We start from the raw sequence: 72,089 nt of genomic DNA on the forward strand, positions 1-72,089 counted from the left end.
GAAGTTAGAAACCATGCAGGAAACCATATTATTTGGATTTGGAAATGTTGCCAGAATTTTGGCAGAAAATCGAAAACAAATGGACAGTAGGATGTACGGCGTGACTGCTGCTCTTGAAAAGTTGTGTGTCCAACGAGCAGACACCTGCACTAATCAAAAGTGCAGGGGAACCACAGTGCAACAAGAATGGACACTCTAAGCCGTTCAATTGGCAGATGACACAAGCAAAAGCCAGCGGAGGCTCCTCTGTATTGGAGGAGGAGCGTCGCCCCACTAACTCCAAGCCAGCAGCTGAAAAATAAAACAATATATTTAATTATCGTTTTATGTTTTAGCTGCTGGCCGGGTTGGGATCACAAGGAGGAGTGGTTGGTGCACTTCTAAGTGTGCATGTCTGTTTGGCCGGCCATTTTAGGACAGCCAAACAGACATGCGCAGTTAGGTTTCTCTGACAGCGGGGTGGAGAAACGACACAGACTCTCTGTGCCTGAGCGGAGCAACAAACCATCCCGCACAGGCCAAAACTGGTACTGCTCTCATTGTAGGAGAGCAGCATCTAGATTGGTCGGGTAGTCTGTCCCAGGGACTGTAGAGAGCAGCAGAAGAACAAGGAGCACTGAAGTGCAAGGCTGCCGCAGAACCAGGTAAGTTATTTTGTATTTTTTAATTCGGCCATCCCTATCCCCCCAACCCGCTGCCAGTGTTGTTGCCTTGCTGCCACCCCCCACACCCCACTGCATATTGGCAGCAACCGCTACTGGCAAAAGTAACTCTGTGGAAGGAGAACAGTCGACCTATAAGTTGAAATGGGCAACTTTAGTGGCGACCTGTCAAGGGGATATCAACAGATCACAACGGTAGTTAAGGCAGTGAAAACATGACATTGCAGGTGGTACAGCTGGTGAAGTATAGGAGAGATGTGACCGATCGCGCATTGGTAGCATGTCCACTGCAGTTACCAGGCCCCAAACATGCAGCAGCAGCCGGACACATGCTGACACACATCATGAAAGTACCACATCAGGTCACAGGGGCAGAAAGCATAGATTTTCTGTGGTGTGGCTGAAGGTGATGGAGTGCCCTGCTGTGAAGACGGGATCGTGAGTATGCCCAGCTAAGTGCCCTCTTAGCGGAGTTATAATAATTTATTTTCCAATCCTATTTTGGTTATTTTTATATGCCACTCGCTGGCTTTAACAGTGCTTGTATTTTTTGTTAATGTCGGGCTTTCATGGCTGGTACATTGTTAATATTTTTTTTATGAATGTAGTGCTTTCGTGTCCGCTATATTGGAAATCTCTTTTTGGGGTTGATGTTGCGCTTGTGCATGTACACTAAATTGGAAATATTTGTTTTTATGTGACTGCGAGTTTGCTTGTCATGCCATGTGGTGAGAGCCAAAGCCGAAACCCCACCCATCCCCTACGCAGACAGCTTAATAACGCTTGTCAGTGATAGGAATGAGGCTCGGGAAGAACTATCCATTTTAGACATCTGTCATTTATTCTGATTCCGTAGCATACAATGTTGAGAACAATTGTAATGGTTTATTGTGTTGAATGCTCCAAATAAATACAAATGCATAGATTATGGTACACAACGATGGGTGCTCTCTGTTGTTCCAGTTATTTTGTTCCTTGTTTCCTCTGTTAGATATGAGTTTTGTATCATCACTGACTCCTGCTGCCCTATTTTCAGATGGGCAGCAAAACTCACAAGTGGATGGATGGAATGTTGCACAATGCCAAAACAGTCAACCCCAGTCACTGATCTGGGTTTAATCCATCGTTATTTTGCTCACCAAGCCACCCCAGTTCAGACATGGCCATATTCAAATCAGTCTTGACCCTGTGCCTCATGGGAACAGTCCAGCCCAAACTGTCAAGCCATGTCTTCCCTGGACCGGAATCAAGCATCCTAGGACCGGTTTCTGGCTATCAGCCGTCTTCAGCCAGGATAGCTTGACTTCAGTGGCGTAGTGAGCACGGGACCCAAGTCTGGGCATACCCTTCCCACATAGGGTGAACAGCAAAACTCACAAGATGATGGACGGAATGCTGCACAATGGCAAAACATTCACCCCCAGATTACAGGTATTGTAATTGCATTTATATAGCGCTTATTACCCCTGACGAGGCATCTAATCGCTTTTTCGGCGAGTAGCACGCTACTCCGGGACCCATAGAGGATTAGTGTTGAATTAGTATAGTGAGACATGCAAGTACATGTGGTGGCTAGGTTAGTCAGTTATTTGGATTTGGAATGATAGCAGAAGGATAGAGGAGGAAAAAAGGTTTGTATTTGTATAGCGCTAGTTACCCCTAATGGAGTGTTGAAGCACGCTACTCCGGACGCCCATAAAGGATTAGTGGTGAATTAGCAAACATTAACCTATATACATACTTTGGAACAACTAATGTTGCATCATGCAACAAAAAACTGAAACTGGAACTGAAAGTTCACACAAATCTACACACTGATGGGAAGTAAGACAGGAAGCTGGGGGGACATTCTGCTAAATGTGTAACCAACATGCCCCATCTGAAAATATTTCCCCAAGCAATTTGATCTCCCAAGGGTCCTATTGTAAGTTGTGCTAAGTGGTATTGCATCGGAGATACAGGTCCGCCCAATTGCAACCAGCCTGGTCTTCCCACACCTGGTTCAGATTTTACTTGCAGAAAAATCCACTACTGCATCGCTAAACACTAATATGGTCCTGGCTAAAAAGGTCCTATAGATAAACACTCATAAGGTCCTATCAGCGAGACCTATTCTCTATGCCAAATTCCTGTTACATGTTTATTTAGCATTGGCAAAGCCAAGAGGTCTCGCCTCTAAACGGCCGAGATATTTATTTTATTTTCCATTGTTTCTGTGATTCATGTACCGCATGCCCAGCATTGCTCATGCTGCAAACACAAAAGACAATGAGCAATGTAATAAAGACAGCGTTATAACAACAGTCTCATCACGTCTGTTGTGGAAAGACACCACAAATCTACTGCAAAATAATCCTTAAATATATACTCCAAGAGTGGACCAAAAATCCAGAAGAAAGGAAAGTAACGGATCATAAGCAGAGTCTTCAGAAAAGAAAACAAAAGCAGCCAACGAGAGAGCCTTTAAGTAGATGCAAATCTGTAGGATACAAACCAGGCTGCAGCCAACAATCAAAGCGATCCGTAGCGAGACTGCAAAAAAGGGGGATTTATAGCTCCCTCCTGCCAGTATTAAGGGTAGTAGTGTAATTTTGCTGGTTTGAACACGTTGGCATATTTGTAGAGTTAAAAATTGGAGTAAACAATTGACGTATTGGGCAGGGTGCCCAGCACCCTATCCCCTCCCTTGACCCATGCAATGTAGGTGTTGCCTCCCAAAAGCAGAATAAATATTTTCCAGATACTTTAGCTAGCTTTGCAAAGGGTGGTCGCAGTGAGTATTAAACATGTTTTAATGTGCAATATGTTATGTCCATCAAAATCGGGCAAAATGCAGTGAATATTGGGGGGGTTTAACCTAATATGGCAGAGGTAAAGTGAATATTTAAGCAGCTATTCTATAATGGAGAGACCTTAATCTATACAAGTATTGTGTGTGATGAAGAGGGACTGTGTGGTACTTTCATTCTCTGCCTCATGTTGCTAATGAGTTAACTTGCTCCTTTTTCCAAAACAGGTTTTTAGGGAAAGATGCCCGTTGCCAGAAACAGGGTGTGTCGGAAGGCCACTGGAACTCCCCGCCACCATTCGAGAGATCTCGTTTAGACATTAAGTCGAAGCCTATTGGTGAGTTGATATTCCAAGGAGGCTCCAATGGTAGCTGCATTTGCCTTTTATTAAACCCAGTAATTACCCGATGAGCCGTTGAGCTATACTTGCAATGCATTGTAGTTGGCTGTTATTTTAGTTCGAGTTCACTGATAATTTTTCTTTCTTTTTTTCTATGCTCTAGGTTAATATTGTCATCCTAATAAGAATGAGGTGTTGAGGCTGTAATTCACTCTTGCGTAAATTCGCAAAGAAGCTCGCGAGCTCCTGACAGCGGACCAGAAGGATACCAAGGACCTGTTTGAAGGCAAGGTGCTTGGAACTGGCACAAATGTCAAATTTTCATGGCTGCCTATAATTAGACAACTTACTTGCTTACTATCCTTGCATGCTGTTATCTGTATAAAATTTCCCCACTAGTCTAGTTTTATTTCGCCCTCTTATTTTTCTGCTTCTTTTTCTTTCCATTTCTCTTTTCTTATTCCTATCTCTTGCCCTCTAGTTTTTTAGGTTGAGCCTAGAGCAGCGCATGCGCTGTTTGCTTGACTTTTAGTAAAGGGTAAAAAAAGTGATACCTATCTGCTATTGCTGGCATAAAGCTTGCGTGCACGCGCGCAGCCACCATCTGTCTCCTCCTACATGGGTCATTAAGTTGCTTTCCCTTCTGTGTCCATTCCTCAGTTTAACTATCACTTTCGTGGCTTGGCTTGTTTTTTTCTTTTGCTTTCAGCACTCAGCCTTCAGCTTCATTTGTGTCTTCTAGCTGTGAATCATGACCCTCTGCTCCGTTCCCCCTCCTTTCTCCCACTCCTCTTCGTCAGTTTCATTTGTGTCTTTTATCACTGTGAATGTTCCTGCTTCCACCAGGCACACACACCATCAGTCGTCATTGCACACTTCCACCATGCACACACACCACCAGCAGTCAGTGCACGCTTCCAACAGGCAGACACACAACCAGCCATCAGTCTACGCTTCCACTAGGCACACACACCACCAGACATCAGTGAACGCTTCCACCAGGCACACACACCACCAGTAGTCAGTGCACGCAAGCACCAGGCACACACCGCCAGCCGTCAGTGGAGGCTACAATCAGGCACACACATCACCAGCAACACTAGCCGTCAGTGTATGCTTCCACCAGGCACACACACCACCAGCCTTCGATGCACACTTCCACCAGGCACACACACCACCAGCTGTCAGTGCACGCTTCCACCAGGCACACACACCACCAGACGTCAGTGCACGCTACCACCAGGCACACACCACCAGCCGTCAGTAGAGGCTACAATCAGGCACACACATCACCAGCAACACTAGCCGTCAGTGTATGCTTCCACCATGCACACACACCACCAGCCTTCGATGCGCGCTTCCACCAGGCACACACACCACCAGCTGTCAGTGCACGCTTCCACCAGGCACACACACCACCAGCCGTCAGTGCACTATTCTACCAGGCACACACACCACCAGCACCACCAGCCGCCAGTGCATGCTTCTACCAGGCACACACACCACCAGCCATCAGTGCACACATCCATCAGGCACACACACCACCAGCCATCAGTGCACGCTTCCACCAGGCACACACACCTCCAGCCATCAGTGCACACTTTCACTAGGCACACACACTACCAGCCATCACACACTACCAGCCTTCAGTGCACGCTTCCAAAAGGCACACACCACAAGCTGTCGGTGCATGCTTTCACCAGGCACACACACACCACCAGCTGTTGGTGCGCGCTTTTACCGGGCACACGCACCACCAGCCGTCAGTGCACGCTTTCACCAGGCACAAACACCACCAGCGTCAATGCACTCTACCACCAGGCACACATACCACGAGCCGTCAGCACACGCTTCCACCGGGCATACACACCACCAGCCATCAGTGCACGTTACCACCAGGCACACACACCACCAGCCGTCAGTGCAGCAGGCAGACTCTTCTCAGAGTTTCTTGGTAAATATGTGTTCGGCGTCTGGGACGAAGTGGGTCGAGTTTCCTTAAACCATGCTGAGTATGCAGGTGCAGTGCATGAACTCATGTGTGAGTGAGTCATGCTGCTTGGTGCTCACTCACTCCACACTTATAAATTCCACCTGCATCAGGCTTTTTCTCATTTGCATAGTTCAGCACATGCGCACAGCTAGGCAGACCCACACCCCCGGGAATTACTGCTTCCTACAACCAGAATGGAAACAACATTCAGAGCAATGAAAACAAGTTCATTTGATGCAAAGAACTGTCAACAAAAACCATGTCTAGCTATTATAGATCTCGCAACTTAAACAAAACAGCAACAAAAAACAAACAAGCATTGGCATAGCCAATAGGTATCGCTTGTTGGACCCTACAAGTATTTAGCTATGCAGCAGAATATCCTAGGTGCAACAACACCAACTGTTGCATGGCTAAACACTAATAAAGTCCCAAATGCGAGACCTATTGGCTAAGCCAATGCTTGTTTTCTTTTCTCACCCTCTCTTCTCTCTATCTTTCTTCTTCTGTCTATTTTCCTTTTGCACCTCTCATTTCTCTTTCTGTCCCTCTCATTTTATTATCGCTACACGTTCAGTCCATCTTGTTTCTTTCTCTATATGCATAACTCTGCATAATATAAGGTTTTGTAAATGTGTGCGCAATGAAAGGCTGGGTTTCCATGAATAATGTCTCATTATTTTTAAACTTGGTAACACAATCCACACAAATACACTCCACACCATGCCTAATAATTCCAATCAGCATAATTTCAATCAACGCCACACATTACCACGCCACACAATCCAACTCTACACATTTCCATTCCACACCACATAATTCGACAACAAACCACATATTTGAACTCAAGAACTCAATTGCACAACACACAACATATATCCAATCCACACCATAGAATTTTACATCATGCCACAAAATTCAACGCAAACACAAACATATGATGAACGGACTGTTGAAACTTTTCAAACAACCGTCCCAGTCACAGATCTGGGTTGAAGCCATCAACGTTCTTTAGCTCAGCTATATGCAAATTAGTCTTGACCCTGTGACCCTGTGCTGGAGTTCTGGACTTTTTGGTTCCGTCCAGAGGTGTCAGGGAACAACACCCAAAGACCCCGGAGTTCCACCTGCCTTGGTGCGCAAATGAACAGAAACACGGGCTTCTCGATGGTGGCGTCAAAGACCAAAGGTTTATTACTGCAGGGACACAGAAGTCATAGATACTACACACGGTCAGTACCCAGGAGCCTGTTCGATTTGTACATTGAGGGTTGCTCCTTATATACCAAAATTTATGCTCTAGGCAAATATTTCACATGTCGGTACACTCCCAAACCTTTGTGTCTCTAAACAATAAATATTTGGCGTTACACAGGAACTGTCGATAATATCTGATACCAAACATCACGAAGAGGGGTTCCCACTAGTCCATCACAATCCCTTGTCAATATTGCATTCAAGAGCCGGACCGCCTCATCGTAAAGTTCGTTACCTCCCCCTAATAAAGGCCCAGAAGGAAAGGAGCAGAGCCAGGTGCAAAAGATAGGAAAGCGGGATAAGAGATGTTTGTGGGTTGTAAATGGGCAAGGCTACCGGCTTCGGCCGCCTAATCATGATCGGGACAATGGACACGAGAACCAGTTCAGGTGGGCTGGCCTCGGGCAGAGGAGGCAGCCTTTGTCGAGTCATGCAGCTTCAGTGTGATCTGGTTTAAGGTGTACGTGTCATGTAAGAGGTGAATCTCCGGTTAGGACTACGTGTCCTTAATCAAAGTGGAGTGAATGAAGTGATCAGAGGCTATTGCATATGTGAGGGCAAGGAAACACAAAATGGCGGCCATGATCTAAGATGTATGCCATGGGTAGATCAGAAATGTGTTCATAACAGGAGTGCTCTTGCTCGTAACGTAGCGAAAACACCAGGATATGCTAAATGGATCATTTGCGGTTCGCTGATACTAATGTTATGTATTTCCGACAAACTTGAAAACACGGGTTCAAGTCATCACGGAACCGTCACGGAACCTCAGACCCTCCTTTTGCCCTTACATAGGCAATTACTCAATCTATGTCTGAATCTAGTTCTATGCTCATCAGGTCAGTGACATGCTGTTGTATCATCATCCTTTCTCGTGCCTTTTCTCCAAATGCAGGTGGTTTCCTAAAACAGGTTGCAGCACAAAGACTACACAGAGCAGGACCACACTGGATAATCAGACAACATGAGAATAGGAATACTAAGATGATACCAATGACCAGTAGAACCTTCCATCCCCACGCTGAGATCAGAGTCCAAACCCACTCCATAAAGGACCAGTTTCCCTCATCTACATGTATGGAATCGGAAATTTTGTGTAACTTAGAGATCGCCTCGTAAACTGTTGGAGCATTATTAGGAATGAAGACACAGCAGCTCGATTGGATCATTCTGCATACCCCACCTCGGTCTGCAAGGATAACATCTAGAACCATACGGTTCTGCAATGTCATGAGCCTATCCGCCTGAAGCTCAGCTGTCAGATTGCTAAGGGCACCAGCAGTTTCAGTAATAGTAGATTCAACTACCCGTGTTAGCTGACGTATGTTTCTACTATTGGCCATAGGCCCCCAGAACGGAAGGAAGCCTTTGAAGAAGTCTCCAGCTTCCTGACCAGCGGTATCTTTCTCACTAAAAACACCTCTAGCTACTCTTGTTCTGTAATAATCCGGTGAAGCAGTGTATGTTGGAGGCAACAATCGAGCAATATAGCATGAACCTGAGAAGTCAGCAGGCAACCATGTATAAGCTCTGTCTCGACAAATGAAGTAGGTACCCCTAGCAGTAAGGAAGGCAGGGGAAGAGTTAGCCGGAAACACATAAGTCTCTACGCACTCACTTCTCCCTAGCTGAGCTCTCGGATTTCTCCCGTTACCTTGCAAACAGACCTGACCTCGGTGAGGTACGACCCAGATTGGAGTTGAGCTTTTACGCTTACTTTCTCCTAAACTAAGGCGATACTCTGAAGTATTCCAACTTAAATATACTCGCAATTCGTCTCTAGGGTAAGATGGAGTATTATTGACGTCTTTGATCATGTCAATAATTCCCTGGACTAAAGCTTTGTTGGCAGAGTTATATTTAGTGGAGCGTGGTGGACGTGGAGGATAGGTTTCAAGGGCATAAGCAAAAATGGTTTGAAGGGCCTGAAATGATCCATTGTAGCTAAAAGGTAAAACCAGATAGGGAATACCTTTATCCATGGTGTGAGGTATTAAGCCACACACCCAGCAGTCTGTAGTGTTAACTACCAGTTGGTGTTGGTGTAAGAGCTGTACAAAAGTGTTGTTGATGAATTCTGAGCGTCGAGCTTGCTCATGTTCTGGAAATGAGTGAAAAGAGTGTATAGAAGAAACAGTAGAAATGGCTGGATCAAGGGGAGGCACTGTAGAAACTGGCACAAAAATCAAGTTTATGCTAAAGACAATTCCACCCACCAATGTTGCTAAAACAATCAAAAATGTAATGGCACACTGCATCAAGAAACATTTGCTGTGAAGAATTCTATTTAGTCTGTTTCTGCGAACGTAAATCACATTCTTTCGTTGCAGCGCAGGAAGTTCCATCTTCTACAATCCGCTCGCGACCACTGATGATGTGTACGTAGATGAAAATGCCTCTGTCAGCCCTGGGAGTTCCCAAAACTAACAGAAAGATCGACCTTGTGTCAGACCCCTGCAAATTCAAACTAGGCACACAGCCACGACCCTACGGCTACCCAGACGGCAAGGCAATTTAAAAAACAATAAACAATAGCAAACTTCCTGGCTGAAAAGCAAAAAGTTCAATGTATATGTGTATCCAAAGCACAATATGCAGTTGCCTGCTTTATTAGTTCGTTTTATAGCTTCTAAGATTGTATCTTTTCTTTGCTGGTACTGTTGGATCGGAAAATAGTGTATCACTAGCAGCTGTTGCAGAGTTTACGCTCGCAGATGGCAAAGTTTCTTTTGATGCTGGAGACAAATGTTCAATGTTCAAAACAGTCTTTTCAGGAGGAGAATCACGTTTCAAAGTGTCAGAAATCAAATTGGCATCGCTGAAAGGGACAAATTTTGGAGTTAATTCAGATTCGGAGGCACCAATTCCCTTCTTCACCCAGTCGTCGTAGGGCAGCGGCAGTGGAACACGCTTTACATGAGAAGCGTGGATCCAGTTCTTCCGGCCAGCAACACGTACAGCTGTTCTCGTTGCCAGCAGGATCTGGAAGGGGCCGATGTAGCGAGGCTGAAGATTCTTTGTCCTCGCGAAGTTCCGGACCACTATGAAGTCACCCGGTTTCAGTTGATGCCCTGGACTCTCCGGAGGCTTTGGCAAAGCATCAAAAACCTGTTGATGAATAAGACTTAATTTAGCAGTCAAGTCGTAAAGGTAGTCTATCAACATAGGATATTCAATGGAGCAAAAGTGTTTAGGCCTTGGCACACCCCAGACATTTGCCGGGCGGCCAAAAACAATCTCATATGGAGAAAGCCCTATTCTAGAATGCACTGTTGCTCTCGTTGATAACAAGGCCAAAGGAAGTGCGTCTGGCCAAGCCAAACCTGTGGATGCTTGTATTTTGGCTATTTTAAGCTTGAGGGTGCCATTATAACCCTCCACTAGACCAGCTGACTGGGGATGGTTCGCACTATGAAATTTTTGTTTCAATCCTAGACCAGCACACACACTCTGCATAACTTTCCCTATAAACTCACTTCCGTTATCTGACCATACAATCCGTGGCATTCCAAATCTAGGGAAATATTCTTTGAGAAGAATTTTGGCAGTGGATAGAGCAGTATTGTCCTTTAGTGGGTATGCTTCTATCCACCTGGAAAAAGCACAAACCACCACTAAGACGTATTTTAAATTGTTGCAGCGTTCCATGTGAATGAAGTCTAACTGAATCACTTCAAATGGACAGGAAGGAGGAGCGAAATGACCAGCTGGAGTTGGAGTTCCCTTGCCAGGATTATGCATCAAGCACACCATACAGTTTTTCACTACTCTCTCTGCACACTTACTGATTCCCTCATTCTTCCAAACCGGAGCTAACATCTTACATATCCCTTTAGAACTTATGTGCGCCACTCCATGCGCCATCGTTACTACTGCAAGCACATACGCATCAGGTAACATCCAACGCTGCTGTTCTGTCAAATCGATCCAACATCCATTCGAGTCCAATTTGCCCGTACTTTCTCTCCATACGCGTTTCTCTTCCTCAGTCGCTTCTTTCTGAATCTCTTTCACACTTTCCATAGTGTCTTCACACATCCCAGACTCAGCAATCCATCTTGCAGACGTAGCAACATACATTCTACTCATCATGTCTCTAGCTGTCTGTTTAGCTGTTTCATCAGCAAAGGCATTTCCCCGACCAACATCATCCGTGATTGCTTTATGAGCACTGCACTTCACAATCGCAACTTCAGTCGGCAAGGTTAAAGATTCTAACAAGTCGTTAACTAGCTGACCATGTTGAATCTTAGTCCCATGGGACGTAATGAAACCTCTTTCTCTCCACAACCGGCCAAAACTATGGGCCACGCCAAATGCGTACTGACTATCTGTGAACACATTCACTCTCTTTCCCTCAGCTAAAACACACGCTCTCGTAAGAGCTATTAATTCTGCAGCTTGGGCAGAATTCTGACTCACTCTTGCAGTCTCCACGATCGTCTTCAAAGTCGTCACCGCGTAAGCAGCAGTCACATCACCATTCTCCAATTTAAAACATGACCCGTCCACATACAGCGTACCATCCGGGTCGGATAGGGGAGTATCTTTAAGGTCAATTCGTCCTTTTGTCTCTTCTTCCGTTTTAAAATAACAGTCATGTGGCTCGGAATCACTCGACTCTAGATCAGTCGGCAACAGTGTCGCTGGATTCAATACATTGCATCTTTTGATCTGAATATGACTCGCTAATAACGTCAGCTCGTAACCAGATAATCTCGCACTAGTAAGGTGTTGTGTCTTCGTTCGGTTCATGAGTGTATCCACTGCATGAGGAACCATGACCACTAGCATATTGTTCATCACCAAACCAGCAGATTGTCGAATGGAAGCCGCAGCTGCCGCTGTAGCCCTCAAACAACTAGGCAATGCTCTAGCTACCGGATCTAATGTTGATGAGAAATACGCACAAGGGCGTTGTTTATCACCAAACTTCTGTGTCAGGACACTCAACGCGCAACCTTCTCTTTCGTGAACGTAGAGCGTGAATGGCTTACTGTAATCAGGTGTGCCCAATACAGGAGCTGAACACAATGCTTTTCGTAATTCAGTAAAACTCTCTTGACATTCATCAGACCATGGCACCGGACTCGGAACATTTTTCCCAGTCAAAGCTACCAGTGGCTTTGCCAAAAGTGAAAAATTTGGGATCCATTGCCTACAGTAGGAGGTAATACCTAGAAAGGCACGTACTTCCTTCTGTGTGCGTGGAACACTCATTTGCGTAATTGCTTTTACTCTTTCTGGGGTCAACTTCCTTCCCTCCTTTGACAAGAGATGACCTAAGTAGGTTACTTCTTGGCAGCAGTATTGCATTTTGGAAGGTGACACCTTATGATTCAAATTAGACAAATGATGCAATAGTGAAATTGTAGCTGCCTTGCAAGTTTCCTTGGCATCGGCAGCCACCAAAAGATCATCTACGTACTGTACTAGGGCAGAACCTGGAGGAAGGACAAAAGAATCCAACTGACTTTTTAAAGCTTGACTGTAAATGGATGGACTTTCACAGTAGCCTTGTGGAGCGCGTTTAAATCTGAAACTGCGACCTCCTAGACAGAAGCCAAAAATATCTCTGCTTTCCTCGGCTATCGGAATGCTGAAAAAGGCATTCTTCAAGTCGATGACTGAGAACCAATTGGCTGTAGCGGGAATCAATGTTAACAAGGCAGTAATGTCTGGCACTACAGGAAACTGCGGAATTACAATCTTATTAACTTCTCTAAGGTCTATGACAAACCTATAGACTGGAGGCTTTGTAGGATCAGTTCGTTTCAAGATCGGTAATACAGGACTATTACAAATATTTCCTCGCGTTTCTTCAACCACACCTTTTTTAATCAAATCTTGCACAATCAATAAGAGTGCACGTTCTCCTTCACTCGATATTTTATATTGGGGAATTCTTGGAAATTTTACATTCGCTTTCAAAGTTACTACATATGGTGGAATTTCCAAAAGGCCTACATCATTGGGACCAGTCGCCCAAAGAGAATCTGGGAGTGAACGTAGCTCCGGCGGGAGTGCGTCCATTGACAAGTACATCGGAGAGGTGAGTCTTTTACCCAAAGTAAGCTGTACTCCTTCCGGAGAACAGTACAATGTCGCATATAGTCGTTTTAACAAATCTAAACCAAGCAGATTTTCATTACAACCTGTCGTCAAAATCAAGGGTGCTTTCAATTGACACGGTCCAACAGAAATAGACAAAGGACCAGATATCGGGTTGTACACAGGGGCGCCTGAAAAACCTACGGAAACATTTGTTGAGCCAGACAAAGGTGCGCCAGGGAGTTTCGCATGAATTATAGAACTTTTCGCGGCACCAGTATCCAACAGAAACGGTTCGACTACACCTGATGTTGCTACTGCGACATAAGGCCCACTCTGATCCACTGGAACTGATACTACTCCCTCTCTCTGTCCATGGCTGTCCTAGTACCCATTTTGTTGAAAACCCTCTTCAACTTCACAATAATCCTCAACAAGATATTGCTGAGATCTATTCTGTTGAGCTGACTGTACATTTCGTTGATCAAAGTGATTAGAAGGACGATCATTCGTTTGCGGAGGCATAGCACCTCGTCCTCGTCCTCTAGAATTTTGTGCATAACCACCACGACCTCTCTGAGCTGCTGCCGCATTATTTTGCGCTAAAATTTGACAATCATTTTTATAGTGACCCTCTTTCTTACAGTACGCACACTGATTCCATTGATATTGAGGTCTTGATGTACTATAATCTGTCCTTTGGTATGAGTTCTGCTGCGTATTAGTCTGGTTCGCGCGAGGCGGATACGCCTGCTGTAAAAGAACTTTAGTTTTTAAATCTTTCGTTTTCTTCTCTGATTTTTCCTTTTCCTCTTTATCCCTATTTTCGTAGTACTGCGCAGTCGCAAGTATTTGCGCTGTCGTAGATACAGCCCACGCACTTTCTGAATCCTTTAATTTATTGCATAATTCAGGTAACAAATTATGCACAAATTTATCGACAAACAATCTCTGTCCTCCTTCAGTGCTCATATCCTGACCACTATGGTCTACAAAAGTCTCTTCGAACCTCGTGAAGAAGTCGGAGACACTTTCGTCTTTCTTCTGCTTGCATGCGGATAATTTATCCCAATTAACACGCAATGCAGGCATCAAAGTCTTCATTAAATCAATTATTCTACCTGGAAGATTAGCAATTAGGGGTTCGGGTTTTGCACCACCCGTTTGCTGACCATCCGCTGCAGTGATAGCTGCCCAATCACCACCTAAGGCTGCTTGATGATCCTCTCTACGAATTTTAGCCCATACTGGTTGTGGAACTACATTACCAAACAACATATCAATGTCGGCTAAGTTCATTATACAAGCCTCAACTGTCTGTGTCAATTCCTTGTAATATCCAGCCGGATTCTTACGTGGATCTGGTAAGGCCTGTTTCACTGCTAACACTTCTGCTCGCTTCCATGGAATATGTATCCATACTCTTTGGAACTGTGCTGGAGTGGCCACAATACCAGCAACCGCATCAGCTTGCACAGCTTCGCGCCAAATTGGAGGAACCTCCCTCATAGGATATTGGCGACTTAGCTTCATTTTACCTTTCTCTAAATCTCTCGGTGAACGAAGAGATGGATCATTCCTAAAACTTAAAATAAGTTCCATCGCTTCTTTTATATTATCACCCACTATCATTCCTGCAGCAAACTCTTTTTGCACCTTAATTAAATCCTCCAAGTCTGATTCAACATCATCTTCCTCTATTTCCTCACGTAACAACGAGCACATCTCATCAAAAACGTATCGTTGCGTTGGTTCTTTCCACTGCATAAATGTATCTAATACATCTCTCGTACTATATCTTCTAACTTTCGTAATCCATCTGAGAGCCGTGGAGTCTAAAACTCCCCGTTCCTCAGTACTTGGAAGCTGACTCCGTCTCTGAACAGAGTCAGGAGTAGGAGTCTTAATCAAGGTTTTATATATAGGAGACAGCATATTAGTAACAGAATCAGTGATTCTTCGACGAACAGAAAGTGGAGTTAGTACACTCGCAGACATAGAGAATGCAGTAGAGGTAGGAATAGATGACGAAACAGTAGGAGTATCGAGGAAAATAGTTTGAGGACCAATAGGTACAGTGGTAGGTATAGGAGCGGGCAGTGCGGAAAGAGGAGGAGCTGTAGGAACATTTACATTCACCACAGGAGGTATAGGAACTTGATTCTGAGGAACAAGAACACCAGGTTGTCCAGCAACCGGCAATTGAACATTCGGTACAAGTTGAGTCGCAGCACCTTGTGCGTACGGTGGAGGTGAACGTAACAGATAGGACAACAGAGGATCGTTTTCGGGATCCTCCAGTATCTTAGCTGTTTTCGATGGCAAGGCAGGGTAGCACTTGTCAATCGCTAAGTTATGCTCTCTAATGGCTACATCTATGGCCTTCTCACACTCGTTAGCCTGCAACTGTTTAGTCGCTTGCTCTAGAGTTAACTCTTCTTGCTCTTTTTGTTCTTTCTTCAACCTTTTTATTTCTCTCTGTTTGGATTCTTTTCGCCAATAACGAAAAGAGTCAAACATTGCCGGCCGGGCTTTCTTCCTAAACAATTTCGCTTCTAAATTATCAAGGATCTCGGGTTCAAAACTACCATGTAGTGGCCAACTAAGGACACCATCCTTCTTACAATAACGGACCCATATCTCATTATAAGTTATAGGACCCACACCATACTTACAATATAGGTCATATAGGGGAGTCCCAATCGGAGGAACCAGACAAGAATCCTCTAATTGTGAGTCACTGTTGCAACTAAAACAAGACAACATTTTCCGACTTACCATTCTCAGTCTGGAACACAAAACAAACAAACACGGAACAAATTGTGCACTTGAACCAAGAACTTAGGCCTACCAAAAACGAACTGATGTATCGATACCCAAACTGAACCAAATAGATTATCGTAACCAGAACAACTAGTGATAATCTTACGAAACCAAACCAAACCAAGAACCGATCAAGGATTTAACAATCCTCACAAAGTAACCAGCTAGCTATCACTAAATACTTAACTGAGGCACTGAAGACGTCACCAAGGAGAAACCCGTCACGTTTCGCTGTACTAAGACTGCACCACTTCGGGTCCAAGACAGGGCGACGGTCAAGGCAACGGCCCACTGCAGCCGTCCTGAACGGGAACCCTCGTGGAAGAGAACTTCAGGGCCACTTTTGCGATATGCCGGGATCGATGAAGTGGGGCGCCTCCCTCAGGAATCTTCACACGAAGCTTCTCGAACTCTTCGGGCTTTTGGACCGGTACCGAATGACGTCGCCCCACGTTGGGCGCCAATTGGAGTTCTGGACTTTTTGGTTCCGTCCAGAGGTGTCAGGGAACAACACCCAAAGACCCCGGAGTTCCACCTGCCTTGGTGCGCAAATGAACAGAAACACGGGCTTCTCGATGGTGGCGTCAAAGACCAAAGGTTTATTACTGCAGGGACACAGAAGTCATAGATACTACACACGGTCAGTACCCAGGAGCCTGTTCGATTTGTACATTGAGGGTTGCTCCTTATATACCAAAATTTATGCTCTAGGCAAATATTTCACATGTCGGTACACTCCCAAACCTTTGTGTCTCTAAACAATAAATATTTGGCGTTACACAGGAACTGTCGATAATATCTGATACCAAACATCACGAAGAGGGGTTCCCACTAGTCCATCACAATCCCTTGTCAATATTGCATTCAAGAGCCGGACCGCCTCATCGTAAAGTTCGTTACCTCCCCCTAATAAAGGCCCAGAAGGAAAGGAGCAGAGCCAGGTGCAAAAGATAGGAAAGCGGGATAAGAGATGTTTGTGGGTTGTAAATGGGCAAGGCTACCGGCTTCGGCCGCCTAATCATGATCGGGACAATGGACACGAGAACCAGTTCAGGTGGGCTGGCCTCGGGCAGAGGAGGCAGCCTTTGTCGAGTCATGCAGCTTCAGTGTGATCTGGTTTAAGGTGTACGTGTCATGTAAGAGGTGAATCTCCGGTTAGGACTACGTGTCCTTAATCAAAGTGGAGTGAATGAAGTGATCAGAGGCTATTGCATATGTGAGGGCAAGGAAACACAAAATGGCGGCCATGATCTAAGATGTATGCCATGGGTAGATCAGAAATGTGTTCATAACAGGAGTGCTCTTGCTCGTAACGTAGCGAAAACACCAGGATATGCTAAATGGATCATTTGCGGTTCGCTGATACTAATGTTATGTATTTCCGACAAACTTGAAAACACGGGTTCAAGTCATCACGGAACCGTCACGGAACCTCAGTGCCTCATGGGAACAGTCCAGCCCAAACTGCCAAGCCAGGTCTACCCTGAACTGGAAAAAGCATCCTGGGACTAGTTTTGGGGTACAAAATTCAACAGCACACCACATAATTAAACCACACAACATACCACTCCACAAAACAAAATGTCATTCCACATAATGAAACTCTATGACACACAGACCCACTCCACATAATTCCAGTACACTCAATACCACGTAATTACTATGCACATATTTCCAATGCAAACCATGCCACATAATTCGACTACACAAATCCACACCACATAATTCCACCATACACAACTACCAATTCCACTCTAACCCACATCTTTCCTCTCCTCTCCACACCACATACATCCACTCCATTTGGTTCCAAACCACATGGGTAAAAGACATTATCATTCACAACGCCAATACCACTAACTTTCACAAATATGAGACCAATTTGCATTGCAAAAGCTTGTTATAGGTTGCAGTGACCACCTGTCCTGAATTGATAATTAATTGCTAGTGCTATTTTACGACTCTTCTCCTATTCACAAATTGCGACTGTCTTGAACATACCATTTGCGAATCTCAAATTATTATTTCCAAATAGTTATTCGTAAAAACTGTTTTCAAAACATTCTGGATCAAGATTTGGAAAGTTTTTTCCTCCCAAGGAAAATCTTCAAGGCGATTTAGTGTTATTTACATTTGTTCCAACGTGATACTCTCATGGTGTCTTCAAGCAGTTACAGGAAGATGATGATGAAGTGTGGCAGATTTGTATTCTTCTATTATTTTTAAGTAGTTCTGAATTGTGGAAAAGTGTGTCATTATTCATTTGAAATTGTGATTTTTTTGTTGCATTCATTTTCCCCTTTGTCTTTGTGTCTTGACCGTTACCTTTCCTTGGGTTTGTTTTTCCTTCTCCTGTCATCTATCAGTGTCTCTAGATCTTGCTGTGCCCTATTGTTGAACAATTCAATGCCTGAATCTCTCTTTAGTCTACTTTCCACTCTGGAAGTTTCAGCTCTTCACAGAAGTTTTTCATACCAAAGGACATTTTCCTTCTATGGGGCACTCTCTTGAAGAAACCTGTTGGCATATACGGGGCTTTCATCTTCGATATGACAACAATTCAACCCTAGGAGAAACCCTAGATCTGCTAGTCAACACTTCCTGACCTCACCTCAGCCGCCTGCTGTGACATGTGGATTTCCGCTTGTACCCCTGCACTAAAATCCACTTCCAATAGCCTGAGGCTGCACCCTCTCGACAGGAGCTCATAGGATTCCTAAAAGCAAAGATATCCTGAGAGACAAAACACTGGGAAGAAGACATTTGTCTCATAGCCACAACCACATAATCAAAATATGTAAATGTAACCTTACTCCTAATGAAATTGATTTATTTGTTATAATTTGTAATATATTATGCTATTTTGTCAATCTATGTTGTTATCAGTATACAACACCGCTTCGCTTCACTAAACCAGCAGAACTCTCTAATGTCCTGCCTATGGTTAATTTTGTACTACATTTCTGAATATGGTTTTCTGATTCAATCAAAATAATAGATAACCAAATACATAAATAATGGTATATATATATATATACATATATATATATATATATATATCTTTTGCATCGCGGTTCGCAGAAGTAGACGGATCTCATGGAAAAACTACTGGCTAGGATATTAATGGGTTCATTACTTTTTATTAAAGGAAAGAGGGCATGTGCAATTGGATGTGCTAATAATTAATATTGATATGAAACTCGGCACTTTAATGACTTTGCCCTTTAACTAGTTTGAAATAATGCATCCTTGACACTAATTTCGTTATGGGTTAGTCCTGGGGTGACCGACATACTTCGGGTTTTACCAGGCCTTATTCATGCTTTTGCAGCCTCCCCTGTGTTTTCTATTTTCCTCTCTTCGTGCAGATAGACAAATAAATCACTTCATCAATAGCTATCTTTAATAGTAGGTACAGGGCAGCTCCATGTTTGCCTCAAGAGCAGGTGCTGTGTGGTTTCATCGCAGGTCTGTCCTGTGATCCCGTCTGACGTGACCTGCTGTCGAGCTGCAATAAAGAAACGGAGTCTGGGGTAAACAATGCGCCTTGTTCTCACGGCGGAGTTCACAGGACCACGGCTGTCCCAGCGGATTCCGGGTATGAGGAATACCTGGAACCGAAGGCAGGCGGCCGAGACATCATTCTCTGGAAATACTATTTCACACACGTCGCAAAGATCAAAAAATTGAAGCCAACAATCGAACTACGGCTCACAAAAGCAAGTCTCGCCTCTGGCCAGGGCGGCCAATGAAAGGTGTGGCTTTGTTCAAGCTCTTGGCGGGAACCAGGCGGCATTACCTGCCTCCTGTACAGAACGTACTCGAAATAAAATGATGCTTTCGTTTATTATATTCGGGCAGGAGAGATTGTCCAGGCTCTGGGGTAAAACGAGGACACCCTTTTCTTTTACATAAACAGCAAAGTCAAAAACATGTGACTGCTGCCAGAAGTAATATTAGCCCAACACCAGAGGCAGCATTAAAAATGAAATGGGCTCGGGGCAGATATAGAGGTGTAAATTATTGTTTGCGAATAGTAACAGAGCAGGAGACGAATGAGGCCATTCAGACGGGGTGGGGGGGCTTTGGACATATGCCACAAATAGGCGAATGCCCGGCCCTCCCTCCTGTTGCTGCCCTGCCCTCATTTTGACGTCAAGTGTCAGGCATCATTCAGGTGTTATCGGTAGAAGGGGCTACTGCAGTAGCGGCTTCCTTTCGTAATAAGTGGTGTGGTGAGTGGTTTTAAGTGGTATATCATTTTTAAAAATCAATTTCCTGTTGCCGCGTTGCCGGCTACCATCTGGGGGGTTTCTGATCCCGTCCTGCACGATGCGCAGGCTCCTAGATGCCAATCAAGATGCTGCTCTCATGTGAGCAGTGCCGTGATTGGCCTGTGCGGACTACTTTAACTGCCAGGTCCTAGGAACCTGTGGCTCTACTCCACCTGGGTCTACAACACAGCTCAGGTGGAAAGAGACCAAAGTGCGCATGATGGTATGGACACCTTAGCTGGCCAAACCACCTTGCACACTTATAGTGTGCACTACTCCTCCTCTTGCTCTCGTCGTGGCCCCGCTAAGACTTAGCTGCCTTTAGCAGAATCAAAAATAAAATGACAATAAAATGGTTTAATTTTTTTTTCACTTTTCTGTCAGCTGCCTTGCAATCAGCAGGGGTGGTTGACTTTTCTCCGCCTAAGCAAAGGAGCCGCCGCTGGGTTACTGTGTCTCTGCAATGGTGTTTGGGGACACTTGCCACTGGGGCCCCAAAGCCCATCTTACTATGGCTCTGCATACTGGTCCAAGTACAATTTCGCACTTGTTTTCAGAGTAGTGGGGTCGAGCAGTCACAGGCTTCTTAGAGAGGTGGTGTGGGGTGTTCGAGTTCTGCACTCAACAATCAGTCAACAGACACAATTACTTCAATGTCCTGGCCAGACTTTTCAGTAAAAGAAAATTGTTCTCAATACTCCACAATCCAATTGGCCAATCCAGGTACATCTTCGTTCATCATGACTGCCCCATCCTGGCCTACACTGATTACTGCAGTTGAAGTCCCCGTCCGGGCCTAAAATGATCGTACCACTTGTAATCCTTGGCGAGGCCTGTAATGATCGGAGCATTTGTAGTTGTACCTGTCAGGCACCAGATTCACTGAGCAAGGTGCCTGTCTGCCATACAGGTCACTCCAAGCTGGCACTCAAGCAGTCAGCTAAAACTGTACCTCAGGCACCAGGGACACTCTGGGCATCTCTCTTCCTGAAAAGAATTGACATCAATTTATGACTTATAAAGTGCGAAAGAGATACCTTAGGAAAGAGATATCCAGGATCTAAAGTAAAAAAACACAGTCCACGTCCATTGCACAGTTTAGAGACGGACAGTAATCGGGCAAATATAATAAAAAGAAAAATCTTCAGGAGCTGTCTAAATAAAGATAGTTAACCCTACGATCAGAAAGCAAGAGGCAAGGTTTTCCAATCATTCAATCAATCAGAGTACTTGTAAAGCGTGCTACTTACCTGTGAGGGTCCCAAGGCGCTGAGGGAGGGAGGGTGGGTGCTGCTTGTGCTCGAAGAGCCAGGTTTTGAGTAGTCTTCTGAAGGCGAGTAGGTCTTGGTTCTGCCGTATGTGGGTAGGGAGGGTGTTCCAGGTCTTGGCGGTGAGGTTGGAGAAGGATCGTTCGTTGGATGTGGGGGACTGCTGCGAGGGTGAGGCTGGCGAAGCGGAGCTGGCAGGTGGGGGTGTGGAAGCTGAGTCTGCTGTTCAGGTAGACTGGTCCGGCGTTGTCGAGTGCTTTGTGTGCGTGGGTGAGGAGCTTGAAGGTGTTCCTCTTGTCGACGGGGAGCCAGTGTAGGTCTCTCAGTTGGGGGGGTGATGTGACTGCGGTGGGGGAGGTTGGCGATCAGTCGGGCGGAAGCGTTTTGGATGTGTTGTAGTCGTCGTAGGTGTTTGGCTGGGATTCCTGCATAGAGTGCGTTGTCGTAGTCCAGTCTGCTGCTGACGAGGGCCTGTGTCACTGTTCTTCTTGTTTCGGTCGGGATCCACTTGTAGATTCTGCTGAGCATGCGTAGGGTGTTGTAGCAGGAGGAGAAGACGGCGTATGACCTGTTTGGACATGGAGAGGGAGGAGTCAAGGATGAATCCTAGATTGCGTGCATGGTCGGTGGGTGTTGGTGCTGTTCCCAGTGTGGTCAGCCACCAGGAGTCGTCCCAGGCTGAGGGGGTAGGTCCGAGGATAAGGACCTCCGTCTTGTCCGAGTTCAGCTTCAGACGGCTGCTCCCCATCCAATCGGCGAATGCCTTCATTCCCTCATGGAGGTTAGTTTTGGGGGGGTGTGGGTCCTTGGTGAGGGAGAGGATGAGCTGGGTGTCGTCAGCGTAGGAGATGATGTTCAGGTCATGATGGCGGGCCACTTGTGCGAGGGGGGCCATGTAGACATTGAACAGCGTTAGGCTGAGGGATGAGCCCTGGGGGACGCTGCAGATGATGTCGGTGGATCAGAAGGGTGGGAGGTGGACGCTTTGGGTTCTGCCGGAGAAAAAGGACGTGGTCCAGTCAAGAGCCTTCTCTTGGTTTTCGGCTTCTAGGAGGCGTGTCTTTAGAGTGCGATGGCAGACGTGTTGAAGGCGGCTGACAGGTCCAGGAGGAAGAGGGCAGATGTTTTGCCGTTGTCTAGTAGGCACCTGATGTCGTCTGTGGCGGCAATGAGGGCTGTCTCGGTGCTGTGGTTTTGTCTGAGGCCGGACTGGGATGGGTCCAAGATGTTGTTGTCTTCGAGGTGGCGGGCCAGTTGCATGTTGAAGATTATCTCGATGACCTTTTCCGGGAACAGGAGAATGGAGATGGTCCGGAAGTTCTTGGGGTCCTTGTGGTCCGCTTTGGGCTTCTTGAGGAGGCCGTTGATTTCGGTGTGCTTCCAGCTTTCACGGAATATCGCTGTTTCGAAGGAGATGTTGATGACCTTCCGTAGTTGGGGTGCGATGGCTGCGTCTGCTTTGTTGAATACGTAGTGTGAGCACGGGTCAGACGGAGATCCTGAGTGGAAAGCTTAAAGTAAGCTGACATAAGCCGTCAAATAAAAGGCAAGCAAATTAGAGTGGCAATGAGGGAGAGAATGCGGTTTAACGGCCAGAGCTACCAACTTTGGAGCTGAGGAACCAAGTTCGAGTCTATGCTCGCCTCAACATCCTGTGATTCTGGAAAAATCACTTAACCTAACTGGGGCTTAATTACAAGCCTCTTGTGCCACCCGTACATCACTTTTCCCAGGTTAAAAATGACGCAAAAGTTGCGCAAAGAGCTTGTAAATAAGCCCAACCGTGTCCCCTAAAAATGTATTGTGTCCTTAAGTAATGCCACTGGTGCTCATGTAAAGTGCTCCAATACCGTCAGGTCAAGCTTGCGCTTTATAAAATAGCAACAACAAAAAAATGCAATATGCATATCATCTAACATAATTGCTTGCAACAGACAGCGTATGCACTATCTAAGGTGAGACCTAAAAAAAAGTGGTCTACCAGAAAAAAATCCTTAACTATGTAAAAACCAAACTTTGAAAAATGTCACCACTGAAAAAGAACCTTTTCGCACTCTTACAGCAGACACGTGTACTGCAGCGTTATTCTATGCAGTGTTATTCTGGGAGGCATTTTAATTTTATGCCATTTCCAGGATTTTTTTTCGAATCACAGTATCTTTATGCGTTGCCTGCCCGGTGTACTATAGTAAAGGCGAGGACCCGAGCAGATCATAGACATGTTTTATTATTGGCCTGTAGGTGCTCCTATAAGTTTTCGAATGGGACACTGTGAGGTCATGCTCTTTACAGCAGGGCAGGGCTATCGAGATTTATTATCAGGCAGAAAGCGATAGCCATCTTCCTATCTCAGGCATGCGAGCTATCTCGAGCCATAATCCCGGTCCTGGCCGCGGATGACAGGCAGCAGGTGGCATGACTGCCCCCGTCCATCACGTGAGGGAAACCGGCAGTTTATTTATTTACGCAGAGCGGCTTCCAATGAGCGCCTTCTATTTACTTTATTATCTTTTCATCTTTATCGCGAGTGTAGTAAAGCGAACGAGCCCTGGCTTCTGCTCCTCTACAGAACGACAGGCAACTATAGGACAAAACGGGGTGACCCCGAGGGCGCCTCGCGTTTACCGACTGTCCATGACTGAGTAGTGCGTTCTGTGTCTCTGAAACAGCTGCCTTTGGAATGGGTCAGCCATGAAACTCCTCTCTTTCATTGTTGATGTATCTGTAGTTGCCAAGTTTCTCATGTCTATGTGTGTGTGTGAATAGCAGCTCCGGTCCAGAGTTTTTTCTTTGCATTCTGGGACATGTACGCCCAACTTTATGATGGGCTAAACAAGACATCATGGATGGACCGGGGAAACTTGGCCTGCAGCCGTGCACTGTGATGTTGATGTGCTTTCAGGGTGGTATATTTCAATTCTATCAATCTATCTTCCTTATTCACGACCAGTCAATGACACACTAGCAGAATGAAACACATTGTCTGGACTATTTACAAGCCTCTTGCGCCACCGCAGCGTCACTTTTTTTTAACGCTCCGGTGGTGCTATGTGCTTGCTGATATTTACAAGGTTATGCAAAGCCACTTTGCGTGGCTTTACACAGCCTTTTAAATATGGTCCCCAGTTTGCGTGAAAGAGGCTAGTCATGGGTATTGATCTGGTTGTTCCTAAGCAACACTCATGGCTTTTTGACATTACCCCAGATTTAAAAGGATATGGTAAATATGAGGCAGAGGTAAAAATGTACGCCTTTCCAGGGGAGGCGTTAAAGTGGCGCAATGAAGAGAAATGCTTTTATTGCACCGTATATTATGCTCTTTCACTGTGTGCTCATTCTGCAGCACACATAGAATGTGAAAAATGCCTTTAATGATTGTTTTTGTGCAGGAAGGTGCCCCTTCCAATGGGCATGGTGTCTGCGTTGGTGTATGGCTGCTGTTTTAGTGCCGGCGCAGGGGAGAGCACAGGGGTGCACCATATTCCTGTAAATACTACACATTCCTGTGTTTTTTAAATGACGTAGCTCGGCGCAGCAAAATAGCATGCAGCACTGCAATGTCCTATTTCATTGTAACTATGCCCCAGGTCTGTACTCTACAAAAAGACACAGTACTACTGACACCTACTGCCATGTGCATTTAACCTAAGCTCATTGTGGGCTTTTGAACCAATTGATGATAGGCAGTGATGACTGGCCTACCCGAAGATCTCTCTATAGACTTATGTACGTAGCCTGTGATCCTGTGGAGCTGCGGTAACTGACAGGGATACACTGACCTACTTGTCAGCTATTGCAATAGATGGGTAGTGATCTTTGGCACCTCGCCATGGGACTTTAATGGCTAGCCGTCCGACCTTAGCGCACGACCTAGCACCCATTCCAGGAACCTCAGAATCATAATCGATGACAGCGCACTAACATGACTGCGCAAGTCAACAATGTCACTGCATCCTGCTTCCACACCCGATAGTTGCTGAGGGTAATCTACAAATGGCTCTCAAGCACCACTAAAAAAAATTGTAATCACATCCTAGTCACCAGCAAGTTAGACTACAGTCTTCCTCTGTGGGTCAATAGCTAGAAGATGAGTGTCACAGCATGGATGCCCTTGTCCCTAGACATGGACCCTACTGATTGGGGTGGAGATTACACCCAGACCACGTGGCAGAATGTGTTAATCAGAAGATCTAAAATGCACTTTTTATATACCATTCCTTTTTATGATTCAAAATTTTTGCTCCACAGCTCAAAGTTTCACAGTTTATGTTTAATGTTTTCAGCTTTATCTAAAACATGATTAATGACAATATGTAACAATAACATTACACACAGGTAAAATATGCAGTTCTGACCAGCAGTAGAAACATAATACACCAAGTAATAAACACTGGAAATCAATATTAAAAACAGGCAATTCATTGTGAATCTTTTCTTAGCATAGGCTCTGGTACTGGTGAGAACATTGAGGAAAGCCTCATTGAGGAGGACAACCGTTTAGCAAGACTGGCCAAAAGACTGGATCTGGTGTCCAGACTCCTGGCTCTCGAGAAAGAAAAAAAGAAGGAAAGAGAGAAAGAAAGAAAGAAAGAAAGAAAGAAAGAAAGAAAGAAAGGAAGAAAGAAAGAAAGAAAGAAAGAAAGAAAGAAAGAAAGGAAGGAAGAAAGGAAAGAAAGAAAGAAAGAAAGAAAGAAAGAGAAAGAATGAAAGAAAGGAAGGAAGAAAGGAGATGGGGTGAGCACCCATCAATGGTGGCAGTAATCAAAATAATAAGGATAAAGAACAATCTTATGTTCCTAAAATCCCCAAAGGGATTGTCCCTAAATTCGAGGAGGGTGGTGACATCACTAAATGGTTCACAGCCTTTGAGAGGGCCTGTGACATGAGAAAGGTGAAGAAACCTCTCTGGGGGGCACTCCTGTGGGAACTGTTCTCTTGTAACGGAAGAGACAGACTCCTGACCTTCTTTGGGCCAGATGCTGGGTCTAATAACCTCTTGAAGAGAACTCTGATTGAGGGATTTGGGCTAACAACTGAGGAGTATAGAATTAGATTCAGGAGGCTCACAAAACCCAAAAGCAGTCCTGGATTGATTTTGTAGACTACTCAGTAAAGACAGTAGATGGTTGGTTAACTGGACACAATTTGCGTGACTTTAATGGAATTGACAAATTTTTTATGAAGGAACATATTTTAGGTAATTGCACGAATGTAAAGTTACATCAGCATTTGGTAGATCTAGGACTAATTTCTTCCAAAGAATTGGGAAAGAAGAAAGACCACTGCGTCAACTAGAGTGACCAAGACAACCATTGGTGGTGACAAAAAGAAATGGGTTACAAACCCCCCCAGGGGAAAGGTGGTGAGAATCCCCAAGATAAAAAGTCTGAGTCTGAGTCTGAGTCTGGGCCCACTTCACAGAACTAACTTAAGCCAAAATCCTAAGCTTACTACCATTTTGGTATTCACAGAAGGCACTTACTCATTTTGGTATTCACAGAAGGCAATTACTCATTTCGGTATTCACAGAAGTTAAGAGTCCTAACTTTAGGACTCCTAAATTCCTTCTGTAAATACTAAAAGTCTTAAAGTTAAGAGTCCTAACTTTACAACTCCTAAACTGAGAAAAATAGCACCTCTAAGACTTTCGGTATTCACAGAAGGCATTTAGGAGTCCTAAAGTTGGGAGTCCTAACTTTACTACTCCTAAACTGACAAAAATCCTAACTTTAAGACTATCGGTATTCACAGAAGGCATTTAGGAGTCCTAAAGTTAGGGCTGCTAACTCTGTGAAATAAGTAAGTACCTTTTGTGAATACCCAAATGAGTAAGAGCCTTCTATGAATACCAAAATGGTAGTAAGTTTAGGATTTTGTCTTACCTTTCAAGCCAGTGGAAAGACAGGTGGTCACCCAAAGGCCCTCCTGATACCACTGTTTGTGGTGGGGGTTCCCTTTGAAAGGGTAGGTGTAGACATAGTGGGTCAACTTGAACCTCGTATAGCATCAGGGAACACATTCATTCCAGTGGTAGTGGATCATGCCACTAGGTACCCTGGAGCAATTCCACTTAGGACTACTACAGCTCTTGCAGTAGCCAAGGCCCACATTGGTGTCTTTACCAGGGTAGGAGTTCCTAAGGAGGTGGTTTCAGACAGAGGTTCCAACTTCATGTCTGCTTGCCTCAAACAAATGTGGAAATAGTGTGGAGTTCAGTACAAGTTTACTACACCATATCCCCCACAAACCAATGGCCTTGTTTAGAGATACAACAAGACATTGAAAGGCATGAATACGGGGCTCCCTGAGAAGCTCAAGAGTAGATGGGATGTCCTCTAACCATGCCTGCTTTTCGCTTACACAGAAGTGCCACGGAAGGGAGTAGGGTTTTCCCCCTTTGAACTTCTGTTTGGTCATCCTGTGAGGGGACCCCACTCTGTCTTATAAAAGAGGGTTGGGACGAGCCTCTCCATGAACCCAAACAAGATATTGTAAACTATGAGATATATTATCAAGACAGGCGATAAAATTATCGACACTTTAGTGGCAGAAAAACTGCAGCTAAAACGGCGATAATGGGCTTGATAATATGCTCTATGGAACTCCAATTGAAGCCCATGTTAGATGTGAAGGACAACTAACCTGAGCTTCAATTGGAGTACCATAGAGCATATTATCAAGCCCATTATCACTGTTTTAGCGGCCGTTTTCTGCAGCCAAAGCAGCGATAATTGTATCGCCTGTCTTGATAATATGCCCCTATGTGCTTGGCCTATGGTCCAGAATGGTCCAGAATGGCTGAGTACATGCAAAAAGACATCAAAAATCTTGAGACCAGCTAGGAGCTTCAGAAGCACTGGTATGACCAAAAAGCTGCCCTGGTTGAATTTCAACCTGGGCAAAAAGTGTGGGTTTTGGACCCAGTGGCACCAAGGGCACTCCAGGACCGATGGAGAGGGCCTTACCCTATCCTAGAGAAAAAGAGTGAGATCACCTACTTGGTTGTCCTGGTGACAAGCAGGACACCCAAAAGGGTTATCCATGTGAACCGCCTAAAGCTCTACAATGATAGGGCTGACATCACCATGTTTATTTAGTTAATTATTTATTCATTTAAAGGTTTTATACGGCACTGGATAGACCCGGAGGTATCAGAGCGCTTTACATGATTATAAGACAATAATTGCAGGTTACATCTTTACAAAGTGTACATAGTTATTAGAGCATGGCTACAAAGGGACAAGTAAGGTTGAGACAAACATAAAGGAACATATAGGTAAGGAAAAAGCAGGCAAAGGGAGATATTCCGGGGAGCGGGGGGGTAGGAGCAGGGGAAGTAGACAGAGAATGGAGGAGGGAAAGAGGAGGGGTGGGTTAGAGACACGGCATGGCAAGAGGAGGGAGAGGGTGACGGGGACACAAACCGGTAGACAAGTCAAAGCTGCGCCCAAAGTCCAGTAAGCTGTGATCCCAGGGGGAGTGGTATAATTTCCCCATCGCTGTTGCGAGAGGCTTCCTGTGCACAGTGGACTCTCTCAGAGGGGTCTCTAAGACTCCAAGGCCTACTTACTGGATCCGTCCCCAAAAAGGGGAGAAGGAGTACTTTGGCAAGGGGTGTCATACCATACCTCAATTGTGAGTGGCTCCCTTGGCGCTGTAGACTCTCTCAGCGGGTACGCTGAGACTCCAGGTTATTTTTTGGGATCTTTCCCCAATAAGAGGAGGAGGAGTGCTTAGTCAAAGGGCACAAAATGACAGGGGCTAGGGGCTGTAGGGGCAAGGGGAATGATTCATGTGAGAGGGGATAGGAGCAAAGGAATTGAACCCTGGTCCCGGGCTAGACCTCTGCATCAGGGTCTGCCACTCCAACCATTGAGCCACACTTCTCCACAGTAACAGAAATACTATGAGGGGGGGTGGGCGAGACAGGGAGATGGGTAGAAAAACTGTACCCAAAGTCTAGCTGGGTGGGTAACGGTCAGGCTATGAACCAAGGCTGATCTCCTCAATAGCTGAACAGGGCAGCTCCATCAGGCATTGGACATAGTGCTTAGAATTTGCTGTCAAGATGGAGATCAAGAGTATGGTCAGAGATTGTCATTGTGCATTGATTAGGTGGTGGTCGCTTCCACCCCTCTTTCACCTCTGCTCCATTGCTGCCTCTTTGGTCTGTTTACTCTGCCCCAGGGTCCCAACAGGCACTCCGGTCCCAAGCACAATTCTCTACCTAGTGACGGTAGCAGAGAAGAATTGCAAGATCTTGGTATTTGAGGCTCTTTTGGGTGGCATAAGGTGAGCGCCGTCCGATCAGCCGCCGGCCGCCCTTTGTTCTTTGTGTATAGAAGGCGCTTTCTCAACTGCAGAACCCAAAGGGGCAAATTAGGAGGAGGAGGGAGGAAAGGACATGAGGTAATCTACCTGGTTGCTCCGATCGACATCTTATGGTACGCGGAAGGGCACAAGCTCGGTTTAATGAGTGGCAGCAGCAGTGGATTGGCTGGGGTCAATTTGCACTGCTTGTGGTCAGATAGTACTTAACTTTGCATTTTCTACCATGCTGATTGTGATTGATGATAAAAAGGAAGCAGAGAGTGAACCTCTCCTTGACCTCCTCTCCTACAGCCCAAAAGATGGGGCAGTAGATGGAGTTGTCTATTAAGACATCCTCTCTGCCCAACAGCAGACTGACTGCAAGCAAGTCTTGCAACAGTATGCTAAGCGCTTTTTGTTGTCCCCTGGTCTGACAAACTGGTGCACCCATGATGTGGATACTGGTGACAGTGCACCTGTCAAAAACAAAATCTATCGACAGTCCGACTAAGTCAAGGAGAGCATCTTGCTTATTACAACTCTGATGCTCTCCTTGATCAGGAGTATGCTCAGAGATTGTCATTGTGCGTTGAATAGGCAATGGTCGCTACCACCCCTCGTTCACCTCTGCCATTGCTGCCTCTTTGGTCTGTTTACTCTGCCCAAGGGTACCTAGTGACGGTAGCAGTGAAGAATTGCAAGATCATGTTGTTCTTCGTGTACCAAAGGTGCTTTCTCAACTGCAGATTCCCAGAGAGGAAAATTAGGAGGAAGAGGGAGGAAAGGACATTAGGTTGTCTACCTGACCGCTCCGATCGACATCTTATGGTGCGTGGAAGGGCACGAGCTCGGTTTAATGAGTGACAGCAGCAGTGGATCAGCTGGGGTCAATTTGCACTGTTTGTGGTCAAATAGTACTTTACTTTGCATTTTCTACCATGCTGATGGTGACTGATGTAGATGCTGCAGTTAGGGGTTATTGAACCCACTGAGAGCCCCTGGGCACGTCCTGTGGTTCTAGTCCCCAAACCTCTTCCACTGGATGGAAAGAGAGAAATGAGGTTCGGTATGGACTATAGAGGGCTATACTCTGTCACCAAGACAGAAGCTCACCCTATCCCAAGAGCAGATGAGTTAATAGACAAATTGGGTGCAGCCACATTTCTAAGTACCTCTAACTTAACTGCAGGGTACTGGCAGATTTCCGTGGCCCCTCGAGCAAAAGAGAAAACAGCATTCTCAACACCTGATGGGCAATATCAGTTCACTGATATGCCCTCTTCTGTTTAAAGAATGACCCTGCCACCTTCCAGAGGTTGGTGAATCAAGTCCTTGCTGGGTATGAGTCCTTAGAGCAGCTTATCTTGATGATATTGCGGTCTTTAGATGCACCTGGCAGGATCACCTGATCCACCTTGGGAAGGTTTTTAAAAACTCTGCAAATTGCAGGACTAAGTATCAAGGAATCCAAATGCCAGATAGGGCAGGGAACTGTGGGGTTCTTGGGCCACTTTGTCGGTGGAGGCCAGGTGCAGACCTTACAGACCAAGATCCAGCCCATCCTGGACTGGGTAGCTCCAACCACCCAGACCCAAGTCAGTGCATTCCTTGTCTTGACTAGAGGGTTGTGAAGGGATATGGGTCCATTGTGACTCACCTAACAAAACTCACCTCCAAGAAAATGCCCAAAAGGTTCATTGGACAGTTAGTTTCCAAAAGGCTTTTGACACCCTGAAAGAAGCAATGTGGTCAGCACCAAATCTGAAGGCTCCAGATTATGCCAAGCAGCTCATAGTGCAGACTGGTGCCTCTGAGCTAGGGATAGGAGCGGTCCTATCCCAGACCAATGATGAAGGCCAAGAGCAACCTGTTGCTTTTATACGTAGAAGGCCAATCCCCAGGGATCAGTGTTGGAGTGCCATTGAGATGGAGGCCTTTGCTGTGGTCTGGTCCCTGAAGAAGTTGAGACCATACTTGTTTGGTACTCACTTCCTAGTTCAAACTGTTCACAGACCTCTCAGATGGCTAATTCAAATTAAAGGAGAAAATCCTAAACTTTTGAGGTGGTCCATCTCCCTACAGGGAATGGAATTTGAAATGGAACACAGATCTGGACTGTCCATGCCAATGCAGATAGATTTTCCAGGTACTTCCACTTAGACAATGAAGACTCTATAGGGAAAGGTTAGTCTCATCATCTTTCGCTCGGGGGGGGGGGGGTGAGAAAATGCCCCCTTTCTTGCATAGTATGCCCCCACTTTTTGCTGAAATACTGATGTTCTTTGATTGAGTGTGCCCTGGGCTCCTGCGAATCAGGTACCCAGAGCCTATGTTTCTTCCCTAAAATTGCATTGAAGCCTACACCCAATAGGCATCTCTGGCCACATGTCAGTCCCTGGTAAATAGTACCACAGTTACCCAGGGCACTGTGACCAGAGAAGACCTCTAAGGGCTGCAGCACTTATTGTGCCACTCTTAGAGGCCCTGTATCCCTGACACTCACACACTGCCTTTGCAGGCTTTGTGTCTTACTAAGTGAAGACTCGACATGGCACACATCTCTGTGTGCCATGCCCACAAGCCACTGCCCTGGCATACATCAGTCACCCCTCTAGCTGGGTGCCCCATGCCAGTAGTGAGGGTACATGTGCATGGGCCCTGTAACCCTACAGTGCCAAAGCCCATTCCTGGGCACTGTAAGTGCAGTGTAGTCATTTTTTTGGAAAAAAACAGTGCATTGAAATGAATAGGCTTTTTTATTAACTTACAGGTAAGTTACTCTGTACATTACTTTTCTTACTCAGTGCTGGATGCCTGGATTCAGCACTAGGACATTTCCTGTAAACAGGTAAGTAAATATGTTTTGGCTATTTCTGCGATTTTTGAAGAATATTATTGGATTTCAAAACTCCACACATGTTATCCTATGGAGGAAAAACAGGTTATCGGTTCACAGGTAAGTAATCAACAGCTGGAGTTAAGGTTCTGGGTTAGACTCAGGGGTCATCTAGGGTCAGTAATGCACTGTTGTTGCACCCTCAGCGGCACTAGGGTGACCGTGTGCAGAGTGTTGAGGGCCAATGTTATCCAATGGAGGATAGGGGGTCTCCTGCTGCTAAGCACACAACTGGGTTGTGGGAGCAAAGCTCCTAGGGCTAAGGTCAGGGCAAACGGGGAAACAAAGTAACACAAAAAGTGCACTCTCAGCGGCACTGGGGCGGCTGGGTGCAGAGTGCTGTTTCGAGGTCGGGTGCCCTGTTGTTTTCAATGGAGAACCTCCGGTTTTCAAAAGCACTGCAGGTAGGGAGACAAAGTACTTCTGGGTGTGACCACCACTTGGAGAGGTAAGTTGGGAAGTTAAGGTTAGTTAGGTACCATTGGCTTGGGCACTCAAGGCCATGGGGCATTGGATGCAGGGGTGACTTTTAGGGTCAGATCTTCTTACCAGGTTACAGTGGCCTTCTGGATTTAGGCTGCAGGCGTCGGCTGGAGGATTGAGGCAGGTCAGGGGTCGCCAGATCTCTGGTCAGTATCACTGGGGTGACCTCCTTGTGGTGTTATTTCACTCGAGCTCGGGCCGGGTTCGACAGGTGCAGAGTGGGCTGGATTTGTGGTCTCTGGCTGCTGCTAGAGGTTGCAGTTGAACAAATCCAGAGTTCATCGGAGAAGCAGTCTTTGGAAGGGAAGGCAGGCAGGTCCTTCTGAGTTTTTGAGGTTGTTGCCTGCAGGACACACCAGGATTTGTCAGGAGCAGGTTCGATGGGAGACAGGCTTGTAGGGCTAGGGCAAAGTCAGTGGGCATCTTCCTCTTGTTAGCTGGCAGCACGGCTGTTCGGTCCTTTTTCTACTTTTCTTCTTGTTGTCAGGCTGGATCTGAGAAAGCAAGGTTCAGTATGCCCTCTAAATATTAGATTTAGGGGCATTACAGGTGGGTAAAGGGCAGGGGTGATTGGGTCCGTTCCATGTGGTGGGTACACCCCCTATCGTGCCACCCTCCACTGGGAGGGGGCAGGAGCCTGTCCCTGGTTGGCCAGGTCCCCCCATTCTAAAGATGGCGGGGACACAGAGTTGCGCTGCACCTCACCTTCCCCACCTGAGGGGTGGAGTTGGCAGAGGTGAGCATACCACTTTCCATCACTTGGTTTTCCGGCTGGCTATCCGCCCAAAGTGGGGGGTAGAACCAGTGGGTACCAGTTGCTTAAAGCAGCAAAGGGTGTGCGGAGGCACACAAAGGCGGCATGCCTTTTTAGATTCCCCTTTGTGAACCCTGCCCATCCCTGGGGAGGAGGCTTGGCACCTCATCCCAGGATGTGCATTGTTTAAGGCCCTGAGAGCAGCAGGCTCTGAACCCAAGGTTCCAGAAACATGTCTGTTGGTGGCAGCCTAAGCAGCCACTCTGTCAGGTCACTAGGAGTTGGTCGAGTTCCTGGGGGCATCTCTAAGTTCCCTCTGTTGTGCATTTTATATTGAATCCCACACAGGCATCAGTGTCGGTTTAATGTGCTGAGAAGTTTGATACCAAACTTCCCTGTTTTCAGTGTAGCCGTTATGGTGTTGTGGAGTTCGTTCAGTAGTTTTGAAATCTAAAGATATTCTTTAAAAATCAATTCTATTGAATAACCCAAACATAATTACTTCCCTCTTTACAGGGAATGTCCCAATGCTGAATCTAGGTATCCAGCCCTGAGTTAGAAAAGTAACGTAAAAAATAACTAAAAAAACTATGAATTCCAATGTACTGTATTTGCTAAGTGTTGCAATCTGCTACATCCCCTGTAAATCAAACAAACTACAAGTTCTATTGCACTTTCAAACTGTTCTATATTCAGCAACTCATTACTGAATAGTATCTTATGCTTACCTGTGCCAGGCTGGCTTGGTTCTAAAAATAAACAACTGTATATATGTATTTATTTATTTTAAAGGTTTTATATAGTGCTGGCTAGATCCGGAGGTATCAGAGCGCTTTACATGAGCATCAGATCATAGTTACAGGTTACATCGTTACAAAGGCTACACAGTTATTAGAGCATGGCAACATAGTAACTTGTAACGTCAAGAAAGATAAACAATAAGCACAAATACGTAAGGGGAAAAGCATGCAATTCATTTGTTGACTGAGTGTGTACATCAAATGCTTAACACTGTCTTCAGATACTGCCTCCACTCTACCATAAATAGAGAAAAAGGCTCTATCTAACTTTTACCGCTGCCTACCTCTGGGGTCACTTTGTCTCTATACACACTATACCTCATTTTGGTGTAGTATTTATAGAGCCAGTTTCCTACAGGCAATGCCAAAATTAAGACTAGGCAAAACCTGGTCTTTACATGAGAAATGCTCTATGTCTCCCCGTTTTTTGAAGTTTCTATGTGCACTACATTATGCTGCACACATAAAAACAGCAAAACGACATGCATGCTTGTTTATGTGCAGAAGGGACACCTTCCTGCACATAAATATTCATTCCCTCAATGCAGACACCCTTGCACTATGGTGCAAGGGTGCTTGTATTGGTGCTAAGCAGCTTAATCTAGCGCTAGTACTAGGGAAAATGCAGGGATGTGCCCTATCTTTGTAAATATGGTTCATCCCTGCGTTTTCGGAAGGGTGGAGCATTTTGTGCTTTACACAACGCACCACCAATCCCTTGTAAATACACCCCTCAGTTACTTAGTGTATGTCAGACTCATGTGATAACTCCTCATTCTGTGCATGACCTAACATTACTAACTCCACGTGTACTTGGCTTTGGTCCAGTTCGTAGCTGGCACTATTAAATAAGGATTCACTGGAACATTCATGTGTACATAAAGCCACTAGGGTGGTGCTGCATTTACGTTGTCATTGGTAGGCGCTGTGAGAAGTTGGCCCGATATGCAACGTTCGCTATTCTAGCGACCGCTATGTATCGTTCCAACGACCCTTATGGTGTTTGGTTGTAAGTCAACCTATAGACCAGCTATCCTAGTAGCGTGGATACGAGCAGTCTAAGGCTAAAGACTCGAGAGGGCGCGTTAAGCTAGCTGTTTACCACACATGTACCCCTTGAACACCCAGTGAAAGGACACCACACAAGTGTTATGAAAATAAACAGTATATTTATTAAGAATCACAACAGCCCTGTACTCTTTATGAGGACAGGGTACTAAGCACAACCAAATCTCTTTAGCAAATACTTCAAGTGCACGTTTAAACAAGTGTCCGAGGACACGGAAAGGTTAAGGCAAGTCGGAAGCGAGGGACTCGGGACCCTAGAGTAAGGAGGCTATGCAGGCACCGAAATGCCGAGTTACCTAGCCACGAGGGCTGCGGCTGCACAAGTCTTACAGGCGTCGGGGTCTTCGCTGACGAGCCAGGAGCCGGAAGAAAAGGAGTTGCTGGCCGGCGACCAGTGATGAATAGTTCGTAGGGATCCAAGCCTGGATCGGAGATTGATGAAACCTGAAAGCAGAGGGGACCAAGTTCGTACTACTAGCCAGTAGTCAGAGGGTACCAGGAAGGCACCGGTTGGCCGTCACCTCGACCAGGTGAGTGGGCGACGCTAGGCTCTGCAGTCTCACGGACCAGGAGGCGTTGTCGGCGACCACGGTGGAGGTGCGAGCTGTCCCACGAAGGATGATGCTGTCGGCGTCGCTGGGCCCAGGATGGGGCAACAAGCCTTGGCAGATCTCAGGGCCACGTGGTGGGCCTAAGATGGCGTCTTGAGTGGACCAGGAGGGTCCGGGGTGCTTCTCGCAAAGATGGAAGCAAGGGCCAGTCTGGAGCAATCAGACCAGCAGTGATGATTCTCGGATGTCGTCACAGAAGGGCACAAGCCAGCGGCTAGTGACCAGACAACGTGCTGAGCAGCGAGCAGAAGGGCCCCACGCAGATCGTGGAGATGCTGGGAGACTGCACTTCGGTGCTGGAGCGGCTCAGGGTCGGGGCTTCTCGGACCCCAGAGCACTCACCAGAGAGTTACCTCGATGGTCGTGCTGGTTTTAAGAGCGTGCAGGTTCTGATGATGGCCGGTCCCTCGAGGTCTCGTCGCACCCACAGGTCACAGCTGAGCTGATGACGTGGGTAGAGGTCAGAGGTGCCAGGGAGCCGGTTCTCGTCGAGCTGGGCCGTCGGATTCCTTGAGGAAGGACTTACAGCAAACCGCAGAGTTCTTAGATGGTGCCCGCTGATGCAGGGTGACTACTCCTTAGCCACAAGGGAGAAATCTTGAGAAGAGTCTTGAAGTCCTTTCGTAGAAAGTATTCTTGATTCAAAGATGATCTAATTTGGAAGGGTCCCCGCTCCGGCCTTTATCCTAAAGAAAGGGGCGGGTACATGACTAGGTCCTGCCCTAAGGGTGGGACCAGGAAGGGGGGTAGTTACACCCCTCTCCCCTGCCGGACTTTCCCCAGGCCAGGGCTGTCGCCCCTGGAACTGGTTCTAACCGGCAGATGCGTAGTGAGCACCGGGGTGCCACTCCGCAGTCACCTTCTTGCAAAAGCCCTACCTACCCAGAATACACAAACCCTGTCTGGGACGGTGCGAACACCGCCCTCGACAGGAAACCCTTTGTCCAAGCGCTCCTCGCTGGAAGGACTCCCAGCAGCAGGAGGTCAGACTCGTGTCTGTGGTGGCAGCATCCATTTTGTGGAGCTGAGGCTTTCGTTAACTTTAACCGGGGTTCACAGTTACGTACATGTCGTGTCCCTCTAGAAGGGCGGGATGCTAACCTCGTCGCCAGGGTTGGTGAGAGGGCAGCACCCCGATTCGTATGACACCTTACTCGACATGTCTTGATAACGCGACACCGAAGTTACCGATGTGGTACGCGTTATCATGGAACAGCCATTGGGTCTTTTCTCCGCAAGCTGCAACCGGCTCGGCTCGGGCCAGAACACAGTTCACATGAGCCCATGCACTCTGCCTTCAGGATTGTCAAGGCCTGCCATAGGAGTGACTGATAGGAACTCGGGTGTCCATTGTATGGTTAGATATAGGGCTACTATATCTAAAGCAAAGGGTGATTACACGACTTCGCCCCAGCTGTCATGCAGCCAGTTGTGTCAAATTTAGGTGGCCAGCCAAGGGTGGCATAATACATGCTGCAGCCCCTGGCAGGCCCTGGGTACACCTATGCCCTGAGTTACAGGGTCTGATAAGGTGGCCCAGTACCAATTGGTAAATGCACCTAGGGTACATATCGTAATTTAGAAAGAGAACAGCCAGGCTGTGGGTCTGATTGGCAGGCCCACAGCCAGAGAAAGTCGTAAACCAGTGAAACAAAAGCAAAAAATCTGGGTGATCATAGGATTGCAGACCCTACTCTCCTACATGACCCCCCCCCAAACGTCGGAACAACTAGCTAACCTTGACCAGGTGAGTCTTCTTGTTCTAAGTGGAAATATCTGGAGAGCCCATCGGCATTGCCATGATCAGTACCAGGTCTATGTTCCACTGTGAAGTCCATCCCCTGTAGGGAAATGGACCACCTAAGCAGTTTGGGGTTTTCACCCTTCATCTGATTTAGCCACAAGAGGGGCTTATGGTCGGTCTGAATCTTGAAGTGAGTGCCAAACAAGTATGGCCTCAGCTTCTTCAGGGCCCAAACCACAGCAAAGGCCTCCCTCTCAATAGCTGACCAATTCTTCTCTCTAGGGGTCAGCCTTCTGCTTATAAAAGCAATGGGCTGGTCTTGACCATCAAAATTCAGTTGAGAAAGAACAGCTCCCACACCCAACTCAGAAGCATCTGTTTGGACAATGATTGGTTTGGAGTAGTCCGGACTCTTGAGGATAGGCGCCGTGCACATGGCCTGCTTTAGGTCATCGAATGCTTTTTGACAGCTCGCTGTCCACTGAACCTTTTTTGGCATTTTCTTACTTGTCAGTTCGTTTAATGGTGTCACGATGGAACCATAGTTCCTGACAAACTTCCTATAGTAACCAGTCAGGCCCAAGAAAGCTCGAACCTGAGTCTGGGTGGTTGGAGGAGCCCAGTCCCTGATTGACTGTATCTTGCTCTCCAGTGGCTGAACCTGGCCTCCACCTACAAGGTGGCCCAGGTATACAACCTGTGTCTGCCCTATCTGGCACTTGGTGGCCTTGATAGTGAGGCCTGCTGCTTGCAGCGCCTCTAACGTCTTCCGCAGGTGGACCAGGTGATCCTCCCAGGTGGAGCTAAAGACAGCAATATCGTCAAGATACGCCGCACAGAAGTCATCCAGCCCAGTAAGGACGTGATTCACCAACCGTTGGAAGGTGGCAGGTGCATTTTTCAGACCAAAGGGCATCACCACGAACTGATAATGCCCACCAGGGGTTGAAAATGCGGTTTTAGGCTTGGCGTCCTCAGCTAACCTGATTTGCCAATACCCAGCTGTCAGGTCAAACGTACTTAAGTAGTTGGCCGAAGCCAATCTATCGATAAGCTCGTCTGCCCTTGGTATTGGGTGGGCGTCAGTCTTAGTGACTGCATTGAGACCCCTGTAGTCTACGCAAAACCTCATCTCTCTCTTACCACCCTGGGTGTGAGGCTTCGGCACTAGAACTACGGGACTAGCCCAAGGGCTATCCGAGGGTTCAATGACTCCCAGCTCCAACATTTTCTGCACTTCACTTTTGATGCAGTCTCTAACGTGATCAGGCTGCCTGTAGATTTTACTCTTTACGGGCAAGCTGTCACCAGTGTCGACCTCATGGGTGCACCAATCGGTCTGACTGGGTGTCAGAGAAAACAGATGTCGGAACGACTGAAGAACCTGTTTACAGTCGCTCTGTTGATGTTCGGAGAGGCTGCCACAAAAGACAACACCGTCTACCGAGCCATCGTCAGGATTCTGAGTGAGCAGGTCGGGGAGAGGGTCACTCTCCTCTTCCTGTCCCTCATCTAGGGCCATGAACAAACTCATGTCCTTCCTGTCGACATATGCTTTTAGCCTGTTGACATGAAGCACCCTGTGGGGGCTCCGGGGAGTTCCCAGGTCGACCAGGTAGGTGACCTCTCCCTTTTTCTCCAGGATGGTGTGGGGCCCGGACCATTTGTCCTTGAGTGCTGCTGGGGCCACTGGCTCCAACACCCACACCTTCTGTCCGGGCTGATAAACAGTCAAGACAGCCTTTTGGTCATGCCAAGCTTTTTGGAGTTCTTGGCTGGCCTTAAGGTTTTCAGATGCCTTTTCCATGTACTCAGCCATCCGCGAACGGAGGCCAAGCACATAGTCCACTATGTTGGCTGCAGGCTTTTTGAGAGGTCTCTCCCATCCTTCCTTCACCAAACACAGGGGTCCTCTTACAGGATGCCCGTACAAAAGTTCAAAAGGGCTGTAGCCAACCCCCTTCTGTGGGACTTCTCTGTAGGCGAACAAGAGGCAGGGGATCAGGACGTCCCATCTACGCCGAAGCTTTTCCGGTAGTCCATGAATCATCCCTTTTAGGGTCCTGTTGAATCTCTCAACAAGCCCATTGCATTGTGGATGATAGGGTGTAGTGAACTTGTAGTTGACACCACATTCCTTCCACATAGCAGTTAAGTAGCTCGACATAAAGTTTGCACCTCTGTCGGAGACGACCTCCTTAGGGAAGCCCACTCTGGAGAATACTCCAACTAGGGCTCTTGCCACAACAGGTGCTGTAGTGGTCCTAAGGGGAATAGCTTCAGGATACCTGGTGGCATGATCCACTACCACCAGTATAAACTTGTGCCATGATGCTGTCGGTGGTTCCATGGGACCGACGATGTCGATCCCCACCCGTTCAAAGGGCACCCCCACCACAGGCATTGGTATAAGGGGGGCCTTTGTCGTGCCACCTGACTTACCACTGGCTTGGCAAGTGACACAGGAGCGGCAAAACTCCTTGGTATCTTCGTTCATGTGAGGCCAGTGAAAGTGTGAGACAAGCCTGTCCCACGTTTTCGTCTGGCCTAAGTGACCTGCTAAGGGAATCTCGTGGGCCAAGGTAAGGAGGAAACCACGCTGAGACAAGGGGACGACCAGCCTCCTGGTCATGCCAGGCTTGGGGTCTCTTGACTCAGTGTACAGGAGTCCATCTTCCCAGTATACCTTGTGGGTACCTGTGGCGTTCCCAGCAGCCTCAGCAGCAGCCTGCTGTCTGAGGGGTTCAAGAGAAGGGCAGTCTAACTGGTCCTTCCCCAGGTCTTCCCTTGAGGGTCCCCCTGAGCCCAAGAATTCAACTTGATCAAGTTCGAACTCCCTAGGCTCAGTTTCCCTCAATTCCTGTAGGTCAGCCTCCTCTGAGACTTGATCCACGACCTGAGGCAAGGGGGAAGGCGCAGCCTTAACCCTACTGCTCTTTTTCTTGGGAGGTGTCTGGTCCGTTGTTCCAGGATCCAGCACCTGTTCAGTGGGGCATTTCCTGACCTGTGACCTAGTCACAGCGAACACATGTGCTGGCAAACCTAACATTTCCATGTGAGTCCGGTGCTCCACTTCTGACCATTGTGACGACTCCAAATCATTGCCCAACAAACAATCCACTGGGAGGTCTGGACTAACTACAACCTTCTTTTGGCCAGTTACCCCTCCCCAGGAGAAAGCTACAATTGCCATACTGTGATTGGTAGTGACATTGCTTGCATTGGTCACCAGGAATTCTGTACCTGGCATGATCTGTCCAGGGTCCACAAAGTTAGGCGTCACCATGGTGACGCTGGCACAAGTGTCCCTATAGGCCTGAGCCATCTTTCCATTTATGAAAGGCGTCTGTCGGTATTTGCCCAAAGTATTGGGGCTTACGTCAGGGGACACGTCTACGTCCCCTGTACTGACAAGGACAGCCTGAGTGAGTGTGCCAACTAAGTTGTCACGCCCCTCAGAACCCAGGGTTAACCCTACTAAACCCTTGGGAGGCGCACTACCACTGCTGACTGTACTAGGGGGCACAGGTGCCTTAGGGGCTGCAGTGGCAGGAGTCTGCCCTCCTCCTTTCTTGGTGCACTCACTAAACCAGTGAGATTTACTTTTACAGTACTGGCACCATCTTTTGGATTGGCCTTCTTTCTTCTTTTGGGGAGCCTGACCCCCACCCTCTTTGGGTTGTTGGGGACCTGTCGAAGACTTCTGGTCATTTTGTTCCCCCTTAGAATCTTTACCCTTTTGGTCTGCTTTCTTCTGACCACCTTGATTCTGGCCCTGGTTCTGTTTAACTCTCGTACGAACCCATCTGTCTGCCTTCTTTCCCAATTCTTGGGGAGAGGTCAGATCCGAGTCGACAAGATGCTGATGCAACAACTGGTTCTGACAATTGTTTAAAATTTGTTCTCTCATCATCAAATTATACAATCCTGCGTAATCAGTAACCTTACTGCCCAGCAACCAGCCCTCAAAAGCCTTAGTGGCACAATCGACAAAATCAGACCAATCTTGAGACTGCGTTTTCTGGGTATCCCTGAACAGCACCCTGTACTGCTCAGTGGTTAGGCCGAACCCTTCAACGAGTGTATTCTTCAAGACCTGGTAATTATTAGCATCCTCTACCCTTGTGGTGAGGAGCTTGTCTCTTCCTTTTCCTTCAAAGGAGAGCCACAAGATAGCTGCCCACTGACTCTGGGGAACACCCTGCACAGTGCAGGCCCTCTCCAAAGCAGTAATCCATTTGTGGATGTCGTCCCCTTGTTTAAAGGGGGGCACTATCTTCCCAAGGTGTTTCGTATCGAAACTCTTTTCCCTATTACTAGGTACATTGCTGCCACCAGTGGGGACTACCCCACTTAACTGTTGCTCTCTAGCAAAAGCAAGCTTTTCCTTGGCCAGGGCAAGTTCTTCCCTTTCGATCCTCAGATTAGCTGCTCTTTCCTTCGCTTCGTACACTCTCCTCCGAGGGGACGTCATCCCTCTTTGAGAAGAGTTGTGAGAGCCATTGGTATGAAGGGATCTGCCAGAGCCTCTTGACAGAGATCTGGCTCGTCCATTCCCCATGTTAAGCGGACCTGACAGTAGCGCCGGGGTTCCCCCAGTACCACTATCATGTTTGCTTAAGTTGGACCGTGTTAGTCTGACGACTTCTACCTGTCCCTTATCTGCCTCATCCCCAGAGAGATCCTCATCCTCATCCTCCTCCCCATCTTCGTTCTCAGTTGCGAGGTGGATGAGGTCAGGATCGTCCCGGGTTCCCTCGAGGGGAGGCATGTCTCCTTCTGGATTAGAGGAGCTACGAAGTTTCTCAGCTCTCCTGGCATCATAAGTCTCCAAGAGACCAATCAGAAAGGACGTTGTGGGGTTAGACCCCTGCTGAATCTTCCTGGAGTGACACAGTCGTCTTAACTCCTTGAAGCTCAGCACAGTATATCCTGAAGGGATGACCTGTGGAGGGTCAACTGACACAAGGGGAGACTCAGAGTTTCCTCCTTGGCCCGACATACTGCTTCTAGTGTGGTGTAAGTGATGCACCTACCTACACTATGTGTTTTCCTACTGTTCCCTTGCTAAGAGTTGTAGCCAAGGTGTGCTAAGCCTTGAGGAGCTACAACAGCTGGTTCAGTAGAACTCAGAGTATTCTAAGCTTTTAGTTATATGTACTAACAGTACTTGTGCGATCTTTCAACAAGATATTCTTAGGATACGTGTGGTAAAACAACAGCAAGCTCAAATCCCAACCGCTGCTCACCAATGTGAGAAGTTGGCCCGATATGCAACGTTCGCTATTCTAGCGACCGCTATGTATCGTTCCAACGACCCTTATGGTGTTTGGTTGTAAGTCAACCTATAGACCAGCTATCCTAGTAGCGTGGATACGAGCAGTCTAAGGCTAAAGACTCGAGAGGGCGCGTTAAGCTAGCTGTTTACCACACATGTACCCCTTGAACACCCAGTGAAAGGACACCACACAAGTGTTATGAAAATAAACAGTATATTTATTAAGAATCACAACAGCCCTGTACTCTTTATGAGGACAGGGTACTAAGCACAACCAAATCTCTTTAGCAAATACTTCAAGTGCACGTTTAAACAAGTGTCCGAGGACACGGAAAGGTTAAGGCAAGTCGGAAGCGAGGGACTCGGGACCCTAGAGTAAGGAGGCTATGCAGGCACCGAAATGCCGAGTTACCTAGCCACGAGGGCTGCGGCTGCACAAGTCTTACAGGCGTCGGGGTCTTCGCTGACGAGCCAGGAGCCGGAAGAAAAGGAGTTGCTGGCCGGCGACCAGTGATGAATAGTTTGTAGGGATCCAAGCCTGGATCGGAGATTGATGAAACCTGAAAGCAGAGGGGACCAAGTTCGTACTACTAGCCAGTAGTCAGAGGGTACCAGGAAGGCACCGGTTGGCCGTCACCTCGACCAGGTGAGTGGGCGACGCTAGGCTCTGCAGTCTCACGGACCAGGAGGCGTTGTCGGCGACCACGGTGGAGGTGCGAGCTGTCCCACGAAGGATGATGCTGTCGGCGTCGCTGGGCCCAGGATGGGGCAACAAGCCTTGGCAGATCTCAGGGCCACGTGGTGGGCCTAAGATGGCGTCTTGAGTGGACCAGGAGGGTCCGGGGTGCTTCTCGCAAAGATGGAAGCAAGGGCCAGTCTGGAGCAACCAGACCAGCAGTGATGATTCTCGGATGTCGTCACAGAAGGGCACAAGCCAGCGGCTAGTGACCAGACAACGTGCTGAGCAGCGAGCAGAAGGGCCCCACGCAGATCGTGGAGATGCTGGGAGACTGCACTTCGGTGCTGGAGCGGCTCAGGGTCGGGGCTTCTCGGACCCCAGAGCACTCACCAGAGAGTTACCTCGATGGTCGTGCTGGTTTTAAGAGTGTGCAGGTTCTGATGATGGCCGGTCCCTCGAGGTCTCGTCGCACCCACAGGTCACAGCTGAGCTGATGACGTGGGTAGAGGTCAGAGGTGCCAGGGAGCCGGTTCTCGTCGAGCTGGGCCGTCGGATTCCTTGAGGAAGGACTTACAGCAAACCGCAGAGTTCTTAGATGGTGCCCGCTGATGCAGGGTGACTACTCCTTAGCCACAAGGGAGAAATCTTGAGAAGAGTCTTGAAGTCCTTTCGTAGAAAGTATTCTTGATTCAAAGATGATCTAATTTGGAAGGGTCCCCGCTCCGGCCTTTATCCTAAAGAAAGGGGCGGGTACATGACTAGGTCCTGCCCTAAGGGTGGGACCAGGAAGGGGGGTAGTTACACCCCTCTCCCCTGCCGGACTTTCCCCAGGCCAGGGCTGTCGCCCCTGGAACTGGTTCTAACCGGCAGATGCGTAGTGAGCACCGGGGTGCCACTCCGCAGTCACCTTCTTGCAAAAGCCCTACCTACCCAGAATACACAAACCCTGTCTGGGACAGTGCGAACACCGCCCTCGACAGGAAACCCTTTGTCCAAGCGCTCCTCGCTGGAAGGACTCCCAGCAGCAGGAGGTCAGACTCGTGTCTGTGGTGGCAGCATCCATTTTGTGGAGCTGAGGCTTTCGTTAACTTTAACCGGGGTTCACAGTTACGTACATGTCGTGTCCCTCTAGAAGGGCGGGATGCTAACCTCGTCGCCAGGGTTGGTGAGAGGGCAGCACCCCGATTCGTATGACACCTTACTCGACATGTCTTGATAACGCGACACCGAAGTTACCGATGTGGTACGCGTTATCATGGAACAGCCATTGGGTCTTTTCTCCGCAAGCTGCAACCGGCTCGGCTCGGGCCAGAACACAGTTCACACGAGCCCATGCACTCTGCCTTCAGGATTGTCAAGGCCTGCCATAGGAGTGACTGATAGGAACTCGGGTGTCCATTGTATGGTTAGATATAGGGCTACTATATCTAAAGCAAAGGGTGATTACACGACTTCGCCCCAGCTGTCATGCAGCCAGTTGTGTCAAATTTAGGTGGCCAGCCAAGGGTGGCATAATACATGCTGCAGCCCCTGGCAGGCCCTGGGTACACCTATGCCCTGAGTTACAGGGTCTGATAAGGTGGCCCAGTACCAATTGGTAAATGCACCTAGGGTACATATCGTAATTTAGAAAGAGAACAGCCAGGCTGTGGGTCTGATTGGCAGGCCCACAGCCAGAGAAAGTCGTAAACCAGTGAAACAAAAGCAAAAAATCTGGGTGATCATAGGATTGCAGACCCTACTCTCCTACAGGCGCAACAATAACATTGGCATCAAAATTGGAGTATAATATCGTTTTTGGGATGTTTTCTCAGCTTTGACACTTGTGCTCTTGGAAAAGGTGAGAAACCTAAGCATAGGTTCTGTAAGGGTTGTTGATCTTGGGCCCGATGCACAGAACTAACTTAAGACAAAATCCTAAACGTACTACTTTTAGGGCCATATGTATCAAGCAAAATTGCATTCGCAAACGCCGAAATTCGCAGAATTTCAGCGTTTGCAAATGCAATTTTGCCAAATGGTATGTAATAAGGAAAAATAAGGAATCGAAAAATTTGCGATTCCTTATTTTGCGATTGCATTAAAGGAATCACAAATTTTGCGATTCCTTAAATGCAATGTAAGAAGCACCCAAGTTGTGCGATCTCTCATTAAGAAATCGCAAATTACCACCAATTTGCAGTTGGTGGTAAATTGCGATTTCTTTCACAAATGCACTTTTGGGCATTTGTAAAGGTGCCATGTGGCGCACATACATGCCCTTAGGGCATGTATGTGCGCCACATGCGTACACATGTACATTTCAGGGGTGCATCAGGGTGTACTTATGACACCCTTGCACCCTTGAAATTATTCTCAATTTTCGATTCTCAAATTGCGTATCGCAAATTGAAATCCTGGCCCATAGAAATGAATAGGAAAATATTCCTTAATTGCGATTCGTAATTTGCAAATCGCAATTAGGAACATTAAGAAATCGCTAAAAAATTGTGATTTTTTACATACATCCCTATTAGCAATTCTCAAATAGCGATTTCTAAATAATCGCTATTTGAGAATCGCAAATCAGGATGTTGATACATATGGCCCATAGTATTCACAAAAAGCAATTAGTAGTAGTAAAGTTAGGATTTTGTCTTAAGTCTGTCTTAAGTCTGTCTTAAATCTGTCTTAAGTCAGTCCTAAGTTTGTCTTTAGTTTGTCTTAAGTCTGACTTAATCTGTCTTCAGTCTGTCCTAAGTTTGTCTACAGTCTGTCTTAAGTCTGTCCTAAGTTTGTCTTACTACTTTTGTTATTCACAGAAGGCATTTAGTAGTAGTAAAATTAGGATTTTGTCTTTAGTTTGACTTGAGCCAGACTTAAGACAGTTTTAAGACAAACTTAAGATAAACTTAAAACAAACTTGGACAGACTTAAGACAGACTTAAGACAGACTGAAGACAGACTTAGGACAGAGTTAAGACAGACTTTATACAGACTGAAGACAACATCCTAACTTTACTACTAAATGCCTTCTGTGAATACCAAAAGTAGTAAGTTTAGAATTCTGGCTTAAGTTAGTTCTGTGAATCCGGCCCTTTGAGCTCCGGCTGCTAGGGATTGGAGATGATGGCTGCTTAATAATACATACATTGAAGCTATCCAGCTCTGCTTGTAGGACCTTTGAAGGTAGGTCTGTTTCTTCACTGATGCTATAGCTTTGGGTTAAGAGGCCATCAACATAATATATACACATAATGATCTCCTAGGCAATAAGACCCAAGAGCGTAATTTGTGGATGGTCATCATATTACCTATAAAATAACATCTAAATAGCAGTTAGATAGTACAGTAGCATGTCTAGTTCTGTGTATTGCTCTGCACTAGTAAAACACTCTTTCTTTGGTTAAACCATTAGTTAGAATGATTACCTCTCACGTAAGATGCCTCAGTTAGTCAATCAGTCAGGCAAGGTGATAAGCGTCAAATAGTTAAACTGGTAAACTAGCATAATAATGTGATTAGGTACACTTACTGCGCCATCCTTAGCTGTGTTTGCATCCTCTGGAGCTTTCAGAATCTCCCTGTTGGTAGGTAGTAAACAAAAGACAATGGTCAATTGGTAGTTGGAGGTAAACAGAAGGCAGTATTACTATTATCGCCTGGTGAAAAACAACCACAAGCTAACCCAGAGACTCACACCGGGGGAAACGCCCCTCTTCATGTTGAAATGTATTATTTACACTAACACCATCTCATCTCAAGATTCTATATCTTCCCAAGTCCTAATCCTCACATCCAATCTCAAGCCATCCAAAATTCCTAAGGATTGAAGAACTAGCCACCCTCATAACCCTCATCCTACACTTCAAACCAATGGTAACTTTTAACAAATCTTCATACTGAAGGTGTGTAGCCACAACTCCTCATCAGCCTTGGTGTATAACCTAGAGCTTACTGCTATGAACTAGTACAATAATCATAGCCACCTTTTCCTGACAGAATGTGATACACCTCCCAAAATCATGGAAAGTTTCTAGCTCAGGGCTACTGCATAATCCAAGCTGGCTGTAATGATAGAAGAGAGTAAAATCCCATATTCTGCTAACAAGATCCCAAAGAAGGGGCTTATTTATTAAGAGGTTGTGCCTCCAGTGTGTAAAAAACGTTGCTGCATTGACGGCGCAAGTCCTACTCCATATCTATGTGATGACGCATCTTTGAAGATGCTCACTTTCCCCACCCCTGCGTGAAGTAGACACTGCGTCAGAATGGACTGCATCACGTAAGTGTTTAATTATGCAAGGTAGGCATTCCTTCGTAAATACATGCGCAAAAGTGTTGAATCGATATTTATGACTTTTCACAAAGTGGCGCATCCTCGGCTTCAGTGGCACAGATTTTTGCTTACATCAAACCACTGCGCCTGCAAAATATAGGATACATTGGAGTGGACAGTGCTGCAACTATAACTACACCATAGAGGTAGTAATTCTGCGACTAGGAGCCAGACGGAGACAACCACCACCCTCCACCCCACCACAACCACCCTCCTCATGCTCTCCTTCACCCCCCCAAAGAAAACGCAGGAGAAAGGAGTGCACATTTGGCCAAAGGAGCACTCTGAGACACCTCAGGGAGGAGGAGATCATCACTCTTTATCACCTCAAGAAGCAGACCATAGTAACCTTACTACAACTAATTGCTCCAAAGCTAGAGGTCAAAAGCAACAGGCCTAGCAACATACCTCCACAGGCAATAATCCCGGCGGAGTTACATATGCAAGCGCCAGGCTCCTTCCAAATAACAGTTACCACAGTGGCTAGAATTTCTCAGCCATCCTTCTCATCATTCCTCCCCACTGTCCTGGACCCTTTCATCCAGCTGACACTCTGCTACCTCAGTTTTCCACCTTCCTACCCATAAACAATACTCCCCTGCAGACAGACACCCTTTCACGGTGCAGACACCCTTGCACGGTGCCTGTTTTGGTGCTGAGCTGCTAAAGTTAAAAACACAAAGTACCCAAACCACAGTGACTCAATACGTTTTTTTGATACAGGGTAAGAAACCAATTTATTGTCGCTTCCCTAGACACCATTATTTTGTGTCAATCATTTTGTATTTTTTATATTTTCAAAGAATTGCTGACAGAAAAAGACATTGATTGCAAATATTTACAAGGCTAAAGAAGCTTTAACAAACATTAAAGGCAAAGACTATTTAAATTTTAAAATCAGATACGCTTCCTTTTGTAACAGAACGCGCACGACGTCATGGCATTTTGACCTGGAATTCATAGTGTACAGAACAGACCATTTGAATTCTTGTTCATTGTGGGACTTCTCACAGAAATGCTCCACCATTGGAGCAGACATCACCTTTTTCTTAATTTGCGATCGGCGCTGGCTTATTCTTTGGTTGACTTGCAGACTGTTTTTTCCAATGTAAGTTAATTGGCACGTACATAGAATCATGTACACAACGTTCTTTGTTCTGCAATTAGAAAATTCTTTGTGCTACCACTTGATCGCATGATGTACACACTCGTCGCCTTCTATTGTGCTGGAGCAGGCGATGCAGTTACCACACTTGTGGTGGCCCTCGATAGGCTTGAGATTCCATTGCGCCAATAAGTCGCTCTTGGGCTTAGGAATAACCACATCAGCAGAGTCATTCTTTGCCTTAAAACAAACACTACATCAAATATTTGGGAGTGATGTACCCATTACTTCCAAACTACGATAAGGTGTTGACGATAATACGCCCAACACCTACTCATGATTTTTCTGACAATAACAATTTTTTTTTAAGTAATTGCGATTTATGGGACTACATGCCCCATAATGCATCAGCACAGTTTCTGCATATAACAAACAGGAAACAGTGGCGGCCATCTTTATTGAGAGAAATTCAAATCCAGCAGCACAGAGCAGCAGCTCCAGCTACAGGTATTTGCCCAATTTGCACTAACACGCGCTCGCCTAGCGCTGAACTAGCAAGAACATCCCACTAAGGTCGCGCTTTGTTTTTCCCTTTCGAACGCTGAAATTAACAACCCCTTTCATGCGCAAACGAGAGATCAAATCAAGGTAGGCAACCTTTCTTCGAAGTCTCCAAGCGAGTGTGAAACACCATTTGCACGCCGCTAAGCCTCTGAATGTCAATCTCTCCTATATCTCAGAATCCAAATTGATGGTTATGCCGCTCCTAATGGGTCCTGCCAGCACTCGGCACTACCCAAAGTAAAAGGTACGCTTTCACTTCCCCAAACTGAACCAGCCACTAGCATATTGAATGAATCAATCATGTAATTAAAAAAACATCCTTAAAATCTTTCTAGGCTTCTCTGTTCGGCCATGCTATTCATTTAAACGGACCTCCAAAAGACCTCCTCTGAAATTCTACATTGAGCAGGCCTGGTAGGTAGCGCACACCATCATTATAGCTACTTCATGGTAATAAGGAGCCCACACATTAGTCTAAGCAAAACATTGCTTTTGTATCCTACAGATACAAGACACATACAGCCCTGATGACAGACCAATGACTCCAGTCTGGTCTAGAAACGCGTCGGCAGTGTTGTTTGGAAGATAAAAAGTATCATTGTTGTACAAAAGCTAGGACTGGCTGGTCCAGCATTAAAATATATATAAGTCATTTAATTACTTATATTCTATCCTCCCAACCCCTAGTTTCTCTCATTCAGTGTTTGCAAGTTTTTTGTTGTTTGTGATAAAAATGTTTGTATTATTTTTTCAATAATTGTTTCATTTAATGTCTGATGTGAGAATACTTTCTAATGTGTGACATAATGGTTTCTAAATGTGTAAATAGTCTTTGCCCTTAATGTTTGTTAAAGTTTGTTTAGCCTTGTAAATATTTGCAATCAATGTCTTTTTCTGTCAGCAATTCTTTGAAAATATAAAAAATACAAATAGATTGACACAAAATAATGATGTCTAGGGAAGCGACAATAAATTGGTTTCTTACCCTGTATCAAAAAAACGTATTGAGTCACTGTGGTTTGGGTACTTTGTGTTGTTCACTATTGATATTAGGTCTAGCCCTCACCACATAAAGGACCTAACCCTTTTGTTCCGAGCTGCTAAAGTTAGCACCAGCACAGTAGGAAATGCAAGACTGCACCATATCCTTGTAAATATGGTGCAGCGTTGCATTTCTGAAGTGGCAGAGTGAGGAATTAAGCAATGACAGCTAAATGGAGGACACATAGAATGAGGATGCACACATAGATATTATAAGATATTTCTCCTCTTTGTGCCTCCCTTGCACCTCCCCTGGTGAGGCAAAGGTTTTTTGCACTGCCTCAGAGTTGCAACTTCTCATTAATCTGAGGCATTGTCAAAAAGACAAGGATGTTGCTGGGAACATCCCCAGCCACACCCATGGAATGCCCCTTTCAGGCAGTTTTCTGCATGGAAGAAAGACACATTTTTAAGGCAGTGTAAAACCACGTAACGTGACTTTATAAATATGCCAGTGGCACATTGTGCTACCAGTACGTGATAAAAGTGACATCCTTGTGGCACAATAGTGCAGGTCTGGCATCATAAATGAGTGCCCTATGTCTGTTTCAGTGAGTTGTTGGATTTGTAGTTCAAATCCGTTCTGTAGTATACACACCTACATGTAGCAATTCATAGGGGCAGCAGTGGCCTGGTACTTCACTTCTGACAAATGTATTGTGGTGTACAAGATGGATCTAGAATAGAGTGGGCAACAGCTGACTGTCCAGGGTACAAGGCATTTATGGGTCACTTCACTGTTAGTGACATACATGACTACCCTTTGCCAAACTCATGTCGCTTGTAAGGACGGGTACCTTATTAAATGCACTGCACGACAGTAGCTTGTTATCAGCATTGCCCGTGTGTGCAACTTACCATTTGTGTCTTGCAGTACCTCATGCTCAGCACTGTATTTTCCTGGAGGTCCTGCCACCACCTCCTCTGGGATGACAGCCGCCAACCGCTCGTCCAGGGCATCTAGCTCCTCCTGGAGTGCTGTGCTCCCTCTTCTGGTCTGCAATGCTGCATTTAGGTTTTGCACCATTTTCTTTTTTGTCCTGTACTTGATGTCATATCAGCATTTCTACAAATCTGATACTGTCCTCTTAAATTGAGCCACACAGTTGATCTTATCCAATATGGACTTCCAGATGGTATCTTTTTTAAATAACGGCAACTTAGAGGTGACAAACAGCTGATGTTGGTGTTCTGTTGTGGAAAAATAGATCTGTTATCTAGCCATTCACTCCGCCTTTTTGTGCTATACACTACATGACTGACCTTCTCTCTGTATCACCAACACTCTGGAGCTCACTTTTGACCTGCCACATTCCTGCATGGATGCTCACACCCTGGTCGTGCTTTGGCCTGCCACAAACTGACCAGCCTATGCTCAACCAGTCGGACTGGGAGTTTCTCAGATGTTTATTGTCCTCACCCTACACATAACGCCCTGCAGGCGTCCAACAGCTAGCATCTACAGGCCTATCAGATTGACTTCTGCTTGCTGTGTAATCATTCTTCTCGCCTGTGCCCTGCAGGGGTCCAACAACTAACATCTGCGGACTTATCAGATCGAACTCTACTTGTTGTATAAAAAAGATTTTTGCCTATATCCTGCAGGGGCCTCACTGCTACTTATCAGATTTACCTTTGTTTGACATATAATCATGCATTTTTTCACCTATGCCCTGCAGGAGCCAAACAACCACCACCTGTTCATTGTATCAAAACCGACCATTGCTTGTCTGTAAATTATTGGTGTTTGTTATTGTTCACCTAGCACGCACAGGGTGGGGATGAAGGGTATATAAGGTGCAGAACCAAAGCACTCGGAAGACTGCCTCCTCAGACAGCTATGGGTGTCTGTTGTTGATGCTTTCTCTCTCATGAGATTGTAATTAATATCCTTTCTCTCCGTGCTCCAGTGTTGGTCTCAGTTTGTATTCCAAACCCCTGGACTATAGGGTGACGCCCAAACGTGGGGCTGATCAAGAACGCAGCTGCCCGGTCGAGGGGTCCCAACAAGGAAGTTGATTGGATGGTGGTGGGGCATGCCTACGCGAAAAAGACCTTCGTCCTCGTAGGCTCCACCCGACCTCACTACATCTGAAAAGACCCCCGTAAGTGGCTCTGGTCCTGACTCGGGCCCCGATAGACTTGGACGATCTTTGCAGTAAAGAGACCCCCTGGAGAACGAGACAAAGGATTCCGGTAGAGTACACCTTTTTGGTATTTGTTTGGTCATCTGGTTTTCTTCGGTAAAAAGTCACTCTTTGCAAAAAGTGATATTGGGCGGGTAATGTGGACTTTTTGTCCGAACTAGAAATTTGTAGAGACATTTTTTAACATAGAAAAACATGCCCAAATGTAGTAAATTTGCATGATGATTTGGTTGTTGTACATCTCGATCAAGGGTGTTTGGAAGATAGTCAGCCGGCTCCCACGGAAGGTATCGCAAGTAAGGATATGTCCATAAAATACGGTATTTCTCCCATAATTTATAGTTCATTATGGCATTAATACACGTCCAAGGATAAAGAGACTCAGTGGCCCATATATGGTTCTTTTGAATCTCACAAAATTGAGGCTGTAGAAATACAGCTCTTTAGACAAAGGTCACGACAAGCTATGTTTGACGCCCTAGGCCAATGGTAAAAGAGGGGCCTGAAAGAGAGAGAAGGGCTCAGGCGAGGCTACAGAAAGAGGCTCGAAAGAGCGATAAACAGACGTTAATAGAATTACAGCAGGAAAGAGTTGCATCCAACCTTGCATGTGCAGACAGAGAACACAGGTTAAATGCATCTGGTCAGTATCCTGTGCGTCTATACCACTAGCGCGAGCAGACCCTCATGAAGAGGACCTTCTCCTCCATCAATTACCACCACCGTACCATGTCCCTCCCCATCCTATCCCACGACTGGCCGTTGGAAATGTACCCTCCAAAAATGCCCAACCCCTACCTCCAGATCCCCCTCCCCCTCCTGCTCAATCTGACCCAGAGACCACATCTTCTGCTCAATCCCACACACCCTGCATTAGATCTGCACAGAAACAGGCCTTGGATGGTCTAGTTCGCACCTGCCTGGAGGATCTTTTCACCTCTAGCCAGATCTGTGCTATCTATAAGGCCTCTGCACCACCTCAAAAGGGTTACTACCTACAACAATTTGATTATGAAATATTCTCTCTTTATTCTCTCTTTATGAGAAATGCCACGAAGTGACACCAGCAGACCATGTTAGAGGATTATATTGTAAGTTGACAGAGGGGCGAGGAAGTGTTGAGGAAAGCAACAGTTTGGTAGCACTCACGCTACAAATGATGGAGGGTCTAAGGAGAGACCAGGAGGAAGAGGAATAGCCACTAGTAATGGAGGTCGTATGGCACCAATAAGGGAAGCAGCTCAAGTCTTTGTCCCTGCTCGAGGGACAGGTATTGCTGAGGGACTGGATAGTTCAGATGCCAAAAGCAGAACGTTATATAATTGGGTTACACTCCGTGGCTTCGAGCTGACATCTTAGCTTTCTAAAAGGACTTGCCTGACCCCCGGAAGAATCCTACGGGATTCTACGAAGGGCTGGACAAGGTTATTACCACTTATACGGTGACACTGACTGACATAGATCAGTTCTTTGGGTTAATTCTGCCCCCTGATACTTCGAGACCCATAAGGAAAGTTGACGATGAGGCCTTGTTCAAACATAAGTGGGAGGATTTGATGACAATGGATAGGGACAGAAAACCAGGTGAAAGGCCTGCAGAAGCTATTTTAGAGCTGCAGGGTAACATAGTAAAAAAACTAAAGGCCACAATTCCAGCTAGAAAAGTATAGTTGACAGCCATCACTGCTTTGTAGTGTAGTTCCTATATTCCCAATAGGCTCATATACTATAGATTTAGATGTAGGACTGAGGTCGACTAGGTCTCTATCGTATATATTACACTTAATTGGGAGTGCTAGCTAGCTTAGAGGTCACTAGAAACTTTCTCGTATAAACAAGGGATTAGTTTCTGACAACCGCATAAACATGACAACTCTGTTTCCCAAGAAAAAGAAATCAATCTTTAGAGTCGCGGAAACAATAGATAACTATTTTACTCAGTCAATCGTGCATGCTTCGTTTCACCAGAGGTGCTGAGAAAATAGAGAGACAGGCGTTTTCAATAAAAGTATTTATTGAACAGTCTTCTTTCTCAAGCATAATGAATGTACTGCTAATATCGTAATACTGGTTATAAAGTGTGGGGCATATAATACGAAAAGTATTATAAAGTAGTAGTGTAAAAGCATGGTATGGTTTCTAAGCCATATAAAACAACATATAATACATACAGTGATAAAATAATAACTAAAAGTACTGAACTGGTGCTTCTAAAATACGCCTACCCCGGTGTACCTAACCTAAGTCTAGTACAAGGGAAGAAGTAAGTGAGGTGTAGCTTAAGTTTAGTATTCTTTGCCAAGAATCTATTCCAATAATTCTCTAAGAGTCTAATCAGCACCGTACCATGGTTTAGAATGAAGGAGGTCTTGTATCTCTCTCTCAGGACTCAATTTCCCAGCAACCTGCAAGGGTAGCCTGGAAACACTGGTGCTGGATTTCTCAGCAAGAGAAAAGACAGCGTCTCTCAGTGCGTCAGCTGGAGGGTCGGCTTCCTTCGGCACTTGCTGCTGCAGGGCGTCGGGCAAGTAGTTAGTCAATCTGCTTCAAACTACTTTGTGTTTGTCTGGGTAAACCTAGGCATATTTATACCTTGAAGGTGCCAAGTTTGACGTATGATTGGACTTAATAACGTCACTCAAAGACTCAATTCTTTGAAAACTCCAGGATTTCTTGGATAAATCAATATTCAAGCAGGGGGAAGTCCCTAGCTGTTGACGGCAGGTTTTTCCAAGAAATCGTTTTTGATTCTCAGAACTTAGTGGTAGTAGCCATGCCGTATTTGAGCTGCAAGGCTCAGGCCAAATATGGTACTGATTTCTATGCCTATATAAGGGCTGGATAATGTATACCTATATAAGGGCATGAATCGGGAAAATTTACGCTAGGGTCCTAGATTCATTTGCAACACCCACTCCACAATCTTAAGTTCAATAAAGCTAAACGTATAAGCACTGAACATATCTAAAGCTAGTGTTTACAATCCCATCCCAAAATAAATGAAAATGCATTTGAACTGGTTGTACACGAGAAAATGAGCATTTCTACAGTACTCATTTAAGGAAGTGAAGTCATTCTAAGCATAAAGCATTGTACATAAAATGCAAACTGAATGAATCATATAATTACATTTATGGAAATGAATCTTAAATACAGAAAAAAGGTCAAGACCATTTCATAGCATGACAAAGCCTATCAATAGTTATAGTATTGAGGACCAGGCCAAATATTTTCTCTAGGAAGTTTTCAAAAAGAATTTCTTGTTCTTAAGAATAGTTCTACTTTCAGCAGATTAGCCTGTGCCAAAAGTTCAATGTTTTGGAGCATTAGAGGGGGAGGAAAAAGTAGAGGTCCACAGTATAACTATATGCCCGCAACTACTGGGACACATCCACCCCAACGTCAACTGTCCCAGGACCAATGCACGTATTGTAAGGAAACTGGCCACTGGCGCGCAGATTGTCCTCTTTTACAGTGAAATACATTGGACCGGGGAAGGGAACTGAGTAGAGGTAGAGGAAGAGTCTCACTTGACTCTAGAGGTGACTAAACGGCAATTTCCTTCAGATACGCTCAGCTACGATCCTTCCGTGAAAATCTAATCACGGTACACAATGTGCGCTGACTCACGGACTTCTCTAGCAACTGCACTCAGTGTTTATAGATAAACCCGATGGAAAAAATAAGGCCCATAATATTTCTTTTGATGGAGACTCTTCATTAGCTGCTCTTCTCGGTAATACGTCAGTGAAGTGCGCATTTCCTCGAACGCTCGCGCACCACCTAATCTTCCAACACCTGTGGGCAAAGAACTAGACCGCTACTCTTTTTTCTGAAATCGGTAGCCATCTTGGAGTACCGATTTTTGACCAACTCCATCCAGTTGTTGGTTTCTGGCATTTTTTTACTCGTGAAACTGCAACCAGAGCTTATCACCGCCAAAACCCGTTTTGGGGTTCTGACAGTATCCCCCAACAAGGGAGGTCCTCTCAGCCTTGGTGTCACAGGAAATCTTTGATGAAAAGATATAACCAACCATGGAGCATGAACGTCAGTGTCCAACTCCCAAGATTGTTCCTCTGGTCCATATCCTTTCCAGTCTATCAAGTAATATAGTTTTCCTTTTAATCTTTTCGAATCTAGAATTTCTTTTACTTCAAATTCAGTACCCGTCTCCAATTAGATTGGTCTCGGGGGTGAATTTCTGCGCAACTCTGTAGATGCCTTCTTTAACAATGAAACGTGAAAGATTGGGTGAATTTTCAATTTGGTAAGTAGTTTCAACCTATAATTGACTTGAGTTATCATTTCTTCAATCTGAAACAGGCCTATAAACCTTGGTTGGAATTTTCTGTTACCCTTTAGCCTAAGGTTTTTTGTACTTAACCAGACATTATCTCCTTTTACTAAGGCAGTTACTTTACATCTTTTTTTATCTGCATAAGCTTTATACCGTCTCTTAGCCTGTTGTAAATTTCGTGAAGCAGTTTGATGGACCTGTTTTAAGTGAGAAACTACTTCTTTGACTGCTGGAACAGAAAGGTCAGTTTGTTTAATTGTCGAATTTGGATGTCTTTCATAGTTCATATAAAATTGCGAATAACCTGTGAAGACATTTTTAGCATTATTGTGGGCAAACTCTGCTGCCCACAAATAATCTGACAAGTTCCCATCTTGCTTCAGGAGAAATTACCTCAAGTACTGTTCTAATTACGGATTTATTCTCTCTGTTTGCCCATCTGTTTCTGGATGATAATTGGTAGAATACCGGGTTTCTATCCCTAAACCTTCCATAAAGGCCTTCCATAAATGGGATACGAATTGTGATCCCCCGTCCGAAATAACAATCTTGGGAATCCCATGTATCTTCACTATTTGTGTACTGAAATGGGTAGCTAGTTGCTTAGTGGTGTGAACCCCATTTAAGGCCTTGAAATGTGCCATTTTTGAAAATGTGTCCACTACCACTAGAATGGTGTTATATCCCTGACTAAGGGGTAAATCTACAATGAGATCAAGGGTGACGGTGTGCCATGAACAGGGTGGACTAGGTAAAGGTTGCAGCAACCCCTTTGGAGCTTGCCGTTCAGAATATCCCTGAGCGCAGTTTTCACATGACTTTACATACTTCTTAATATCCTTAGTCATGTGTGGCCACCAGTAATGTCTTTTTATTAATTCTTCTGTTTTGGCCTCTCCTTTGTGTCCAGCTAGCATACCATCATGGCACTCGTGCATTATTTGTTGTTGTAATTCTTTGATGGGTAAATACAAGGCTTCATTATGATAAGGTAGTTGATGTAGTATCTTTCTTCCGGCTTCTTCCCTGACCCAATTTTGCATGTCTTCTGGACTCATTGCTACAGTAATGTGTTCCTCTAAGTCCATTGAAGTCGTAACACCAATAATCTTGTTGTGTTCTATCTAGGACCCCAATCAATATTGTGACCTTATGCCCCTATACGGCTATAATCAATACATATCCCAATAATGGCATAAACGATGAGAGCCATATTTTAGTAACTCGTCTCTGCAGCTCATTACAGTACATGACATAGTAGAAGCCACTTCCTTCAGATTCCTAGATAACACACAGAGTTCTTTCGACAGCTCAAACCCCCAGCAACCTGGGAAAGCCCCGCTTGCTTTGTTTTGACTACTAATAGAACTCCTGCGAGCACTGTAAGAACGACCAGTTCTTAGTGACATCTTTATTGACGTCTTATGTCCAAAAACGTATGTCAAACTCGGCACCTTTCAGGTATAAATAATACCGACGTTGCCTTAAGCAAACACGACGGTGGTGGTGAATACTGGAGCAGAACAGCTGTCCCTTGCAGAAAGCCCAGCAAATGCGAGATGCCCACAGACGCTGCCCCTCCTCCTTGACGCGCTGAGAAAGACGCTGTCTTTTCTCCTGCCGAGAAAATCCAGCTCCGGCGTTTCCAGCCTACCCTTGCGGGTGACTGGAATATCGAGTCCTGAGAGGAGATACCAGACCTCCAACATTCTATTCCAGAGGTACGGTGCTGACTAAACCCTTAGAGAGAATTCTTGAAGCAAACCCTTGGCAAAACCAACTTAAACTTAAACTGCTACTTACTTACTCCCTCCCACGTATTAGGCTTAGGTCAGGTACATTGGGGTAGGCATATTTAGAAGCACCAGTTGAGGATGTTAGCCAAATGTATATATGAATGTATATATTTTATTCATTTTCACTATTGTATGACTAAGAAACCATATCAATGCTTTTACAGTATAATTTCGTAATACTCCTTTTACTGTACGCACTTTTTATAATAACAAGTCTTGCAATTGTGGCAATTCATTTCTCTTGCATGAGAAGGAAGACGGTTCAATAAATAATACCTTTTATTGAAAACGCCCGTCTCTCTATTCTCTGCATACTGGTAAAAGTAATTCTGCACAACTGACTGAGTGAAATAGCTGGCTATGGTTTCACACGACTCTAGAGATTGACTCTTATTCTGAGGAGCAACGTTGTCATGTTTATGCGGTTGTCGGAAGCTGAATCCCTTCTTGTCTGAGCCAGGGAAGCTGATCACTTCCTATTCAGTCAAATAAGTTTCCAGTGACCTCTGAGCTAGCTGGCGCAAACCTAAATTAAGTCTAACATAGTCAGTAGAGACCTAGAAGACCGCAGTCCTACGTCTACACTGCTGTTTATGTTATTCCAATGCGCAGGGCCTATAGGGAAAATAGGAACTACACTACAATCTTTGCACTCGGAATAATGGTCTGATTTTCCACATGACATTTCTGATTTTCAGTGCCCAGCCTGGATAGTGTTCTGGCTGATTTTAAAAATTATAAATTACGATGGTCTGTGAAAACTGTTACTTGATGCTTCGCTCCCATAAGATGGTGTCACCACTCTTTAAAGGCATCCTTAATAGCCAACAGTTATTTTTCGGTAATTGTGTAGTTAACTTTGACGGGAGTTAGCCTCCTTGATCTATAAGCGACGGAGTGTAACTGACCAGTTAACTTATGCCATTGAGATAACACCCCCGACTGCTCGATCTGAGGCGTCAGTTTCTAGGTAAAATGGCTCCAAAGGGTCTGCGTGTTGAAGTATTGGTGCTGTGGTGAAATTTCTCTAAAGGACTTAAAGGCTTCTTCAGATTCTTCTGTCCATTCAAATCGAATTCCTTTTTTAAGTAATCATGTGAGAGGGAGTATTTTCTGTGAAAATTCACTGATAAATCTTCTGTAAAAATTTGCGAATCCAATGAAACTTTGGACTTCCTTCATACTCGCAGGGGATTCTCAGTCAATTACTGCCTTGATCTTCCGCTCGTCCATGTGTATTCCATTTGGGGTAAGAACAAATTCCAAAAATTCCACTTGGGAAACATTGAATGCACATTTTTCCAGCTTCACAAATAGCTTGTGTTCTCTTAGTTTCTGTAAGACCACTCTAACTTGTCCTAGATGTTCACTCTTGTCTGAAGAATAAATTAAGATATCCTCAATGTACACAATCGCACACTGATCTATGAATTCTTTACGGATATCATTAATAAAATGCTGGAAGGCAGCTGGGGCATTGCATTATCCGTATGGCATGACTTGGTATTCGAACAATCCACATCTTGTTCTGAAAGTCGTTTTCTATTTGTCGCCCTCGTGCATCCGAACGAAATGGTAAGCTCCTCTCAGATCTAGTTTTGTATAGATTTGTGCTCCTTTCACCTAATCCAATAGGACTGAAATCAGAGGTAATGGATATCGATTCATCTTGGTGATCTTATTTATTGCGCGATAATCAATACAATTTCTCAAATCTCCTTCTTTCTTTGGCACAAAGAACAGAGGTGAAGATACTGGAGACTGAGAGGGCCGATAGAATCCATTTGCCATGTATTAATCCAGGTACTCTTTCAAGTGTTGATGTTCCTTTTCAGTCAGAGCATAAACTCGACTACATAGTGAATTTGAGCCGGGCTCAAGATCGATCTCACAATCAAATACTCGATGAGGAGGAAGTTGTTCGGCCTCTATCTTGTTGTATACATCTTCAAAGTCTCTGTAGACTTCTGGTATTTCCTGGGCATTGATAACGCATCCTGAGCCATCTGCCAGACACTCTTGAGTCCTTTCCTTTACTCCAAGTACTGCCTTTACTTAGGCAGTACTCAGAATCCATTACGATGGTTCTAAAGCTCTAATTGTTTGTTGGATTGTGCTCAGTGAGCCATGGAAGACCCACTATGAACTGAAACTGGGGAGCATCAATGAGATTGAATTGAATTATTTTTTCATGTCCTTCATTAGAAATTAATCGCATTTGTTTCGTATGGCTCACAATAGGCCCAGAGGAGAGATTTGTTCCATCTACAGCCCAAACTGGCTCGCTCTTTGATTTCTTAACAGCTTGTATTCCCACCTTGTCTGCAAATTTTAAATCAGAAAAATTTCCTGTAGCTCCATAATCTATCATTACTGAAACCTCTCTCATTGTTATTAACTTAACTTAACTATCATGCACAAAATCAACCACCGGTTCAACTCCTCTTACAGGTAGTGCTGCTAGTTTTCTTTCGGCTTGAAAGAGGTCTTTGGTTTCTTCCGACAGTTTCTAACAAAATGTCCTCCTGAACCACAATACATGCATAAATTGCCTGCTCTCCTTTTCTCCTTTTCTTCCTTTGTTAAAGGACCCCTGATAGTTGCTATCTGCATAGTTACCGTACCTTGTTGTCCTTCTGTGTTTCTACTACTATCTGATCGAACTCTATCAAATCTGGGAACAGTTTGTCTAAATTCTTTTCTCTTCTCGCCTTTCCTTTCACCTTGGAGGAAGTCAATCTCAAGTACAAGATCCACTAACGCCGAAATTTTGGTGGGTCTATTAGGTATTTGAGCTAACACATCCTTGAGTTCGTCCCTCAACCCACGATAAAAAACTGCTGCTCTTTTACTCTCGGGCCAGTCCGTCTCCATTACAGGTTTATTAAACTGTGCCAGGTAGGCCACTAGGTCTCGGTTTCCCTACCATAAATCAAGCGATTCATTATCGACCGCTTGAGAGAGTCTTCGTCGATCAAAAACCCGAAGAATTTCCAGTTTAAACTCTTCCATAGTTGCTTAAAAGAGGATCATCTCTGGCGACTTGAGGCATGGACCAGGACGCTGCATCCCCACCTAAGTATGACAGAACAAAGGCGACTCTAGACTGCGCATCTGTGAAAATGGAAGGGCGACACATGCAGTGTAGGGAGCGTTGTATGATGCATAATTGTTCCTTTTGTGGATCCCCACTAAAGCGTTTGGGCAGAGCTAACGGAATGACTGGAGATAAGGAATGAATTACTTGTGTGGTCGTTCTATTTGTGCCTTCCAATGAGGTATCTAAGGCTTCTCACTCTGAACCAAATGGTTGTCTCAATCTCTGAGCTAGTTCTGCAGTTTCTTTTCTGGAGTTCACAACTTCTTGCCTAAGACTCTGATTGTCCTCTCCAACTGCAACCAACTCTTTCTGTATAGTATCTAAGACTGTTCCTAAAGTCTGTAAGTTTATTCCTTCCGCCATCTCTGTCCGGGTGCAAGTATGCAACGCAGTCACTTCCCTCTGTCAGAATCAATATAATTATGTCTAAAAACGATATGTAATTTTCCTTACCATGAATTTGCCCGGGAACAGGGATGTTAGTTCCCAAATCCCTCCTGAAGATACTCTGGAGGTCAGAATATACCTAGCCTCCAAATTACCCTCTAGGGGGAAAGGGGAGTGGATAAAACAATAAACAAAGAAGAGCCTGGTCCTGGAACTGGTTTCCTGTTTCTTTCTTTTAATTTTCTAGCCCGACCAGCAGACTTTTCTCTGAGAACCTTAAAAGGTAAACACAAGATTAACTTCTATCCTACTCTTTCTATTCTTTTCTAACTTCATCTATATATTCTATTCTATCTCACTCTATATACCTACCGTAAGCTACCAAGTGCTTTGCTTCTCTCCTGTTCCTCTTGTTGTTCGATCAATAGCCTTAAAGCTCAGTTTTGTTGAACCCTAAACACAAAAATATTTTATTAACCCCTAATCCTTTTCTATACTCTTTTCTTTCTATTATGTCTGGTAGATTCTCTTTTTACTTCTCTATTGAGTCTTTCTATTAATTGATTTTTCTTGCCTTCTCCTGGTTGACCCTTGGTATATTCTTACTTTCAAGTTCTTCTTTTCCTAAACACAAAACACCTTTTCTTAATTCTTATCACCTTTTTACCAATTGAATATTATCTTTTTTAGTGCTTTCACTTACTTCTTATTATTGTGGTATGTCTTTATCTTGCTATCCTTTTCTACTTGTAATTATCTACTTGTAGGTACATCTGCAATTCCATGAACTATTGCAAAATTAGCTTTTCTTTTCTTATTCCATATAGATTTTCTATGTAGTTTTAACATTCAAAAGTCTGTTAGGTAAGTATTTACAACTACTGTTCTCTTTGAATCTTTTAACATTCAAAAAATAAATATACAACTTATATGCGCGGTCACTTAGCTCTGTTTTGTCTTTCTCTTTAACTTTTCAGTTGCACGACGTGCAAGTTCAAAGTAACGCCGCTCCGGTTACCGCTTGACTCTTGAGGTGAATAAACGGCAATTTCCTTCAGATACGCTTAGCTACGTTCCTTCAGTGAAAATCTAATCACGGTAAACAATGTGCGCTGACTCAAGGACTCCTCTGGCAACTGGACTCGGCATTTATAGATAAACCCGACGGAAAAAATAAGGCTCTTAATATTTCTTTTGACGGAGACTCTTCATTAGCTGCTCTTCCCGGTAATTCGTCAGTGAAGTGCGCATTTCCTCGAACGCTCACGAACCACCTACTCTACCGACACCTGTGGGCAAAGAATTAGACCGCCACTCTGTTTTCCGAAATCGGTAGCCATCTTGGAGCACCGATTTTTGACCAACTCCATCCAGTTGTTGGTTTCTGGCATTTTTTTACTAGTGAAACCGCGACCAGAGCTAATCACCGCCAAAACTCGTTTTGGGGTTTTGACACCAGAAGATTAGCTATTGTTAAATGCAACGCACACAAGAAGGTCACAGACGAAATAGGATTAGGAAATGCCTTTGCTGATGAGACAGCCTGGGCTACTGCACAGGAAAGAATACATACCCCTATGTACATAGTAAAATCCCAAGCAGAGAAGTGGCATGATGTTAGACAACAGATCCGGGACATCTAGTTCACTGCCACCTCTGAAGAACTTCAAAATTGGGAGAAGGAGGGCATGCTTGATAGAGAAAATTGTTGGCGATCCGAAGATACAATACTTTGGAAATTACCAAATGCTTATCTCCTCCCATTGTTGAACATGAGTCATTTGCCAGCACACACCAATGCTGCCACCATGACTAAAATATTACAGGAAGTGTGGGATAACAACCTACTCCGGTCTACTGCCTCCAGGCTCATCCAACAGTGTATGGTTTGTCTCTGCTACAATGTAGTTAAAGGTACTCGGGTACCACGAGCAGGAAATTCCATCCCTACATCACCGTTCGAAGTCCTGCAGATGGATTATATCCAAATGGAACAGTACAACAACCTTAAATATGTTTTGGTGGTTGTGTGCGCGTTCAGCAAATGGGTGGAGGCCTTCCCGGTCAGTGTTGTCACTGACCTAACTACTGCCAAGATATTATTAAAGGAGTTCTTTCCCCGCTATGGCCTTTGCTGAGTCCTCTGAAATGACATCACTTCATTGGAGAAGTAGTTATGCACATCTTAGCGGGATTGGGGTTGAACAGAAATTGCATGCCGTCTTCCACCCCCAACCCTGGTGGAAAGATACAATGCCACGATCAAATCTAAACTAGCCAAAATAGTGGACACTACAGGGCTAAAATGGCCAAATACACTACTACTGGCCCTTCTATCAATAAGATCTGTCCTACATTCCTGCACCTCAGTCACTCCATATGAGGTGGTCTTTGGATGCCCAATGAACATCTGGGTGCACCCCCCGCTACCACATTGTCTGATTTCACTTGTGAATTGTTGAGTGATTTTTTGTCTGTACTTACACGAACCTTCTCTTCCATTCATCAGTCCAGGAAGCATTGCCTGATCGACCCACCGGAACGGGACACACCTTCCTACCCGGGAATTATGTTCTAATCAAAACTTTGCCCGCAAGAAGAAGTTGGAACCCCGGTGGAGGGGGCCCTTGCTAGTCCTTCTCACCACTAGAATGGCTCTACGAGTGGAGGGCAAGAAATCCTGTATACATGCCGTACAGTGCCGGAGGGTCCCCAGCATCACTCAAACTGACCACACCTTGTCGACCTACAAAGAAGTATTAACGTGGGACCACCCTGTGTATGGCCACCAAGAACCCAAGCTGGAATTGTTCAAAGATAACACTGTGCCAACTAAAGAAAGATACAACCTCCGCCTATGCACGGCCTCTGGTGCGCCAGCGACCGGACAGGGGAGGTGAGCCAAAAGTCACAGGGCGTTAGTATTATCTGGAAGGGTGGATTAGTACTCCAGGTAGCGGGATACTGAGAAGCCTAGCCAGGAGAAGCAACCACCGGTGATGCGTAGGTCTCATCTTTTCTCTCCAACAGCTGTAGAGCCCAAAAGAAGGCTGATTATGACCAACAACAAAACAATGGAACTTTCCAACAAGTAGATAGCACTTTGTAACAAACTGCATAATAACAGGTCAATGCTTTGACGACAGTTCTCCTCCTCACTATTATCTGAGCCATCCTCTTCTGGATCATAGAGTAAGGGGCACCAGCCAAGGATACCATATTGGCCACTGATGCCATGCCTCCTGAGCACTCTCAGGTCTCCTTGTCCCCTTATCTCCAAAATAGGCAACAAGAGTTTTGGAACAACACCTTCATCCAAATGTTGAATCAACATAATGAGGTATTGAATAAAATAAACTGTTGGGTCTGTGGTCTCCTGACTCACTCCATGGAGAATAACATACCCTTCCTCCCTTACTCTTACTCTATACACGCCTGTTGCGCTACCTGGATGTCGCTCATCATGGGTACCCATAGGTCCAGCGGCCTTGCCGACATCACAATCTAACAATTGCAAGATGAGTTCAGGCAGAACAAAACGGGCAATGCTGTTTGTCCAAAGTACAATTCTACAAGCATGTTTGAGGATGAGAAGGAGGAAATGCTGGTATTTGACTGTACCAGTAGAATAAGCTTCTCTAACTTCAAAGCAAGGACACCCACTAAGCAGACCCTACCGCTAGCTGTTGTTCGCAATAGGTATTGAGTACGTTGTGGACAGCTCTTGTGCCGTCACAACAAATCTGAATACGACATCTCCACCGCCCCTTGTTTGCCTCCCCAAACACCTACTTCGTGTGTGGAACAAAGGCATACACTTGGTTTCACGAGAACTGGGGAGGCACATGTTACATAGCTTTCCACCTTCCCCCTGTCTACATTGCTTCGCCTCTTCATAATCTAGCCCACCGCAGCTACGATGAGGGTGAACAAACAGACACAACCTCTTCAAAATTCCTGGATGCCATGAAGGGCAACATTCCCTTCTGGGGACCAATGGCAAACAGTGAAGCCATTTGCCACCTCACCAGAGTCATGGAAGTGTAAAGGTGATGTAAAAGAATATTAAAAAATTCCCTGGCTAGTAGAAAAAATTGATTTAATGACTTCTCTGGCTGGGAACAGTAAAAAGGGGGTAAATAAGTAGAACGAAATACGTTATCTACTTGTTCCAAGTATTTTGTTCTACTTATTTACCCCCTTTTTACTGTTCCCAGCAGAGAAGTCATTAAATCAATTTTTTCTACTAGCCATGGAATTTTTAAATATTCTTTTACATCACCTTTACACTTACATAGGTCCCTACACCCCTATCACTTACCACTGTCCGCATACCACACATAGCCTATCGTCAAAAACTAAGTGCTCCCGCGTAGTTCGTAGGTCGCAGCACGCCCCGCCCCGTAGAGGGACGGGAAGACCCCTATGATGAAGCATGACACTATGAGATTCGTAGTGTGTGAGGGGTATTTTAAAAGCACATAGTGCTCTCCTTTTGCCACCCGGAAAGAGAGCTTTTCTCACTTCTTCGAGACATCAAGTCTTCACCTTATAATTTGCAAAAACGACTAAAATATCCACTTCCTTCACATTGATAGAATTCCATTGGTTATTTATAGCATCTAGGAGGGTGATACTATCACTACTGCCTCTGTACTTCCTCGATTGTTTTTTGGACTTATAAGATTAACCTTTGTTTGACATATAATCATGCCTTTTTTCACCTATGCCCTTCAGGGGCCAAACAGCCACCACCTGTTGATTGTATAAAAACTGACTATTGTTTGTCTGTAACTTATTGGTGTTTTTAATTGTCACCTAGCACGCAGAGGGTGAGGATGAAGGGTATATAAAGTGCAGAACCAAAGCACTCAGCAGACTGCCGACTCAGACAGCTTTGGGTGTCTGTTGTTGATGCTTTCTCTCTCATGAGATTGTAATAAATATCCTTTCTTTCCGTGCTCCAGTGTTGGTCTCAGTTTATTTTCTGGACCCGTGGACTATAGGATGACCCTATGCCTTTGGGTGGTCCCCCAAAAGACTCCCAAATTCACACTGTAACCTCATTGATTAGTATTTCATTCTCCTCCATACTGAAATTTGCTTCCCTCTTCCTCTTCCCCTATGTTTCGGCTTGTACATCCTGGCTAGCATGTGGGAGATTCTCCAGACTACTGGTGTCTCCATCATGCTCCGTGGTACCTTTATTTGCCCTCAAAATTGATTTTTGAGGTAAATGCGTGCTTTTTTGCCTATTCCCAAATCGTGACGCAACAAAAAAGTGGTGCAGGGCAAGTCTGTCTTGCAACGGAATATGCAAATCTGACTTATGACACTTTTTCAGCAGTTGAGTCAGTTTTTGTTACGTCAAATCATCAATCTCAGGTCGATAAACTGAGTACTCTTGAGCTGGGTAATAATTAACATCTGTTATTCAGTGCCAAGATACCTAAGGGTGAACATGCACTTTACAAATACACATGGTATGTTTTGTAACAAATGGTTACGCATCTCTGTGCCAGAGCAGAGATGCTCCACTTTTCATAAATGAGAAACAAAGCATCTTGCTTTTTTAATTCTTGGTAGCAGGTATCTAAACATCTCCCTTAAATATCTAAGAATTAGCATCATCTATCACTATCCTAAATATGATGCCCTAGCTGTATTTGAATATGTTTCTTTCAGTTAATTAAAATTAGTGTTTAAAAAATATACACTTGTGCTCTGTTGTTCCAATGCATTCACTGAAAATGTTTGCTAGAAATATATGGTGCGTGATTATGCACAGTGGTGTAATAGTGTCATTTCTGAAATGTATTCTAACAAATGTAATGCAAAATTCCTGAAATTGTTCAAATTACGCCAGCGCACTATATATTTCGCCCAAGTCTAATGAAAACTAAAGCTAACTTACTGAAGGCGGGGGGGAAACACCTCTAAAAAGCCATGTAGTGGACATTCCAACCTCAACAATCCCTGACAGCTCATCACCCTGAAGAAGATGTATAGGAATGTGTTTTCAGGTGGATGTAAAGGTTTAAGCATAGAGTGGTGGATTCTTTCCTTGATTTAATGCAGTTAACTTTGACCATTTCCATTTTCACAAGTGTTAATTGTGATCTTACTGTAAATTGGCCTTAAGTGGGGAAAATATGGAGCAATGGGTTTTCCACTCGTTTCTACGTATTTCCCCTGCATGGAGTAGCAATGTTGCCATTTTTATGTGGTAATACCAGAGGCCCACAGAGAAAAATGTGCTAAATGTTTTCAAATCCACTTTCACAAATTTCATCTGAAATGCGTTCTGTAGTGTATACACCTACATGTAGCAATTCACAGGGGCAGCAGTGGCCAGGTGCTGCACTACTGGCATATGTACTGTGGTGTACATGATGGGTCTAGAATGGAGTGCGCAACATCTGACTGTCTGGGGTACAAGCCATTTATGGGCCACTTCACTGTTATTGACCTACAAGACTTCCCTTTGCACAACGCATGTCGCTAATAAGGACTGGTACCTTAGTAAATGCACTGTCCAACATTAGCTTGTTACCAACATTGCCCCCTGTTGCAACTTACCCTGTGTGTCTTGCAGTACGTCATGCTCATGTTTTTTAGAGATGTACCCCCGCCTTCGGTAAGTTAGCTTTAGTTTTCACTAGACTTGGGCGAAATATAAAGTGCGCTGGCGTAATATGCACAATTTCAGTAATTTCGCATTACATTTGTTAGAATACATTTCAGAAAACAGGCAACAAATTTCATATGAATATTTCCCCACTCCGACATGATGCCAGAATGTCAGAAAAAAATCAGGACTTTTCTAAATAAACATGGAGAAGATGGGAGCGTCTACCCATCGTCTGTGAGTTTGCTGCCAATTTTCAATCTCCGGGTACATAAAGTATCTCAGCTCTGCTGCACACATATTATCCATACCAGCAGACTAAAAGTCTGAGCAGGTGCACTAGATATTTCAGCCTGCGAGAGTTTCCCTCATAGAGTGACTTTATAATTAACGTTATACCCTGTAGAAAAGTTTACCTATCTTGCACAGACAGTCAAATATTCTCACTTTTCAAGACTCGTCTTTGTCACGCATTGGGCTCGCAGGGGTTAAGACCAGGCCTCCGGAATGCGCACGTGCGCTTCGGCTAACTAGGTCATGGCGGCGCTTTAGAGACAAGTCATTCGATTCCAGTCTGACTCGATGCCCTACATACGCTGTAGGAGGTGTGAGTAGGATAGCAGGCATACTTTGTTTCGCAAGAATCCAACACGACTTTGAACATGTTCTGCGACTTTATCTTGCTGTCCAACTGCCCGGGCTTTCTATCTGCACACAAAATGCAGATATTGATTGCCTCCAGGGTTTAGGAAACTGGTGTTATGTTGGTAATTTCATTGAAGGTTGTGTAGCTGTAACATAAAACCGGCATAAAAACCGAGCATTGGCAAAGCCAATAGGCATCTGCTCCAAAAGGTAGAGCGATTAGCTGTGTCAATGCTTTTAGCCAACGGCATGCTGTGGCAGGCATAAAGATTCATACACATATGGGCAGCATTCTTAAAATTGGTTTTCCATAAAAGAACACCCATTCCAGGGTAGCTGCTGCTGCGCATTGTAACGTGTCCGTGTGTGTGGCATGACGTTATAATGGATAATTAAAGTGTTAACATAGTGTAAAGTGAGTGCACAGAAAATAAAGAGTGTGGCCCTGCAGCACTCTGCAGCTACGGGGTCCTTGTTAAAATTTGAAGAAAATATAGTAACATGGGGAGCAGGATGAGGGAACGGATGAGGCGAGAAGCATTGGGGTGAACAAAGTGAAAAGAGAGTACAATAGAGGCTGAAAAACAGGGTCGAAAGCAGCGAAACACATGCACTCATATGGCGTGCTCTGTAGCAAATAAAACAAGCATTTGCAATGCAATAGGTCTCACATTTGAGAGAGTTTTAGCTATTGGCATTGTAAATGACAATGCCTTTTTTAATCTGTTTTGATAATTAACACATGAATAAAATGCATTGTCATTTACAATGCAATAGGTCAAACTCTTGTGAATGCAAGACCTATTTCATTTCAAAGAAGCAGCCACCATTGTCCTGGGCTGCTTGGTAAGTGATAGCACACATTGGGCACTGAATGGTGCAGCAAAGCATGTTGTGCCTGCAGTAGGAGAAAGTCATTAAAGAAAAGAGTTCCGGCAGACTAAATAAGACATACAGTGTAACAACAGAAGTAAAAGGGCACGGCGTATTGGGAAGTAACCAATGAGGACAAGGCGGTACTAACAAGTCTATTGATGAAACCGATGCCAACATTTACGAAGGACAATGACCCAAGCCAATGACAAATATGGGCGGAGAGTGGGTGGGGCTTTAAGTCCATACTCGAATACACCATGCCTCGCAGCGCAGTGCATGCGCTGCCCAGGCACGACCTAAAAAAACTCCTCTCAGGTATGCAGTGAAAAGAATTCACTCCTTCAACCAGAACCGAGGGCGAAATGCTTCTGAGTGGGACAACTGTAGGAAAAGAATAGAATTAAGAGCAGACTTGGAAGATAATCCACAAAGGTAGTCAATCTAAAACAAGGAGCTCACCCCACTCTCTATGTATGTATTCTGCATTGTAAACAATACACATTGCCAAGAGATAGCTAATGCTGGCTATAGCATAGCCAAGAACTGAAAATGGTTACTAGCGATACTGAACAGCATCAGCAAAAATAAACAGGCATTGGCAAAGCCAACAGGAATTGATTTGAGGCCTACTGGCTTTGCCAATGGTTTTTAGCAAAGCTGTGCAGAATCCACAATACTGTGCAGTATGACTAAAGAGGAAGCCATAAAAAAATGCCACTACAACTTAAAGTTTACTTCTATTAATTTGCACACCTAAGTTGGATTCATGATGAAAAAAAAAATGAAGTGCAAAAGTGTCTTTTTTCAACAGCATGTGGAGGGAAGCAATACAGAGGGGGCTGATAGGAGGAAGCAACATGGAGGGCACCATTGGGGGGGAGCAGCAGGTGGGGAATGCAACAGGCAGGGTAGAGAGTGTGGTAGAGCTCAGGCAAAACCGAGGAGGGCGGGGAGAAAGGTAGAGGACAAAGGTAAGAGTGAGCACTGTGGAGATGTGGGTAGAGAAGCACAATAGTGAGAGAGGAATGTGGAGCTGGTGAGAAGTCAGGGCAGGGGGAGAAACACAAGGGTGAACGTAACACAGAGAAGTTGGGGAAAAGTA

At 45.3% G+C, this 72,089-nt stretch overlaps 1 pseudogene; it reads left to right on the plus strand.

Annotated features, from left to right (window-relative positions):
• The first annotated feature begins 3,692 nt into the window (after positions 1-3,692).
• LOC147729195 (small ribosomal subunit protein uS4 pseudogene) lies at positions 3,693-60,123 on the plus strand (annotated as a pseudogene).
• The last annotated feature ends 11,966 nt before the right edge of the window (positions 60,124-72,089 follow it).

The sequence above is a fragment of the Lissotriton vulgaris genome, chromosome 2_2, assembly GCF_964263255.1.
Source record: "Lissotriton vulgaris chromosome 2_2, aLisVul1.2, whole genome shotgun sequence".
In the NCBI taxonomy this organism is placed as follows: Eukaryota; Metazoa; Chordata; class Amphibia; order Caudata; family Salamandridae; genus Lissotriton; species Lissotriton vulgaris.